The sequence below is a fragment of the Atractosteus spatula genome, chromosome 15 (genome assembly GCF_055471065.1).
Source record: "Atractosteus spatula isolate fAtrSpa1 chromosome 15, fAtrSpa1.hap1, whole genome shotgun sequence".
Taxonomy (NCBI): domain Eukaryota; kingdom Metazoa; phylum Chordata; class Actinopteri; order Semionotiformes; family Lepisosteidae; genus Atractosteus; species Atractosteus spatula.
Window position 1 is genome coordinate 10089608 of NC_142720.1, and position 60948 is coordinate 10150555.

The 60948-nt window shown below is 39.5% G+C and overlaps 4 protein-coding genes across 6 annotated transcripts; 2 read left to right on the forward strand and 2 right to left on the reverse strand.

The window, feature by feature from the left end:
• Positions 1 to 7060: 7060 nt before the first annotated feature.
• spast (spastin) lies at positions 7061 to 30128 on the reverse strand. Of its 2 annotated transcripts, XM_088933909.1 has the most exons (17): positions 29620 to 30128; positions 21975 to 22058; positions 21382 to 21465; positions 19158 to 19253; positions 16114 to 16298; positions 15623 to 15762; positions 14841 to 14934; positions 14479 to 14553; positions 13442 to 13513; positions 13266 to 13341; positions 13003 to 13094; positions 12727 to 12806; positions 12060 to 12102; positions 11754 to 11833; positions 9845 to 9915; positions 9470 to 9510; positions 7061 to 9151 (listed from the first exon to the last, which is right to left on the reverse strand). In XM_088933909.1, the coding sequence occupies exons 1-17, from the start codon at positions 29969 to 29971 to the stop codon at positions 9026 to 9028; spliced, it is 1791 nt and encodes a 596-aa protein (XP_088790035.1). In that variant the 5' UTR covers positions 29972 to 30128; the 3' UTR covers positions 7061 to 9025. The 2 variants fall into 2 exon arrangements, with proteins under 2 accessions (XP_088790035.1, XP_088790036.1); XM_088933910.1 differs by lacking the exon at positions 19158 to 19253.
• Positions 30129 to 31954: 1826 nt separating this feature from the next.
• Positions 31955 to 34496, forward strand: dpy30 (dpy-30 histone methyltransferase complex regulatory subunit). Its single transcript, XM_088933876.1, has 5 exons — positions 31955 to 32007; positions 32963 to 33003; positions 33114 to 33161; positions 33262 to 33404; positions 34024 to 34496. The coding sequence occupies exons 1-5, from the start codon at positions 31998 to 32000 to the stop codon at positions 34094 to 34096; spliced, it is 315 nt and encodes a 104-aa protein (XP_088790002.1). The 5' UTR covers positions 31955 to 31997; the 3' UTR covers positions 34097 to 34496.
• Positions 34497 to 34916: 420 nt separating this feature from the next.
• On the reverse strand, positions 34917 to 44378 carry psen2 (presenilin 2). Of its 2 annotated transcripts, none has more exons than XM_088933875.1 (11): positions 44313 to 44378; positions 41516 to 41679; positions 41144 to 41349; positions 40425 to 40566; positions 39755 to 39822; positions 39076 to 39296; positions 38379 to 38477; positions 37870 to 37938; positions 37044 to 37163; positions 36538 to 36656; positions 34917 to 35769 (listed from the first exon to the last, which is right to left on the reverse strand). In XM_088933875.1, exons 2-11 carry the CDS (start codon positions 41645 to 41647, stop codon positions 35614 to 35616), a joined length of 1332 nt encoding a protein of 443 aa, XP_088790001.1. In that variant the 5' UTR covers positions 41648 to 41679; positions 44313 to 44378; the 3' UTR covers positions 34917 to 35613. The 2 variants fall into 2 exon arrangements, with proteins under 2 accessions (XP_088790001.1, XP_088790000.1); XM_088933874.1 differs by having other exon boundaries at positions 44228 to 44363.
• A 2293-nt stretch (positions 44379 to 46671) lies between these two features.
• On the forward strand, positions 46672 to 60346 carry memo1 (mediator of cell motility 1). The gene is made up of 9 exons (XM_088934168.1): positions 46672 to 47109; positions 51999 to 52080; positions 52559 to 52627; positions 54392 to 54504; positions 55322 to 55433; positions 56683 to 56825; positions 57261 to 57337; positions 58247 to 58351; positions 59530 to 60346. The coding sequence occupies exons 1-9, from the start codon at positions 47049 to 47051 to the stop codon at positions 59659 to 59661; spliced, it is 894 nt and encodes a 297-aa protein (XP_088790294.1). The 5' UTR covers positions 46672 to 47048; the 3' UTR covers positions 59662 to 60346.
• The last annotated feature ends 602 nt before the right edge of the window (positions 60347 to 60948 follow it).

Below are 60948 nucleotides of genomic sequence, written 5' to 3' on the forward strand. Positions count from 1 at the left end.
GAAAAACAAGCTGTTGAAGCTGTGATGGGGGATTTCCACAGGAAAGCGACAAACATCGTGCTGGATTTAATACCCAACAGCACAAAGCAGCATTCAACGCTGAACGAGGCTCAGGTGTTTCGGCACACTGTTGAGTACCCTGGTAAACTGTTTCCTTGTGCCATACTCCAATTAACTAACTGCTTGATTGGTTGAGTAGTTGATCGGCTGATCAGTTGATCAGTTGATCGGTTGATCGATGGAGGGAGTGATTCACATAGTAAGCTATGTGGGCAAGAAACGCTCACACCATACATTTTAGAATCACAATGGATAGGGTGTGTGGAATTGTCAGGTCTTTATCGTCGAATTTACTAAGTAATGGCTTGTTCGCAGAATATCTGAATGAGTTCTGAGACACAGACACGTCCTGTCAGGCCCCCATAATGAGGAAGCCACATTTCTCTTGCTCAACAGTCCAAATAGGTGTTATATGTTATATACTTTATAATAACATCTATGTTTGCTCATACTGACACAAGCCTCTGATGTTGCACCTCACATACATCATGCATACCTTTACAAGATGAGTAGTACAATACTTACAGCATTTAAGTAGAAAATCATGTTTTAATATTTAAAATGATGAATTCGGGTTTAGTGCTCGAATTAAAGTTAGCCAGTCACCTTAATTTTTAAAAGAGCTCAGACAAGGAACAGGTCACAGGTCTTTCAGACGGGGCAAAATCACCTTCTCATAGTTAGCGCACACTTGAGGCAAGGAAAAAAAGCGCTCTTTTTAATTAGCTGCTGGACCCAGATTATAGGCTATTAGGGACAGGCTCTATCATTATGAGTATTCTAAAAGGCACTTTCAGTTTTTCATCGGGGCCAACGTACCAAGGTTTTCGAGAAGCACATCGTAAACGCACCAAGGGGAGAAACGTGCAAATCACAGGAATGTGCGAGGGATTGCCCTCGGCCCTCCCTGCGTCCCAGCCCAAACTTGTCTCTTGCAGTCTGATGAGCATCCTGCCTATCACCTGGGAAGAATGTGCACTTTGACCGAGCAGAAATAATTTACTCCTCTTCTGGAAGGAGCAGGTTGTCAAGTCAGAGGCAAGCTCTTCAGCTTAAGCCGCTTCACAGAGGAAGAGTTATAGAGATTGTGTTATCATGCTAATCGCCTGCATATCCAGCATAAGCAAACCCAGTACCCTAGGGCCAGTGTTCCTACCCAAATCCTTAATACAATTCAGTCATTATAAACATATATATAGGAATGTAACAGAAGAGACACTTGTATCTACATCATTCTTTTAAAGTATTCCTCCAAATGTGCAAAATATGCAACCAGCAAGCATTTGACTCAAATCCTAATGAGAAATCCTAATCATATCAGAATGGACACATTTCCATAAGGGCTAAATGAATGATGTATGTATTGTCATAAGGAATTAGATCATTTTTAATGAAGATGAAAGAAAAACTGAACAGGAATATAAAGACAGGCAACTGGTTCCAGTTTAAAAAAGCGGTTCTGGATAATTCTTAAAAGTACCGTGCTTCCACTCCTTTATAATGCTGTCCAGCCTCCGTCACATTCGCACACCATTCCTGCTGATTGCTCTCAGATAAAATTAGCCTCTGTGGATTTATCCGAGCTGACAAGCTTCCCAGAGACAAACACATCTGTACGTCATGTTTGGACAGGACAGGAGAATTCTTTTGCAAGTGTACAAACGTATGACTGCAATACAAAGGTGTAGTACATACACGCTGTGCATAAAGATAACACGGAAGAAAACTATTCCAGCACGCAAGTTTAGAAACCGTACCAGATTAGTGCTGTCGTTTTATTCAGAAATTCAAGTTTAGTGCTCTAGACAGTTACATTATTAAAGGCATATTGTGTACCATGGTCAAAAAACCTTATGCTAATGCTGGGGTGGGGAAACTCATGACAAACTGCCTTGCAGCAAATACAGTATATGCAGACTTGTTTTGCTTGATTCAAAACAGGGACATGTTGATTACTCAACTGTTTCCTTAAAAATTGATTTTTAGAATATTAAAAACTCAATTAAAACTATCTTATGTCTTAAGTTACTCACTTTTTTTAACTTTACAGAATTCTGAAAGCAAGTTCAAATGTTTGAGTGCTCTATGAGAGCTCTGTTTCATTTGAAAACAATTGCTTTACTGAACAGTCAATGAGTGGAAAATTTCAGCACATTACAAATCCCAAACTCTAAAAGCAAACATCTGAGAATATGAATAGGATGAGAGACATCTAAGTCTCCAGAATGGGGTGATTTCTATTCCTGAGCTTCTCTAAATGATGAAGTACTTCAAGCACCTACCTGCTGAGCACACCCTGTTCCACTTCAAGCAGTTACACATCTGTGCCCTGTAAAAGCTCTGTAATTAACCAGATTAAACACTGCAATGCAGACAAGATTACTTTATCTAACCAAACCGCAAAACCACTTTCTTTGCAGAGAAGAAATTCAGTACAAGCACTTTATAGGCCTTGCAGTGTATTTCATTATAAAAACATTTATTCAGAAAATTAAACTAATTAAAAACATTTAAAAAACTAATTAAAAATGAATACCTGTGTAACCTTTATTGAATAGTGCAGGTTTAATAAGATAATATACCTGTTCCTTGAGTACCGCAATGTCAGTCAATGAGTAAGGTAACATGAACTTATGCAAAGCCTAAATTTCAAGCAGCTAAATTTACTTTGGCTAGTGCATCAAATGAAGTATGTGTAAATGAAGTCACTTTTCATCTTTAAATGGTTGGAGTTGAGTCACTAAAGTCAAGTCACTAAAAAGCCAGTCAGATCAACCCCATTCACAAGCATACTGAAGTACCAAACAAGACTTGGGGAAGAGGGATTTCCTCGTCCAGGAATTCTACATCTACCTCTATAAAATCAAACTTCGGAGAACTACTCCCAATTGTCCATATTCTTCATCACACAATATAGTCCACCTCTACGCTTTTACTTGCTTTCAGTGCTTTATCTCCTACATTTCTGCCAAAGGTTTTCATAAACACCTATTAGGCAATGCATTAAAAGATGATTTGGTAACACTGATCACATGAGCAGTCATTAGTTACTGTATCTCTCATTTCCAAGCCCCCCGCCAGTGCAAACAGGTTTGCAGAGTGCTCTACAGTCACTGCACCTCACAGCTTGCGGAGGGTCATTTGAAATGCAGGATTTCCACAACAAGGAAGGGTTCTTCCCCCTGAACAGGGTTCTCCTTTCTCTGACCCAATAAAAATGGAAAACAGCCAGAGCATTTCCAGGAGTTAAATAAATGAAGTGAATTGTGTGTGCACAAGGAGATTATATTGTCACTTTACCTCCCTGGAATTTGCATTATTTCCTGTTGGAGCTTCCAGTGGGACCACAGCGTAAGAAATGCAGCATGCGGGCCCAGGTATTTTGTCTTCGACGTAATTAAGTAACATAAAACGTTTTTGTTCATTTCCTTCTCTTTCTCACTTTATTTTCATTTTTTGTTTCTCTCTCAATTTGCTTTTTAAATTTTCACCCACTCCCAGTAAAGTAACTGTGACATTTTTTCACTCTCATATGGAGGGCTTGTTTTCGTTGTAAATGATACCGTCACCAGATTAAATATTCGTAACATTGGATATCTCTGAGAAGAGCAAATTAAGCACAAATTACTGAAGAAAAAGAAGAAAAACATTCCAGCGATTAATGAAATGTTATTCACCGCCCTCCAGACATTACAGTAGTTATTGTAAAATTATTAGTTATAGATATAGATTTACAATTTGTACCTCCTAAAATGAAAGGAAATGAACAGACTATGATAAATGTTATTAGTATGGCCTAACAGACAAACCACTTAGTCCACAGGACATGCTGACACCAAGCTAATCTGTAATTTCAGAGAAATTGTCTATATTCATTTTTACAAGGACGACTCAAGTCCCCTCTATACTCTTCTCCGAAGATGCCATTGGCTTCACCTGCTGGATTTCATTCACGAAAAGTAAAATAAAATCCCAGACTTTCAAGCAGGAACACGCAAGTATTTCAGTGAAGCAACATGTTTAATTCAATTAAGCTTCAATTGGGTAATTAAGCTCAGCAGGCGTGTGGTCCACCTTTAGCAGCAGGTGACGATGTAACTGAAAGGTTGAAGCTTTCCCTGCTCCCTCCCGCCAAATGGGTGTGATAACTTTCCATACGGATTTCAAATAATAGGAACGCCACATGAAAATGCACATTCAATCTGTAAAATTCTGAAACTGACTTTGGGTACAGACATCTATACCCTCACTCAGCTGCAGAACCGGGAGGGTAAAAGAGAATTATCATCAAGAAGGCTTTTTTGAAAATCTCATTTAATCCCTACATGTTTTTGTCTAGTGCCCTTTGTGCAGAGTTTTCTAGAGCAGAAGATTTGATTCTTAGGATAAATTTATTTTAATTTTGAACACAGATGATATCTCAATGTCCATATTTAATAGAGTTTTAAACGTGCCAACATGCCAGGAACAGTGATTCTTTGTAGATTAATATTATTGGCAGATGTCTTTTGCATTCCTGTAGTACATTTTGTTATAAGCAGTGTGTAACACTATGAGACAGGCTCTAGCCCAAACATTCGCTCCCCTGTCCTTGAAGTAGACGCAATAACCTAAGATTTATGAAAACAAATTTCTGAGCATGGCCAGATACTTATTTTTCCATTTCCTAACTAGGCCTTCCAAAATGTACTTTGCACTTCCCAAAGACTGCGGCGTTGTTCTTGTTGTTTAGTTTACCGAGCTGTCTGGCGAGGCTGTCACTGAAGTCGGCAGCAAAGGCTCCTGACAATTAAAAGTGAGATTTAGCAATAATGTATAGTCATTAATCCCCCACCCACATGGCAAGCAGTTGTTTTCCTGGAGCTCCTTCGTTCCTTATCTCAGCTATGGCTTCGCAGCAGATAATGGCTCTTGCCCTTCAATCAAGCCATGAGATGCATCTTCCGTTCTCTTCCTGTCCTCATAATTAGGCCACATTCTCCCCCTGGCAGGAAGTCCAGCTCCTAACAGATTCAAACTCCACACCTGGAGCAGATGAGAACCGTCACTCCGAGCTTCAGTACTTTGCTGAACAAAGATGTTAAGAAAATGGTTTGTATTCAAGCAGAGTACATTCATTGACATGGACTGTACATCATAGACTGTTGTATGTTAGATGTAAACTAAGGTATTGTTTCAGCTGACACTACAGCAGCACACGCTGCTTCATAGTTCACTCCCATGGTGTCAGGAGATGCATAAATCAAGTGTAAACTAATTATCAGCATATGAATAATTAGGAATGTTGCACTACACCTTTTTCTTTCCTTCTTCCATTTTCTTAGCATCTTCCGTTTTGATGTAGCTTTTACAATGAGCCTCACTTTTTTCAAGTCAATGAAAGTCTGCTAATCGGCTTAAAAGTATAAGATTTAACAGAGCTTACCACCAATTAAAATGTAAACAGTGTACACCAACTCGTGTCCGTGGAGGTAAAAAAAAACAAAAACAAACTGGCACATTCTTGCAGAAAATGTTTTGCTTTTTAAAGAACGGAACTGGGTTTAGTTTGCCGGGTTTAGTTACCTGACAGGCAATTAAACTGCGCAAGGAAAAACAAAAATGAAGGGGGATTACAAAGGCCTTTTCTTCCTCCGTCAGCTTATGTTCCATTGGAGGTATGCTTTTAAAATGAGAATTTTCCATGCCGTTGAAGCAACAGCAGAGAAACTTCAATTTCTTTCTTTTTTTTTAAAGGGAAAGCTGAGTGTGGAAGACGCCCCAAAGCTTTCTAGCAATACCAAGCTGTTCTGGAAACAAACCTAAAACTATTTAGTTCTATTTACACACACAAAGAACATGGTTTCATCAGTGTTTTACAGGCATGAAAACCACAGGAAGGAACAAACTAGTATTTTTTTTTTACGGATTGAGAAGAACAGATGTGAACTCAGGTTACAACATTCTGGTGTTTGTTCAACGGCTCATCAACTAATCTGAGAGATGACGTCGGTAAAAAATACTAAATATAAAAGGAATGGATCTATATTAAAAAACTGCTTCCTTGACAGAAAAAAAAGTGGAATGTCCCAAACGCCACGCTAAAACCACACTGACAAACAGTAAAACGCATCCCTAAGGCTAAGTAGCCTAACTCCAATTATTTGGCTTGAACCCGGGAGGACATCAGGGCACACGAGAGGTGTCATCTGTCAACAAGTATTAGGATTTTCATTCCTACAGGGATTAATGAATCACGACCTTTGCTAAACAACGTGTGTCCACACATCTAAGGTTAAAGACAGGGCACACTTGGACCTTATCGAGTAAGCTCTGGCATGCAGGGCCTGAGACGGAGAAATGCCTCTCAGCTCTCCCTATTTTGTAGACCACGGTTTCTGATCTGTAGGGTGATAGATTTAATTACAGTGATGTTGTTTCAGGGAGTAGTCACACGTGCAATTTGAAATGTCTGGGTCCCAGAAAGACGAACACAGCGAGCACTGACTTATTATACTGACAGGTTTCCGTTTCCATACTTCACAAAATTAAAATTAAAGAGAAGATAGGAAAGGAGAGTGAATAGCACTCAGTAAAACACCTATAGTATACACACACACAACAGTGTTTTAAATGTCCATTTGACAATCCACTGGCAAATGCATCTTTCTTGAGAGCCGGGTACAAAAGCCTGAACTAATTCGAACAAAGTGATCTTTTTATATGAAGGCAGAGCTCTTCCAATTTTCATAAATCACAAGGACCAGCCGAAAAGGGTTAAGTGCTAGTTTAAAGAGTCTTTGTTCCAAAACTTTAATTTTAACAATGGTAGTGAACTATCTCCAAAGTCAAGATAGCTAGTGAGTTCTGAAAACAGTTTGATTACACACTTATTCCTCAAAGACTTTATGGAAGCTGAAAAGCTTTAAACAAGAATTCACACAGCACAGTGAACACAAGTTCGCAGAGCTTGCTACACAAACTATGTGCTAAAAAACTGACAGATTACGAATGTAAATTCCAGCATAAACAAATTTATTAGAATAACACAGAAAGGTCATCCAAACCTTCAAGTTTCAATGTACAAAGTTTTGGGAACACTTTTTTCACTAGAAGAATTCATCCCTATAAGTAAACAATAAGCAAGTAGAAACTGTGCACAGATATTGAATGAAACAAGGTACATATTAGTGGCTTTGCCATTTGAACTCAACCTGCTATAGGAGAGACCAAATTATTAGTGGATAGCCATCTAAACTCAAAACAACTAAAGACAAAACTAATATTTACAATAGTCAGTTTTGTACTCGTTAACATGTATGGCTCTGAGATTTAATTATTGCCTGTAGGATTCTGAAAAAGAACCTCTGTTGTTGCTGCACACAGTTTAGTTTAGTTCCTTACAAAGTCCAATTTCCGCACAGGTCCATGACATTCTTAGATAAGCAAGCCTGCACCACAGCTCAAGATATCTGAAAATGAAGACAGCCACTGGGAGAAACTCCTTCAGCCCTTGAAATCCTTTTTATTTGTTATTTCGAAACAGGTGTTTGTACAAAAACTGAAAAAAAACAAATGCATTTGTTAATACAGACCAGCTGCTTAATATTAGGAAACAAAAAAAGCCATTTTTAATGAACTATAAAAATGCTCCATGTTTCTAACATTTACACATACACAACCTACCACCCCCAGCATCTATTCATTTCATTATCTCTAAATGTTAACAGACCACCTCTGGGAACTAGCAAAGCAGCATTACAAATATTCTACCAAAAAACACTGGTCTCCAGTGTCCTGAAGGATCTGAGCTGTATGGTGAGTGACTGGCAATGGTCAACAGCTGAGAATGCAGAATGACAATCAGAAAACCACAGCTCAGCAGTTACAATTCAGATGTGCCTGACTGGCTGATCAGCTCATTTTGATTTGTTTTTTTTTTACATGGAGGCTCATCAGGACTGTCTTCTGATGGCCAATATAACTGGTGTGTGTGGACCTGAGGCCAACAGGAAAATCCATGGATCAGCTGCCATAGCTTAACCATAACAGCCTATAGTTACAATGCAAACCAGCTTTAATGCTGCAGTATCAATCCTACACTTCTCATACAGACTGAAACTCACCAGTGACTGCAGGAGACAAGGATCTCTCAAAACCCTGCCCACACACCATATTCAGACAATTCAATGCAGCTCCTCTTTACATATAAGAGTAAAAGTATACAAATCACAGAAAAGGCTGAAGTATACAAACTGCAACAAAAAAAAATCCTGTTGCAGATAGAGAGGCCATAATTTGCATCAATTGTTAAAACGTACAAAAGCCCTGATTTAATATTTTAAAAATGTGTTAGGTTTAATATTGACAGGCTCGGTATCCGTCTGCCCCAGAAACAACACCAAAAGCTTTGCTTGGCACAGTATACTAATGTGTCTCAGAGATAAGGCAGAAGTTCCCTTTAAAATTTCTAATGATTAATAAAGGAAATAGGATTAAGGACAATCAAAACATTAAACTATTTTTTTTTCCAAATTAAGGCACAGGTCTTTCTACAGTCATGCAGTTCCTATGTTCTATTTTAAAAGGAGGAATTATTGCAGCTGAACTATGTACAATTTCTGCTGCAGGTGTGACTCATGTTTTGCATTTTATAAAATATGAGAATTCTGGACCAAAGCCATTCATTGGATCCTGTGTAAAAGCAAATGCTATCACACAATGAAATTTGATAAAACTCCACCCTATTTCACCATCAAAGAAAAAGGGCAGATTTATATGTACATTACTGACTCAAGTGCACCTGTTCAAAAAAGGTTTGAAATTTCAATGCACAGCTTTTTTTCCCGCAAGAAAATCCTTCTTAATGTACCACTTGTTCGCGCTGGATCCACTTCCCACACCTTGAGCAGAATGAGGAAGGCGTTCTTTTCCCTATAGGCATTTCAGTTTGTTGTGCCCCTCAGGAACACAAGGGGGCACTGTCTCACACAGCTGTTGTGTCTCCATATTCCTTATTCCAACGGACATACAAGTCCAGTGTCTGTGGACTGACGCTGCGCTTAATTTTCTTCAGGGATTCCACAAAATCCGCAAAGGTAATGTTGCGCATCTACACAAGGCAAAAAAAAAGCAAACCCAAAAATATTTAAATTGATATAAAAAAAAACTTTCAGAAACACATTCGAACAAGGTTTATCTACAATACCCTATATTATGCAATTTTTACTAATGTAATCACCCTGGGTAATGGCATCTGCATATATTAAACAGTTCTTTTTCCCATGTTCTACAACAATATCGAGTCTCACATTTCAAACAGACCAAAGCCTTAGTTTAATCTTTAACATGCAGCAGGACAGGACAACAACAATCACCCACTCTTCACCCCATAAGCAAATTCTGGTATCGTTTAGACAGCATACTGTACCTCATTAGCAGACATGTTTTTCACTTGTTCTGGTCTTAACTCTGTTAAAATAAAAGCACCACGGCTAATTAGATACAAAATTGCCAATTATAGCAGAATTATCTTACAATGAATAACTATTAAGCCTGTGAAGAAACTTCTGGGGAGAACTTAAATTGGCAGAGAAGTTGCGATCGGACCATGTCATGAGTACAAGAATGACCGACTTCAAAAGGAGCATAAAAATTTCACTGTGATATTGTATACTGAATACTATATATTTTGTTATACAAATCCTCGAAACATTTAGAAGTGCTTTCAGTTGTTTATTTTCCCGATAGAAAGTAATCAGCACAGAAAAATGTATTAAAAAAAGACCATCTTCCTCCTGCTTACCTCTGATGGGCCCTAGAGCAGCATCTTTAGCTAATGCTGTCAGGTCACTCCCAGAATATCCACCGGTCATTCTAATAAGGACGAAAGGACGCAAAGGAAGAACAGCCAAGCTCACATTAAGGGAGGTGGTGCACATTTTTTTTAAGTACAACTCCATCTACATGAAAACCACAACAAAGGCCTAACGAATTCTAAAATCAAACAAGAATTACCTAAAATGTTCACAATCCCACTGTGCTTTACTTAATTAAATGTTCACCTACTGAGGGTGAGTTCCTGCTCCATGTACACAAATACAGTATCACAGTTCTTCTGGTTCCAAAGCAAATGGCCTTAGCTAGTTTTGTGTTGGTTGAAATGGAACTGGATTTTCACAAGTGCGTGATTTTCTGATCATACTCCCTACAAAAAAGTTGCCTGCAAGCCTAGATGATGTTTTATGTCAGCTCTTTCCAAAACAGATCTGACTATAAGTGTCAACAGCCCCAGGGCTGTTGCCTATGGCATGCAGAATGATGAAATGTTTTGCATCAGAAAAAACAGCATTTTTTCAAATGTTTTTGTTTATTAGATAGCATGGTGACATGGTGGAATGCTGTGCTTCCACCCTGCAACTCACAACTGGCAGCCCACTGGAGCTCAGCAGTGTGAGCCTGGTCAGTACCTGGATGGGAGACCTCCTGGGAAAAACTAAGGTTGCTGATAGAAGAGGTATTACTGGGGCCCTTAGGGGATGCTCACCCTGCAGTCTGTGTGGGTCCTAGATAGATGGGGACACTATACTGTAAAAAGGCACTGTCCTTCGAATGAGATGTAAAACCAAGGTCCTGACTCTCTGTGGTCATTAAAAATCCTAGGGTGTTTCTTAAAAAGAGTAGGAGTGTTACCCCAGGGTCCTGGTCAAATTTCTCATTGGGCTTTACTAATCATGGCCTTCCAATCTATGAAGTGGCTTCATCACTCTGTTCTCCTCCCCACTGAGAGCTGGGGTGTGGTGAGCGTACTGGCACACTATGGCTGCCGATGCATCATCCAGGTGGGAGCTACACATTAATGGTGGTGGAGGGGAGTCCCTATAACCTGTAAAGCACTTTGAGTGGAGTGTCCAGAACAGAGCTATGTAAGTGTAAGGAATTATTTATTATTATTATAGGTCTTGGGTCCTGATTTCAATATCAGATCGAAGCACCACTGTATGATGCATCAGAAATTTTCTTTATGTTCAGCCTGTGTCAGGACTCTATAGGCTCTGGTTTCTTTCCACCTCTAGGATGAATGGGTTAACTGGCAACTCTACAGTCATTGTGTGTGCATGATGTACAATCTAGTGTGATATTGGGACTGACTCTGGGGTTCTGTGACCCCCTAACTCTTACACACGTTTTTCTTGTAATTGTATTTATAAGATTAACATGACGTTAACAACGGCCCATAAGATGTATAAAGCTGAGAAAATGTAATTTTCTCTGCCTCGCTGATCTAAAATAGAACATGCAAAGTGAAGACAGCAAACAGTTTCCCACACATCTCTGTTCCAAGGCATGACAGAGGATGACAGATGTATGACTTTTTGATCAGAGAAATAAAAAATACAGCATACCACACAGATATTTATCAATTCAGATGAAATTCAATACCAATTAAAATACACTCAAGTGTAAGTGTAATCAAGTGTGTATACAGTTGGATTTAATGTTGGATCATTTTGATCAATAAATGAATGAAAAAGTATATCCTTTGGTGTGTTATTTGTTTTATTGGGTTTTCTTTATCTATTTGTATGACTTAGATGAAGACCTGATCACATTGTAGGTCAAATTTATGCAGAAATTCAGAAAATTCTAAAGGGTTCACAAACTTTCCTCACTGGAGAAACATAAAAAAATATTATATGAAAGTGTAAACTTACTTGGCCAGTTGCACCAGTTCTTTTTGGCTTAATGGGTTTCCATGTTTTCCCAAAAGGTTTTTTAGCAGCTTTAATCTTGTCTGCAAGGAAGAATTAAATAAAAATAAAAATGCATGTCCAACAGAATCGCATAACCTTTCCTGAAGAGACAGCGGGATTTTTTCAAGGTATACAAATCATTTGAATTTTGTTAATGTCTGATAAATACAAAGCTAACTAATAATACAAAAAAGGAGCGCAAGATGAAGTAGAATGAATGTGCAAACAGATAAAAAAACCAAGCATAAGTATCAAGAGCCAACATACCTCTTCAGTTGGTAAAGCCACATATATCCTTTTGGAAAATCTCCTGTTTAAACAATAGCATACATCAATTCAAAATACTGTTAAAGGTCTTCTCTTAAATGTAGGGAATTATAAAATGCATTTTTTTCCATTTTATGCAAATAATCAGGCTTTTGTCAGAGAGATCTAATGTGTCCGAAACAGGCATGCTTCGGAGTGAAGCTCTACTTAATGATTTTGTGGTACTGTCAATGCCATCACAAAACAGATCAGCAACATGCTGGGCAAATTGCTGTATGTGCACCTGAACCAGTCTTCTGACGTCAGCCTGAATGCAATTTTAATAAAGAACTTTGTAGATAAATTATCTATCTCCCATAAATATGATTGTTTGGTAAAAGACTATCAGGAAAAAATATACTGGAGAATGTTAAATTCAGAAAGGAACAGGAATGGAGAAATATGTTGAAACCAAACTGCTAAACTGACTTGTGAAAGCGATTGTTGTTTTTTAGGTCTAAGACTGAAGTCAAACAGTGCCCTCTACAGCCAACTGCCTAACAAAGTTAACAGTGTCTGCCTCACGTTTTCTCTTCACAGACAGAAAACAACAAAGGAAATGAATAACAATACATAGTTACAATTTACTAGAGAAGGAACAGGATCTTTACTGCAAGAGATACTGTACCTGAGCACGGCTTCATCCAGCTCCTGAGGTCTGTTCGTAGCTCCCATTACCAGGACCCTGTCATCACCACCAGACTGAACCTGCAAACACAACCCCAGCAATGAAGATAACCACGTCCAGTGAGGTTTCATGAGGTCTTCAGAATAAGGCAATATCAATCAGTACGTCACTGAGTGTACAATGAACACTGCACAACTGGTACAACAAACGTTAGACACTTGTCCTGTCTTGGTCATATTTTACTTAGCCAATAATAAGTATTGTATATCTTCTCACCCCATCAAATTCTATCAAAAATTCCGTTTTTAATCGTCGACTGGCATCATGTTCACCTTCTCTTCTTTCACATAGAAGGCTGTCAATTTCATCTGTGGCATAAAAAGAACAGCGAAAAACGTGACTGATAGTATCCACTCCGACTGCGATACTTTACTGTGTTTACAAATTTAATTGTTAATTGTTAACAAAACTACTCACAAATATTTAAGCACATGGGCATCATAATCTGACATATGAAACACACTGAAGACAGGCCTTACCAATGAAAATAATAGAGGGCTGGAGCTCTCTAGCAACAGCAAAAAGTGCCCTCACAAGTTTCTCTCCTTCTCCCACCTGTGGAAGACAAAATCCTTATAAATACAAGTGTACTTTCTCAACGGATCCTTATAACTCAGCATAACAAATAAAATACATGTCGTTTCAAATTACTTACATATTTTGAAGTCAAGCTTGCAGCACTTATGTTAAAAAACGTTGCATTGGATTCCATGGCTACAGCTTTGGCCTTTGCATAAAAAAAAAATATAAATGCAGAAGAGTTAACAAAGACAAAGCCAATTAGGCAGATTGAGGTGATGAGATGCAATAGGTTTCTATGTACTGAAACTCTGCCCGTCAGTTGTCTCTGCTAAAGTTGCAGCTTAAGGGAAGTGGGTCACAAGAAACGGTATTGTCTATTCAGTGTGTTCCCTCTGCAAAGCAGACTGACTCCCTGCGGCAGCCTTAGTTACCAGGTCAAACATCATGCAAACCTTCAGTGCCACAGAAAATCCCCATCTTTTTCACAATATATAATACTGGATTAACTTCATGCTGCAGGCAGATCTGGACCTCCTAAAGTTACAAAACACTGATTTTATAAAATCAGTCATATGTCAGATGAAAAGTGCATTTCAAATTCTGAATTAATTTGCATTTGGCATGCCAAAAATGGAAGCCAATAAGGAAGTCTTAATATTACTATACTAGCTCTATATGTAATATGTAATTTTGTAATTCTGTAATTTCAGTTAATGCAAAATGGCCCACGCACAGATTCTTTGAAGTCTCCAGACCACACCAAAACATGTAAAAGTAACACAAAGCCCTTATACTACAGCACAAACAGGCACAATACAGCATACACATGACTGATTCACTTCACATCCTATTTCATGATACTCGACTTTGCAGCTTCTGATCCTTGTCGATGGTTTAAAAATGCTTCAAGGTTAGATAATGACAGCTTTACAGTGTCATTAATAACTGTTATGAAGTACAACTATCATGGTAATGCATTTAATATATAGGTGCATCCCACAAAAGAGGTATCAGTTAGACCTCTCAAAATCTCACAGAACAGCCTTATTGTAATGGTTTTTAAAGCCAGTTAAATGATGATATATACATAGTGATGTGGCACAGGCGCACAGAATCAGGAGTGCAAAAATGAAAAAATGAAAATCTCACTGCATTTTACTCCATACCCACCAGCATGGTTTTGCCATTGCCTGGGGGTCCAAAAAGCAGCAAGCCACGAGCTGGGGCTCTGAGGCCGGTGAACAGCTGAAAGGAAAAAGAACATTTCACATGAAAACCAGATCAATTTCCCAACCTCCCAATTTAAAGCAAGGCAAGGCAGTACACAAAACCCTGCATTTAACATGCAACTCTATTAAAAAAACAACAGCTGGAAAAGCATGAATGATTCATCTAAAAGTGTCTCTGTGTGCAATAAGCTAGATTGTTTCTGTCCTAACAGGAGGAAATGTTCATGGGCTGTCCACGTTACAGCCGGGTATTCACAGGAGTAGTCTGGGTGCCATGTGTGGGAATCCAGTCTCAGAACTCACTTCTGGTCGGAGAGCGGGAAGGATGACGATTTCCTGGAGAGCCTGCTTGGCAAGATCCTGCCCAGCGACGTCGGTGAACCGCACAGGCGTGCCACTACAACAGATCCCGAGATGAGGTTGATGTTAAGCAGCGCTCTTCAAGACGTGCATTAGAAAGATTCGGTAAATGCATGCGAGGCATCTGCCGTTCTCACACCCCTGTGTACCTATGGACCAGGGATCTTATACACGTTTACCAGTCCAGAGAAACCCAATCAATTATCAACTACTACACGTTTTCATTTTGTTGACCAGTACTCCAATATGCGAGTCTGGAACTGCATTTTGGCTTTTGTAAATGTAGACAATTATCTTAACTATCTTTGTTAATTTAGGGGTCACTGTGCTGCCGAGAGAGCCCTGGCTGACTAAGCCTACTTCACCCTCAGCAGTTCTCAACCAATCATGCACAGCTGCTTGCAGAACCCCAGGCCCATTACCGTCCTGGCCCATGCATGAGATCACAGAGCTCCACTTGTGCTCAGGTAGGCACCTTTACCACCTGGTCACTCAGAAGGTCCCCCTATGATATTATTACACTAGTTAAAATGTGCCACTGCAGTAGGCAAAAGCAGCACCAACCACATCGGAAGAAAAAAAATCAAAAGGAGTATCTTTTTCCATCCCTTCAAGCAGCTAAAAAGAATCTGAAAAATATTTGATCTTTCATTAAAAATAACGATGAGAGAAAAAGTCCCAAGTCCTTCAAAGCCAAGCCACTGCCACATGGGGTCCACTCCCACCTGTCCACAATTTCGTTCAGAATGAGGTTTGCAAGCTTGCTGTCCACGTTCTTGAAGTTCTTCAAGTCCTTCTTTTTGCGAGGAGTCGCTGTAGGTGTTGGAGGTTTGTTGTTTGGTCTGTTAGTGGGTTTCGCTGGACCCTTGAGAAAATCAGAGGTTTGATTAAGTCTGTAAAATACATTAATTGTATCTTTTAATCTTGTCATTTAATGCACCAGAACTTACTGATTGAGATATCAAAAATAAAGAAGTGATCTGTGGTTAAAGTGATAATGTTGTGGCAGACCAAAAAGTATTTTAAAACTTTAAGATGATTCCCACCCCACACACATAACACAGCTCTTGTCATTGATTAAAACACAAGCAGGCTACCCAGAGTCAATGCAAAGTCCCTTCAAATACAACGTCCCCTTTTCCCAGAACTCTACCCCAGAAAAGCTTGCGGGTTATATTTGTAACCACTGCAGCACACAGAGTAAGCATGCATGTACCTTAGTGCTAGTGGAGGCCTGTGCAGCTGGCCTGCCTGTACTGGCGGAGGAAGGCCCACTGTAGCTGGGAGATCGCTGGTGTCCAGGAAGGCCTGTTGAAGTGCTTTTTGGTACATGCTTTGATCGGGGCAGGGAGTGACTTGAATGAGTTAAGGGATCCTTCTTTTTGGGAACTGCTCCACTCTCTGTGAAGTGCAGGGGAAAGATTACTCCTTTCTGTCCCACAGCAATCATTTAATTTTGATAAGCACAGCATTCGAACGGATTCACAGGAAATACAGTACTAAAATCTGATCCAACAAATGCATTTTATTACCTAAATTGCCTTAGTGTGGATTTGATGTGCTCTTTTGCCTTATATCACGGTAGCTTTGCAAACTTCAGCCCATACAAGAAAACAAAAGAGCACTACATAATGCCAAGCTACTTTTAATCATAATCTGAATTAACATATTTTGACATCTGACTTAATGAGAAGCAACATTAGGTTTGTGTTTATTGTGACTGTTGTCTGGAAGATGAATAACCAAAGCTTCATGCAGTGAAAGAGAAAGGACAGAGAACAAGACAAATCAATCTCTGGGAACCGAGTGTTGATTATGATATCTTTGTGTAAATGATAAATGAAATACAGAAGACAGTATTTTATGACACCCAATAACTCATTCAAAAAACATGTACATATAATTTCTGTCACAATCATTTTTCATAAAACAAAAAAAAAGCTCCATTACAGGGACATTCTTTACCTTTAAATTTTCAAAATGGACAAACAGAATAGGACAATTCTTATTTATTAGAGATATTTTTTTGCAGTTGTACTGCTCTTATCTGCTGAAAGGCCACTCGGTTCACCCTCTATCTTGACTAATCATCCTCGGCCTCTGCTCCAAGAGCTGCACACCCTATAACTCATTTTAACAGACACCACCTCAAACATGATATCTCTGTTTTTCACAAAGCACATGCAGTAGTCAGCAATTACTTCAGAAATGTATGTTTTCTGTAGGCACAGCTGAAAGAAGGATGAAATGTGAATTCTGAAAAGCAGAAGACGTGGTAATAAAGACAGCATGAAATATAATGTAGGTTAGATGAATGAGAAGGATTTGCTTTTGACTGATATCAATTAATTTAAATAATAATATAATCAATAAAAATATGCAAAGACAGTTACTAAATTTAAAAAGATAAAGGATTTTACAATACGGAGCAAAAAAAGGAAAAAAACAAAAGCAATGATCTTCACATTAAAGTGAAATTCCTTATGTCTATATGATTTTTAAATATTTCTCATTTTAATCTTTTATAAGATTCAAAGAGATATGTAAATTTGTTCAAAGCAAACAGGTCTACGATATTATCTCAAGGAATCTCTGTCACTAAATCTTAATTTCCTATACTGCTTTAGACAACCAAGTCCTGAGATACAGGTCAACCTGCTGCATTAAAAGAATAAGAAATAAAATTTGTCATAAAGCATTTCATTTCTCAAAATGTACTGACTGCTCTTCATCTGCATTATCAATGTTCCATTAGTCTGGCAGAACAACAGTACCTACGAGAGTGGAGCCAGCAAAAAACCATAAAGAATATTCAGCTCAATCTCTAGTCACTCCTCAAGATGCATGTTGAATACAGACAGATGGAAATAAAACCTGAATGTACAGTATAGTGCGACACAGGAATTGTACTCTCCCAGCTTCATTCTAGTCATAGCAAATTGCTGCATGAAAGGAAACCCAGCGGCCTGCACTTACAGTACATTAAATGTTCCACAAATAAGATTGAAGGCTATTATGGACGTTAGATAGATTCTCATTTTAAACTGTGAGAAAAAAAATACAATTCAGAATTTTATCGTTTTTTAAACCACTTAATTGTATGGCATACTGTCATTTCATGCATTTCAGAATTCTTCTGGGGGACGCTTAAAATGGTAGTTATTTCATAAACCTTTACACAATGGACAATTCTGAGTGACTGACCTCATTAACTTTAATGAAAGCTGGAGGATAAAGTTCTTTTTTAAAATACTTTTTAAACAAATCTGTCTTATTTCCTTAATTCTATTCCAGTTTTATTTTGGAGGCATCAGCATTTCGTCTTGAAATTATTACAACAGAAATTCACCCTATGAGACAGACTGTAATTTTTGCATCGGCATATTATTTTTCTAATAAAGCTTTCACAATAAATAATGGTATTTAATTAGTATGATTCATCCTTCTTTAAAATGGTTTGTGACTAGTGAGGAATAGGACAATCTTCAGAGCGAATAAGGTCTAATTTAAAACATTGTGTTATTGCTTCCCGGCTCTCAATTACAAACCACATGGTTACTGTATATCCCAAACAATACAGTAGTATAACCTATATTCTCTTAATTCAACTCGACTGCCATTAACATTACAGGTGTAATATTCAGAATATTTAGTTTTCATGGTATTTTTTTGTTCTTCCTCAGAAACCAATAATCACATTAATGATCCTGGAATCCTGCTCTGGAGAAGAACCCATGAATAACAGGCCACAAGCTTATGCTGCATGGTCACAGGACATGAAAACCTACATCACTGAAATACAATGCAATGATCCATAAAAAAGTCGTAGTTTTCCTATGTAATAGGTCAACAGGAAAACAATGAGGTGTGATAGGATATACTGCCAGGGATTTCTCAGCCTTAACACACAGATACTTTAACTTTCAAAAGCGACAGCTGGGGGCTATATGGACAAATGTAATATTGCTTAGTGTGTAACAAACATCAATTCTTAAAATTTAATTCTAAGACCCTACTAGATCAGAGTATACGATTTCTACTAGTATACTCTGATCCAGTTCTGTGTAGATCATTCCAACCCATTAGAATTCTACTTGCAGTTGCAATCCGTAGGTTGCATTTAGCATTAAGGACTAAATCTGGACTCGTACACTAACTATGACACAACCTTGGCTTCTTGTTTATGGACTCTGGTTTGGAACTTGCAGCAAGCAGCCACACGGAAGCAGTCTCTTCCTTAATCAGACATCCTGCACCCACCTGGCAGGAGGTGTCCGTTATGGCAAGACTTGTTTGTACTTTCCTTATAGATGTCTCTCAGAGGTGTAGAAACGTTTGAACACGTTCGCAGCTTTTCTACACAAACAGAAAACAAAAGGACACGTACAAAATAACGAAAAAAAAGTACAAAACATAAAAATAGCATGTTAAAGAAAAAGGAAAAAAATGAGCACTTCTGCTCAACACTGTACAGGGTGAGCACAGCAGAATGGTATGAAATCATGCAGTGAGAGTGTTAAATTTGGCGTCGTAACATTCCCCCCATCACAGCCCCAGGGTTTCCTGCAGGAAAAAGCTTAAACCAGGTGATCTCCTCCAGCAAATGACAGGTTAGCCCCCCATAGATTAGCCAGATTATTATAATAGCTAATGAAATAACTAGCTATTTATTGAGCTATATTTTTATTGGAACTAAGCAGTATTATCCTCAATGAGGCAAAAAGTATTTTTTTCACTTTGAAAATTAAGTGGCCTCCACTCCCTTTATTATTCCTTAGAAATAATGAAACACCACAGTATTTGTCTGTGACCCGATGACTGAGCTGCAAGGAAACCCTGTGCTTTTCCCTGTCATTTCCTAACACGGATCCCAAGGGTCCAAAACCCTAATTTGTGAGATTTTCTGTCGAAATGTATGATTTCATACTATTTGAATTGATGGTTTCTTTTAGTCTTGTACAAAAAAACCCACTGATTAATTAATTGAATCGCGAAACTCGACAACAATTTAAAAATCTTACATTCATTACTTCATTTACACAACCTAGACCTGATGCAGATGCATGAGATTCTTATCCTAATGTGTGAGACTTGAGAGCTATGCGATTATGTACCATCACGGCTACTGGCTGGCAAATGACTTTGCAGTGCGTTACTGCGAAACAGTATTTCAGTACGGATTCCTGCCTGCTTTTTGTTGGCGTTCATGCATTTGTTTGGCCAGGCAACCTGCCCAGCTTGTATACAACTGCGGGAAACCATGAAACACTATCATATCATTTGAGCAACTACTTGCTTGTCTGAGAACTTACACTCAAGTTCACGGCGAGGGCAAGAAATGCATCTGGAAAACCATCTAGTTTAGTTCTCATGGGCGAAGCAGCCCAGAATGAAGAAATTATATCTTCCGAAATTAATTCTAAAATATTTAACCCCTGCTAAAATGCTAAATGAGTTAAAATGAGGCAGCCAAATTACCAGCATTTACTTCACTTTGTAATATCAGGTGCTGTACAGCAGGTATAAAATGCAAACTCTTCTCAAAAATAAAAAATGATTTAAAACCAAAAACACGCTACTCCCAGGCCTACTGTATTAATTGTTTAAAAAAGGAAATTAAACGTATTGGCTGAAATACAAAGTTTTTTTGCTTATAATTAGAGGCACTGGTGTTATGCAAACACCAATCTTTCATTTCTGCGAACACCGAAGAGGAGGGGCAGTTTTGTCAACGTTAGACTAGTGTCCATGTTTGTTTTTTTCGCAGAACTCGGGGGATATGGCAAGAGGCCTTCTGTATCACGGCATGATGATCTGCATTCACTCACGATGCCAAAGCTGAAGAACAGAGAATCATCTCCATTCTTCTCTCAGTGCAGTGACACAATCAAGTGCTGTTCTAACCAGAACACACCCATGGGGAGCATGCACAAACTGCACAGCTGGCTACCATCAACCAAAACGCATTTCAAAATGTATTTCAATGTAGTGCGGATTTTCAGACTAATATTTTGAATATAGCTTTGTTCGTCATATTTTTTTTATTTTAAGGTAAAAATTGAAAGATTTAAGAATTTGTTTTAATTCTCTATGTTTGCAATTAAGAAATATTCAAAGTCACTGAATTATTAACATTGTATTACCTTCTTTGCCTTAAGGGTGCATGTGGTTTGTTTAGTATTCCATTACTTTACCCATTACTTTTTAATAACAGTTCTGCCAATAAATCATGTGTTCCAAACCAAATTAACCCTTGGATTTTTGTTTCAATCTAAAGCTGAAAACATCAAATCTTTGAAAAATGGAAACATTTTCTAGTGAATCCCCTATTACATTTTGGATTATGTTTGCTTCAAAAGGGTAAGAACAAACTAGCACAAAGAGAAAAATGAGATCAATTTATACCATTGATAACAGGACATTAAAGAAGTAAAATAAATACTGAACTCTGAACAATCAGTTTTATATTTTACCAATTGCTCACCTAAGAGTTTTAGACGATCCTTGGCCATTATTAAGTTGGTGGTCATCTTGGCTTGTAGTCGTTTTGCACGCTCATAATGCTCTCCTGCAGGGGTGGGAAATGCATGTTAAACAAATATATCACTAAGAAATTCAATATCATGCTAAAAGAAAGCTGCCTTTTTTTTAAAGAAAAGGAAATTACAGCTGAAAAAAAAATCAAAATAAATCAAAAAAGAGACCTCAGCAACATTTATGAAATCATCTGCATCTACTGTACGTTAAACATGAAAATGTAACAATCTAAAAGAATGTTTTCTATGCTGGAATGCGGATGTCCTACAGGATGAGTTAGAACAAACTAGAGGAACATGAGGCCCTGCTAGCCCGTGTAGTAGTTAGCAGTTCATTGTAGGTCCAAAAATCTCATTCAGTTGTCCTTGAGAGAATCCAGGGTCTTGGCTTTAACAAAATTGGCTGGGTAGCTTGTTCCACATTTCCACAAACCTTTAAAAACACTAGCAGGCGATGGAATTAACATAAGATCCCAAACTGCCTCAAGAAAAAGGTTTCAGACTACGACAACGCAGATAAACCATAAATAATAAATGTTACCTTCTCCGGTAATTGGTAAAGCAATCCCCTTCTCGAGCTCCACAATTCCTTTCTTGTACCACTGCACAGCTTGCTCTTTATGGCCTGGAAAACCCAACACTAGATTTCACATGTCAGTTTACCCGTCTGTCAACAATCACAGAAACGGTTAACAGAAAGGTTCAACTTCATTGACCAGCAGGTTCAGCAATCACACTCTCGCGGCACTCGTCTTCCACTTTTCCTTCTGTTCTTTAAAGAGAACAGATTATACTTTGTACTGATGTTTGTGCCCGAGCTAATAAAATTGTCTTGCTTTCATACTTTATTGTTAACACATCCGTCCATTTTCTAAACGCTTCATCCAATTCAGGTTTATAGGGGAGCCAGAGCCTATCTTGGCAAGCTTTACTTGTTCCTTTGAGGCCAACATGTGCTGATACAGCTCCCCACTTGAACCACTGCTGTAAAATGCATGTTAAGGATTTTGTGAAGATGCCTGCGGTACACAAAGCCATGCCTGTGAAATCCACATTCTTCACCAGAGTCATGAGACAGCGCCTTCAGCTCTCCTAGTGTTATGCCTGCTGTTCTACAAGTATTTTGGTTTCTCACACTTCAGGCTATCATGTGTTCAAAAATATGATTAATTTCCTTCATTACATTACTGCAGACAGCACAGAGGCTCTCACTGAAGGTCTGAATAAACACTTGCACTGCATTCGGACAGAGTCACATAACACAAAATGGGCAAAGGCCATATCTAGAATGCACAATACAACACACTGCGGAGCCAATGGATTTTTTGTTTCATAATTGTGTACCGGTACCTATTACAATACTGGAATACTATTAATGCATAATCCAAACTGTATGAAAATGAGATCCCTCTATATTCTACCTTATACGTATTAGTGCAACATTCTATTTATTATGCTGATTTTGTGTGATTTACAGGTTACAGTTACTTCTTTTGTTGCACAAATATTTTCTGTACCGATTCATACAGCTGGACTTTGCTGAACAATGTGGGGGAAAGTACAGTACCGTGCTTTAGATTGTAAGGTAACGCAGCCCTGTAAACACCCATGGCTGTCCCGCGAGGAGTCCTGCGCCCTAAACACTGTCACTCGCGAAACCCGCACCCTAACAGAGCCAGCGCGGCCAGCCTCCGGGGCAGAGCTGGAGGGGATCGCAGATCGGCTGTCACAAGACAGGCAGGCTGGGCCAAGCCTGCACTCCGAACTTGTCCAGCCATCTGCCACGCACTCACGCGGAACTGCGCTTCATCAATTACTTTCTGTCAAGACACGAAGACACGTCTGGGCTTCGGAATAATCATTTTACCAAGTATGAGAGTCCTAACAGCCATTCCATAATCCAGGGCTCTGAAATGCAGGAGAATATCTGTATTCCCTGGGGAAGGGAGAGCCCACGACGCAGAACAAAACAAAAGACAAGGATGCAAAAATGAATCAGATCCTTTGTTCTGTAATGTCACAGTCAAAGCTCCCAGGATAAAGCTATGGGTGTAAGGGAGAGCAAATATAAGGGAAAGTCTAAACTCAGTACCATGTAAAAGTGGCTTTCTAAACCATAAATTACTATACATACAATATATAAAAATAATAATAAGTTAAAATAATCTTTAAGGGCCAATCCTAATAAAGGCTCTTCTTACTAAATAGTATCGTAAAAGACTAATTAGTAGATCTGAGGATTTTTTATTTAAATCCAAATTGTAAAAACTTGGTTGATAAACTGTATCAGCTGAAAACTATTTAACTTTCAACAATTTATAAGACATTAAATAGAAGCCAAGCATACAGAACAATTTTTAAAGAGGAAGCAGCCACCCTGTGGCACATAAGACAGGATGGGGAATAGCTAAATGCTGAAATTCAAATGGGTAACAGGGGCTGCTCAAACCCCTAATGACAGTGTAAGTGGAGAGAGAGCATGTGTGCAGGCAAATAGAATATGGTTTGAGTCATTAGCCCTACATTACTCATACGTCAGTAATCTAGGGCCCACAGGGGAATCAGGATGAAGAGAGGTTATTTGGCTACTCTTATACTTTAAAGAAGGTCTGTTGGTAGCTTCTCGAAAATGGTATCGCTGATTCAGCGGGTAATTTAAGATATCTATACATAGGAAATATTGTGGACAATGTGCTCGTTCCTGTTTCTAAAGACAATGCAAATATATTGCCTCAGCTTCACATGATGATAGAGGTGACAAGTGTTATGTGGTTGGAAGATAGCCAAGTCAACCATGCTAGCATATTTATGATATTGATATGTGGTTTAATTCAGATATTGTTGCCAAGACAGTACAGAACAGAATGCTTTTTGGCTTCACTGAAACATTTTCAGTGCCAAACTGATTGCATCTGTCTTAAAGCAAGGAACTACTACAGATGAACTGGAGCTCTTGTCAACATTCCCCAAAGAGCAGGGACGAAGCAAATAACAACAGCACAGAAAGGTATTTTTGACATCAATTAGAGGAACAGGATGATAGATTAACCATATAAACAAGGACATAATAGTTTCCTTAGGTGGCACCATTTTAATCACTTAATGCACTTCTGTGCCAGACAGGATTAACTGAACATGAATATGTATGTGGCTTTTGATAGTTTTGCTGCTGTTCACTGTCACTCAGTTGGAAAAGCTTCTATAAGTGAACCAATTAAATATAACTTCATTTTCTGAAATAATATTATGTTTGGAGTATCACCCCAGTTGATTTTTCAAAAAAGAAAATGCTTTTCAGACTACTCTTGTCACAAAACAAGCATACCCCTCCTTTACAGAAAGGACTTTATTTTATTGAGAGAAGTGCCTGACTCATGTGAGTCTCTAAAGAGCGTGATTAAAAAAAACTTGCATCCCTCCCCAGACAACAATGTTAAGTGGGAGAGGACATTATATTAAAAACATAAAATTGCTGCTTATCTTTTGATTACAGCAACAAAGATGATGTACTACAATAAAAAAAAAACAGGAAAACAGTCTCAAGAGAAATTGTTGTGGAAAACTAATGTGCCATCTGCTAATTAGGTCAAAAATGAACATGGACATTTCAAACTCCCCCCAAGGGATACAATGGAAAAACAATACAGAGATTACTAACACAGAATTTTTAGATCAGGTCTTCCTACAGCTATACACCACCCTCTCCTCTTTAGGCTCAAATGAAGACCCTAACCCTATTGTAGACCAGCCATTAAGACGCCTACAGTACTAACAAGGAGACAAAGCACCTGCTATTTTTTTAAATGGGATTGTTGTATTGCAATTGCTTTAGAAATGCTTAATAAACCCTGTCATCCGTGTATTGTACATAAATGTGTGTTCCAGGTATTGCCAGGAGAAAATGGCACCAGGAATGTACAGCGGCAATTAATAATAATTTCTTGTATTTTAATTATGCTTTTCCTCTCAAAGAATTACAGGGTTTTTGAATACAGAGTAGGACCCATTTTATTTACCGGTGATGTGTAGTATCCAACATGGATACATGGATGTGTCTCATGGAGAAAAGCTGGGGTATGCGAAAAGACAAATTCCTAATGTAAGAAATTGTAAAGGGCTAACAAAGAAACATTATTATTATTATTATTATTAACATTATCATACATTACATTAACAGGATGATGAATTTGGGGTGGCCAGATTGTTGAAATGCAAAGTGGAATTTAGCCAGGACATCGGGATTAATACCCCAATATTTTCGATCTATGTCTTGGAATTGGAAATAAACTAAGGTCCTGACTATCTGGCCAACATCTTATATAAAAGGTGGCACCTTCTATAACACAATGTGCTATAATGAGCACCCTCTGTAGGTGTACTGGCACTGTGAACAACAGCAAACTCTCCTATTCCATTACTGACCAGGACCAACCTCAATAAGATCCTGAGATCTGACCAAATCAGATTAAAAAGTTATAAAGCTGATGTCCTTCAATTTAGAACATATATTCTGTTTAAGTTCTAAAAAAAATCAAAATCACCTTTTTGCAGATATGTACTTTATATAGGCACCGTTTTGAAATCTGACATCATATAGCAGCGGTGTTCAATCTGAATATCAGAGATGAACCTAATTTAAGTTTCTGTTGAATTAGTAAGATATAAGTGGTAATACGTAAATGAACCCATCTCAAAAATATTGAAATCTCTTTAATCAACAGCTTAGAGACCGAGTGCTACTGTCCCAAACTGCCTGCGTGTTCCTACTTATCGAATGCATATGCAATACTGCCAGCCTGCAGGGGCTTATTGATAGATGACGTGGGTTATCAACAGCAGCTGAGATGGCCCCTGCTGCCTCTCTCTGGGAGATGTACTCCATGCTTGGCTGCTCTTCACAGTCATCAGAGTTACCAAATTATCACCCATATTCAGTGCAGGTCATTAAATTATCAGTATTAAGTTGATGAAAACGTGTCAATTACACGTGCTGTCAAACCTCAGCTTCCTGATTGCTAAAGCTATGCGTGTTCCCTTCTCAATTTTCACAGTGAAGACTCAAGGAAAACCATGTTTTCAGCTTCGTCTCCAGCCGTATGGGAGGTGAGTTTAAACAACGTTAAAAAAAAAAGTCAGAATCATGTCCTGAGACAGAAGCAGTATGTGTGATCCTGATATTGGCTATTAGCAGTCACACCCTATTATCTAAGGCAGCCACCGGAGCCGTAGATCCAGGAAATCACTTTCGGCACCAGACACCGGAGGTCTGCACAGCATCCACTGGGACTTCTGTTCCTGCTTTGTCGTTTTTTGGAGACATAAATCGGTGCTGGAGCACGACACTGGGTTCAAGATCCACTCTTTACATGATGCCCAAACTTCTAAGATCCATTTGCCATGTAGCAGTCAAAGTAATGCAATACCTACCTTAAGAAAATGTATAAAAATATTTTAAAACGTATAGAAATGTATATAAAACACCTACATCTATTTTTATTTTTATCTCACCTTTTACAAGCTTCTTTCTCAGGCAATGAGGCACATTATGGGTTTTCTAAATAAACCTCAAATACATCATAGCCTGAAAAAGTATTTTTTAAACATATACTAGCTTTGCACATGACCTCCGATTCTCAGTAACTATTGTATGATCTTCATGTAGTCATGAAAGGTACCATTACCTTGTCACTTGGAAACAAACTTTCCCCTTATAAACTACAGACAAGACTAGTACTAGTAAGAGCCACATGTAAAGTAGGAAAAACTAAGAAAAATCTAATACTCAGATCTGGGGAAAACCATAACAGGTCTGCTTGTATGTGCAAGTTCAAAGGCAGCACTTTAGTGAAGTGCTATGAAAGAATATGATCAACGATTTAGGTTCATTATTTAAAAGAATCAACAGGATTCCTACAATTCAGAGGAGCACGCAGATGAAATATTTTTTAAACTTGAAGCATGAATAAATAATTTTGACGTCAGCCATTTCAAAGGCTGTACGCAGTAAAACAACCCCGATATATCATTAGTTCACCTTTCACTTTTTTAGACACAAGTATATGCAGCTCAAAAGCCACAGACTGGCTGTTGAATAAAAATGTGGTTTTGACTAGGTGCTTGAGAAGTTCATTTAAAAAGAAATGCCTTCTTGGATTAAGGCATTGGCTAAATAAACAAAATATTAAAATATATGCATGAAACTCCATTAACATCATTAGTCTGTAGGAGCTTAACATCATAAAGCCACGCGCCCTGAGCCCAGAGCCCCTCGGCCCCCTCACTCTGGGAGACGTGCTCCACGCTCGGCTGCCCTTCACAGGCGTGACGCCCGTCAGACAGCTACATCTCACAACACATCGATTGTCTAATGAGGCTCTCTGCTGGCTCAATGGGAACTGCTGTGCTCTGCTTCACATAACAGATGATGTCAAGCAACCAGCTCAGGAGCTAGACCGCTTGGGTAAAACACAGGAAGCCCAACTCCTATAACTCATCTTAAATACCAAGAATCAGCCATGAGATACAATTCCTTTTAATGCCGTAAAAGCTCCAACAAAATTACAGTAAAAAGAAACAGAGGCCAAGTTTTAATGTAATTTCCCAGTAATGATTACTGGCTCTAACTACTCAGTACGGAGGATGTACTGTGTGTCCTCGTTCGGTATTGATGGTGTGTGTCACAGGGTGGTCAGCCAGGTCCACGCAGTACAAATGATCCCGAGTGAACAGCCGGGCAGTGCACGCATGTAGGAGATCTCAGGGCTCAACAAAGGCTAAAAGGTCTTTTTTTTTAATCTCTAATAAGGAGGTGACGATGAAGCCCCGTTATCGGTTGCAGTTCATTAAGTGTTTAACGCTGCTACACCACTGAAAGGCATTAAAAATACACCAAACAAATAACAGCACCAGCAGCATGTTGCATTTTTAATACCTCTTAGCACAGATTAAGGCACAGCTGTTGTTTTTTTACAAATAGGTGTATGGAGGAGACAGAAATCCAGCAGAGTTGGCCGTTAATTATTCATGCAAGGGGAAGTGTCTAAGGAGAGCCACAGCTACATAATTCATCACAAGTGCATCACCAAAAAGTGCCCAGACATTCCCAACCCTGATTAGAGCGGAAGATCATCTGTGCTCTTGGCTGCAGATCACCTGCACTACTATCGCATGTGTCTGCGAACGGGTGATAATTCTAGCAGAAACCTCAAAACATACTGGATATTGCTCTGAGGGAATGCTCTGCCTAAGCATCTTCCTCAAGACATTTACTGTCCATCCTCATTGAGCCCCGCACTGAGCTAGACAAGAGGGTATCATCTCGGGTTACATGCGCTGCTAAGCATCATCTACACTCAGGATGGATTCGATTGCTTAAGCATCCGAGTGTCATTTACCAACACTGTGACCTCTCACAAGCAACATTATTAAACTGGCTCTGATCATTTGTTACTGACATACCTTGTTGCATTTTTTTTATTAGACTACTGTCCCAAATCGTCATAAGGCAGACCTCATCCAGAGAAAGTGAAACTGACATGTTTACTTTCTATAAATAAACCCCCATTCTAGGCCCAACGGTGCAATTAACCGCTTTAAAACGTAAACTAAACGTTTTAAAATGTCAACTAAACAGCTGGCTGTGATGATGTATTTTAATTACAATATGGAATTTGAACTGCGAACTCGAGCAGGAGGTCCGGGGGTCGAACTGTTCTGGGGTCACAAAGTATCTTTCTTGCAAACTTCCTGGTTCTACAATGCATCACAGAACTGAGCTGAATGTCAACACTCATCTACAATTCTCCACTCCTTCTCAAAAGGTTTATTTTACGACACCGGCAACCTCTAATTTTTTTTATTACTATTTCCACGTCATACGTCCCACTGCTGCACCTGTTACAAGAAGTGACATGCCTTCAGTGCAGTCTAGAGTGGAACCAGGTCCCGGTGCCGGATATCGGTCGCAGACGAACAGGTTCAAGTTCAAAACAAAACCTTGGATTGCCAAAGTTTCGTCACTCAGATGCCATTAAACCTTAGCCTGTTCTTTTTGGGGAACCAGCTGCTCTTACAGCCGTGCACAACAGAAGCATCACTTACTATCACTGGAAACGGGACGATTGTGATTAATAATCTGATGTTGCATCTCCCTCCTGCATCTCCCCACCTCCCGTTTCCCCGCTCACCTTTGTCATCCTCGTCGATCCTGAGGGCTATGGAGATGTACTCAAAGGCCTGCTTATGGTGGTTGCGCACCCGCTCGCCGTTGTCCTCGCAGTCTTTGCCCAGGTCGGTCGTCGCCGGCAGCTTGCTTTTGGCCGCCATGGCTCCGGACAGCCGCTCACACAGCCAGGCGAACAAGACGCCCAAGTGCAAGGCGAGGAATCGGAACAGCGCAAACACCGCCAGCAGTGGGTAGGAGAAATAATACAGGTTCCGCTTATGCAGCGACACCTGATCGGGGGCGTCGCCTTCGGGTGTGGAGCTGGCGCAGGCAGAGCCTTTCTTCTTTTTGCCTCTTCCGCCCGGAGAACTCATTCACCTGGCGCGCCGTCGCCTCCATAACACACAGCCGGACTCGCGCGCACCCGCCACCCGCTGCCCCTTTGACAGCTCTCGCCCGAGGCCGCAGGAGCGCGAGCAGCGCGAGGGGCGTGGCCTGGCGTAGCGGCGGAGGGGGGGGGGACGTGCGCATGCGCGTATGGTTCGGAGGCAGGCAGGCCGTCGCGAGGCGCTGACGTACGGAAAGCCGCGGCCGAGACTGCGCAGATCCTGCAGCGAGTCTGCGCGTAAAAGAAAACCTGAAATCTGCAACATGACAGTTCAAGTGAAAGATTTTGATATTGTTTTAGATGTTGTTAGATCTGATTTGGATAAAGGGTATGTTTTTATTATTAATCTGTTAATTATTTTTGGCTAAATACTTCATCCACAAAAGTAAATGGTCTAATACTGCTCCCTCTATTCATGCTTTTAAAGTTGAATTCCTTTTTTATTTAAGTTCTATTAGACATTTATAGAATCAAAAGGCAAGACATACAATGGAAATATGTAAACAGTATAATTTTTAGTTTTTACAGCTGTGAATTCCTCTGGCTGTGTAGTGTCTGTTTCTGTATCTATTGTAATATTCTGTCTCCCTTTTCGTATTTCTGGTGTTTAAATAAAAAAATGATTTAAAAAGAAATCTGCAACATTAGCGCAGGCCCCACAGCTCCCAGAAAGCAGCTACTGGTGCTGGAGCAGCCGCGCAGAGCGGCGGCAGAGACGTGTGTTTGTCAGCTGGATGTAAATCTCATTCCCCTGCTAGCGCCACCTGGTCACGGTAGTCAAACACCTGCGAGATGCGCAAATAAAGCGTGTGCGTGTGAAGTCTGTACCGTGTCAAATTTATTTCCCTGTATAGAAACAGTCTTAACGTTTTATGTACATGGATATAGGCAATGCAATATTAAAATATTAACAACAACAATGATATATGCAAAATGTATTGTAAGTAAATGTCCACAAGACCGTGCTCTGTACCTTTCAGTTTAAACTCTCAAGTATTGTGCTACACAACCGGTACACAAGTGCCTACGATTAAAAAAGTAAGTTAAGAAATATGCCCACTAATAAAATAGAGCAATTACATTTGTTGTGGGACTAACTAATTTTATGATCTAATTTCATGTCTGACAGAATTCACTGTCTTGTGTCACACCAATCTGGAGTAAAACGTCAACGATATCGGAGAACATGCTTTCGAGGGCTGCATTCTTGGAAAATCATTGTGTTTGATTTCCAGCTGACTAAACGTAGTCTGAACTGTTTCACGACAAACATGCTCAAGCAAAAAGAGCACGAGTTCGTATAACGGTAAATCAATCATTTCTGACCCTTAATTCTATTCCCACTATACTTTCCGAAAAGTGTTATGTTCTACAGTTTTGACTGCTACACTTAACGCTGTGCAAGTCTCAGCACGTTTTCATATTTTATGATAAAAAATACAACAATTCAAGGGCGCATACTTAAAAACGTTGCAACATGACAATACAAAGACAAAATCAAATGGACGGAGCAGAACAACCAATCACTTAGAAAAAGTGATCCACACTATATCGTTGCACCTTTATGGCTACACTATGCTGTTAAATAAACTGCGGTGCTATAAATTAGGCCATTCGGTATGTAAGATTGGCTTAAACTATATCCGATTTTTGAATTATTTAAAACATGTATAAAGGTATCTACCACAATGGAATTATTGAGTTATGCACCATTTCACAGATTACGGAATCCCTGTGAACATCGTTTTTAACGAAGGTTGATCTCTTTTTATTCCATGGCAGGGAGTCCGCGCATAACCGCTTCAGTGTCGATCTGTCATCCCCATCGAATTAGAAACAGCTTTCAGGACCTGCAGCCAATCGGATGAACGAATTTGAAGTCTGCGCTGACAGTATCCAATCACCGAATTAAAAGATCGAAACGGCCCGCTAATTGGTGAGAACATTTAGATCAACTTAGCGCTGATTGGTTGGCGGATTTGCGTGCAGGCGCGTAGAAACCGACAACAAACATGGCGGACGGTGAGTTGGTGATTGAGGATTTTAGGCGCTGTTTTTCTTGAATTTTGAATTAAAATGTCCACACTCGAGCATTTCTCGGCAATGTGCATGTAGTTAAGTTGACGTAGTACCGCTGAAGTTTATTAAGGGGTGGTTTTCACATTCGTAGGAGGCCGTTTCTGTTTTGCAACTGGGGCCTCTGTTGTCAAGCAAAGGGAGTTGCGGGTTTGTAAATGAAAAGTCTATGGTCTTATGTTGTAGATAGAAATGATGTAGCGTTGATGATCGGGTATTTTGTCCATTTACATGGTATACGGTGGCAGGCATCGAACAGGAGTCTGGCTGCAGGTGGTCGAAACAAGGAAACTGAAGAGTTTGTCTTATGACTTAGCACAATGAGTATCCTGGCCGCACGCACTTATTACCACACAACGCACGCTGTTTCCGAAAAGGGGCCACATATCCACCCAAAGACATAAACCAGTGATAGGAAAAAACGTAAAAGTGCATTAAATTGACATTTCAAGAAAAGAGAGAACGTTACCTAGAATTGCGTCGAACTGGGCCCTTGTCTAACGTGGTGGTATTGAGCAGAGGTGTCATCTAAAATGCGTTTGTTAGCTCGGTTTTTTGTAAAGTTTTAAACGCCTTGTTGCGTGTTATAAAGTGCTTGTTTTTGTTATGAATAGTACTGAAATCTAATTTGCATGTTAATTTTTCTTAATATCAAGTATTTTTTTGTTACACCCTTGGTGTAATGACGTTTTGATCTTTACGTCAGGTATGCTGTTCTTTTGACTGATACTTAGATGCATGAAATTAATGCCGTGAAAGTTGTCAAGGGGATTATTGTCAGATGTATTTGAACATCATGGTTCATTCCATTTAATAAGTTGAAATGTTCCCACTTTGTTTCTTGTTGTAAATAAGTCCAAAAGTATTCTTTCAACAGTCTTAAGGATTTTCTTTTTTCTAGATCACACTGATGCAGAGCAAACCCTGGAAGGTCACACACCTGTAAGTTAAGATAATTACTTCTGCTTACATCACTGCAGTTTTAGAATAACACTAATAGGTAACTGGTGATTGGATTTTTTGTCACTAACTGTTTTGCTTTTTTACTTAAGGTTGCAGAAAATCCACATGCAGATTATGGTCTCACAGAAAATGTACAGGTACAGGATATGATACTTCTCTAACATCACTTTTTATAACATGTGTATATATATATATCATAGGCTGTTTAATGTGCACATTTCCCCCTTTGTCCTTCAGAGGATAGTGGAAAATGAGAAATCCAGTGCAGAAAAGGTTTCAAAGCAGAAGGTAGATCTACAGTCACTTCCAACACGAGCATATCTGGACCAGACTGTTGTACCTATTCTTCTACAGGGCCTTTCTGTGCTGGCCAAAGAGAGGTAAAAAGATCTAATTAGATCTAAGAAATGTCATATTGCATGCTTTTAATGAGGATTTGGACAGGCTTTGCATGTCATTCCTGTAATTTGGATACAGACGAGTATTGAAAGGTTGCAATAGTTTTAAAAAGTGTGCTAAACTGTAGAATAGCAGGCTGATATTATGGTGTAGTCTATGGGGCCTTTATGTTAATTGTAAATCTAAGCCTGCAAATTACAAAATGTTCTATATCACTATTTTCTTTATTTAAAATAAAGTATAATACTTATCCTATAATCCCTAGATTACCCATGTACTGGTACTGTGAATTATTTTCTTTTAGCTTAAAGTTTTAATTTATAATTTTTGAAATTCGTAATGCACTTCAAAATGTTACTAAGTTTGCTTACTAAAACAAATACCATTCAGGTGCCTTTCATCAAAATTGTAATGTTGAATCAAAACTCACAATAAAATGAAACCCTTTGTCTTTCTGATTAGAATACTTAATGCCATGAGCATTATCTCTTGAAGTTGTGCTCGGCAATTTAATTTACAGAATCCCATTAAGATGTTCTGAAGTGCCTAATGTTAACCAAGAGTAATTGTGATCTCTGTATACTGGTGTGCTTTTTTCAGACCTCCAAATCCCATTGAGTTTTTAGCAGCATATCTTCTTAAGAACAAATCACAATTTGAAGATCGGAATTGACTCCTGGGCAGGCAGCTGAGAATCGCCATCTTCATCTTCACATTACTTAGCATTTACAGACTTTTTAATGTTCTTTTTTAATCTTTATCTGTTAACAACATAATTGCTGGATAAAAATTATTTCATTGCAGAATTGTAGTTTATGCGGATATTGTTCTACCTGATATTACTGCATTATGATGACTGTTTTATTTGATGGAATGAAAATGGTTGAAATGTTCATATACTGCAATGCCTCAAGGTGTAATGTCAATCTTTATGAATGAAGCAAGTATTGAAAAGAGCAGTAAAATGCATACATGCTTTTATACAACTGAAAAACTGCATGTGTAAATGCTAAATGTTACTTTACCTGTTTGATCGTAATGAAGCAATATTTGACTAATAAAAGGTTAAAACCATTCGCGGTTTATGTAAATGTTTTACAGTAATTTATGATCCAACATTGTTTTAAGCCTAAGTAGAAAAAGAGATTACATATTTAGTAGGCATGCATGTTGTTTTTTTTGGTTTATTTCTCCCATGATATACCATATAAATTGTCTATTTTGCTTGGTCTCTGCTTGAGGTTTGAAGAATGTTGTGATCACTATTAGGATAGGAAAGTAAGAAATCCGTTTCCTTGTTTTGTGTTTACCTAATGCTATAGTACATGACTTTACGTACACTGATTTATATAGCACTGGAGTTGAGTAAGGAGACAACTGCCCATGAGAAGTGCTATATTATAGAATTCTCACTTTCTGAGGCTGAGGCACACTTTTTCTACTAAAATCAAAACTGCATAAAACTATTTTACACTTCATATCTGTTAAAGTAAGGTATAAACAGTTTATTATAGAATACGTTGAAAATGGTACACGATGATAAAGTCACATTTTGGACAATTTTCTAATCATTTCAAACAGATACAAAATAAAATTTCACTTTTGTTACATTCTATAAAATATACATTTTTCAATAGAAAGACAATTTTAGATACATTCACACCATTTAACAAATGCATATAACCACAACTTTTGCTATAAATGGATATTAAACATGTTTAGCACCATGATTTTTAGTGCTTTTGTTCCCGTGTTAAATGAATATTTTTGTTTTGTCTCCATTTAAAATAGAAATATGGTCCTTTGAATTACTTTGTTTAAAATCTTTAAATAGAAGTATTGCACAAATACAAACCAGTCCAGCCATAAATTTAAACTCATTTCTAAAGAATATACTGAATTCAACAGGTTAATCAACATTCCTTAAATCATCACAATTAAAAAAACAAGTTATGATTTAAAATTTATAAAACAACTGCACCAATGAGTATTGGTTTCATTAATTTGGGTGTCAGTCTCTTCAAGCTGTCATTACAGCAGTAATGTGCATTACTAAAAATAAACAGAAAATAGTACTTCATTGTTTTTTTTACATATCTGCATTAAACCTCTAGTGGCACATTGTAGAAACTAAACAACACCAGTTTAATCGAGTGGGCATCCCCATTTGTAAATATCTTGTATGCAGAGCTAAATATAGAACTGATGAGCAGCCAGCTTATCCATGAAAGGTCGGACAAGGTTGTCAGTGGAGAAATAGAAGATAAGTCCAAAGGTGATGGAGATAGGCAGAGCTGGCAGAGCCTTCTTAAAGATAGCCAGCAAGAGAAGTGTGAGGCACAGGCCCTGTGAGAGACAAGATTGAGACATCAGTGAGAATCTGTGTACCTTTCGGCAGCTCACATGCCATATAATACATTTAAATTCTAAAGCACATTTCATTGGAGTCATTACAATCTCACTCTGCATTCTATAAAAGAAGAACTGAAAAAGAGAAGTCTAGGAACTTTAAGACAGAAGAGAGTGGGGAATTCATTTACAGTATTGTCCTGGAATTTTGTTAGGCGTGCTGGTAGAGAAGGATTTGAAGATCTTATAAAGTTTGCAGTTGAAAGGTTTCAGTTGTGAACTGCTAGTCTGAGATGATCAGGGAGGCTGTTCCACAAGTGAGCAGAGACGCATAAGGCATAGTCACCCATAGTAGTTTGGTTCTGGTGACCTGCAGCAGATTAAATTGACCTGATCTTGAAGACCGGGCTGAAGCTTGAAAAAGAAGAAGGTCAGCCTTAAAGGCTTTAAAATCCATATATCACATATTTGCACCACTGCCCTTAAACTGGCTGGAAGAAAAGGCAAGAGTGCTGGCTGAAAAATGTTCTACCACATTACTCCTTAATAAGACAGCGGATTCACTGTTCCCTTCCTCTCTCACAGTGGGTTAAAGGGCTATTTTTTTTTTTTAAGGAGAACAAGTGCTTTTATTTGATTTTTTTTAAGCAATGCATTAGCATAATGCATAAAAGAACAATAAGTTAAGAAAAAGGAATTCAGGGTTTCAAAGAGTTTTGCCATTAGTTCATGGGAAATGAAAGTGAATGTGGAAATAAGACTTACTATCAGAATGGCCACAAAGCAGGCCAGTGTGGTGTTCCAGTCCCCACTAGCCGTGGCCGCAGCTTTCCCCACCAGTACACTGTAGAATATGAAATCCCCCAAACCCAGTTTCACACCCCCTGTAACGGAAGAGGAACTCATCAATAAATATAGATGTACTGCAAAAAAAAACCCTCCACAATACTTAGCTCTTTCTCTTCTGCCGTCATGTGCAGATTCGGCAATATTCTGGCATTGAGGGGAAGCAAATGGTTTCAGTCACACAATAGTTTGGTAGCAAACATTTCCACATCAACACTTGTCTTCACAGCAGTAGCAACGGCATTTTAATAGCTGGAGAAGCTCTCTCAAAATCTGTTATGGACCTGTTATTGTATATGGTACGACTCCGGTGACCAGTTTTCTAACCTGGCTGTCCCAGCCCACAAAATGAGAAGTGATAAAAGAGCTCGCTGTCAGGGCTGCAAAATGGCCAGACGTAAAAGACATCAGTGATTTTCACTCACTTTCCTCTTCATGTTCGTCCTCTGCAGGGGGAGATCTGCCCTGGTCCCTGATCACCTGAGGTGGGGGTACTTCACAATTTTCATAAGTGTTGTGGTGGTCATTCTGGTTTGTTTCTTCATCTGACAGCAGTAACAGAAATATATCTTTTTAAAATGTTGTAGACTAAGAACATGAGTAACACAGGAGCCTCCGTATTTATTCATACCTTTGAACTAACAAAGATGATTTATCAAAGAAAATATTAGTGCACTTCATGATTTGTTTTAAACACTTATGAATTAGAAGCACATTACTGTATGAAAGGGAGTATTGAATATATCACTCATAATATTTCATCTAAAGAAATAATATTTGCTTTTTTTTTCTTCAAATCTACCATTATTTATAACCTGAAAAGCTTAACATCTAATGTTTTTTAGTCACCTAGTAGTTTTACAAAACTTCGGAAAATTTATAAAAACTTTCACTGCCACTGGGTTTTTACATGGGATCAAAATACTTGGTACCATTTCGTCAGAGAATTTGTCTGAAAATGTAAAATAAAAGATTATGCATCTCAAAAGCTCTGGGATCATCTATAAATTTCCACAAAATATCCCTGTTTTGATGATGGTATCCATCACTAAGACATTTAAGGGCAGAGTCTCTAAAACTACCATTCAAGGCTGACCCTGTGAATCAAATATCTAACCTGATTTAATCTGTTCAAGGCCAAATTCACTTGCAGTAAGATCATAGTAACCGGGACTCGAGCACCTTCAGTCCTCTTGAATCACACCTAAGGTATCCATAACACATGCATGGAAACGAAAGATACACACAGACCTGAATCCTGATTCCCAGACTGCGTTGCTGTGGAAGGCTTTGCCATTCCAACCATCCACATCATGGCAGCTAGAGGGAAGAAGATACAATAACACAGGCCTGGTATGTAAACATGCATTCCTGAATTATTAGCTGATGCACAGGGATCTTTTTCTGCCTTTGTTGCTGTCCACATTTAGTAAAAATGTGTCTCTGGAAGCTTGCTTCCTCTGGAGACTCACATGCTCCATGAGGATAGTGAAATGAATCAAAGTTATGACATTACAGAATCATATCCATTTTTTTCTACTACTAAACCCCATCACTTACTCATCAATCAAAGGTTCCTGACCAATGACTGAATTCTGCATTATCACTGACATATCAATTTACATGCATAGATACATAGATAATACTTTATTAATCCCGTAGGGAAATTGATGAAGGTACCAGACTAGGACTATTGGTCCCTAAAATCAAGGTGTATTTAGATTTCGTACTCTCTACATATGCCCTTTGCCTGCACTTACAAGAGTATATCAGCGCTGGAAAAATTGGCTCATTCCGCTCCTGGGCTGTTTCCACCAGCATTCTTAAAGGACCCTTTGGACACAGCACTGCTATCAGATCTGGAAGGAAACAAAGATTAGTAGATCTAGAAAGAGTTTTGAACAGTAGTTTATCAGACATACCTCAAGTCTATAATAAGACATAGATGTCAACATAAGAGGAAACATTTCTGGTGTTCACTTTCCTAAGACATGAAGAGAGGCATTAAGTTCTTTATATTGGCTTGCAGCTGTGACTCCTGTACTGCAAGGGCAGGATGAGGATCTGTTGAACCACTTCTCTGACCGGCCCGCCTGCCAGAGCCATTCATCTTCAACAGGTTGCAGGCTGAGGTGCCTTACAGGAAACCTAGCATCTGAGTGGAGGAGTACCCCATGTCTCACTGATGTTCCTGCAAGTCTGCTGGCAGGGGACAGGTCACAGAAGTCACTGCTCTTCCCAGAAGTCGAGAAGACCCTGGCCAGCTTGTCCCGTGACCTAATCTTAGTTGCATTCCGACAACTGTGCCCACCCATGTGGGGAGTCCTTGTCACAGCTGTCTAGCAACAGGGCTCACGTTCGACTCAACAATATCTGGACCTGAGCTCTGAGCAAGCAACTTGACTGGAGGGAGATTTCAACAACACAATGTGTAAAAGGGCACGGGTCATGTCCTACCATAAACAGAGATGGCTCCCAGAATGACCCAGGCTGACCACTCAGGCAGGTACTTGATAAAGACCAATGCCATGAGGGCACTGATCATGATGAGGTATGCCTGCTGGAGATGCAGTGGCCCCTTCCAATGGATACAAACCATCCCCACCGCCCCAAAATTCCAGATGAGAAGAACCAAGGTAAGATAGTCCATCGCCACATTGTAGGTCTTGAACACCTCCCTGCAAAGGCAAGAAAAAAGAAACATTCCACTCACTATGGTTTGTATCATGTAGACCATGATATCAAAGGTCCTAAAGCCCAACTAGGCTCTGAGGTCTCTCTTGCACCACTGTCAGATTTGAGTATGGGTACTTATTTATCCATATTTCAAGTTATGAGTCCCGGCCCCATAACCACTATTTATTTTGCCACTCGTTTTCACAACTCTAGATTCAAAATCGACAGGTTTTTGTAAAATGGATGTGTGTCCCATTCTTGATATCTTTGTTTCACCTTGTTTTAAAGATCACTTGCTGCATACTCAGGGCTTTTTTATAAAAAACGTCTATTTCAAAATACTGCTTGAACATGCCACTACAGTATATACCATATATACTATGTACATACTGTATACTACAATACTATGTACATGCTAGACACCTTACCACACTGACTACACATCTGAGGAAGAACTTACCCCAGGTACATAAAGCTGAACCAGAAAAGTAACATTAGGGAAGAAAGAATGAGCCACCCATGGATGAACTGCAATACAAATAGCAATCACAGAGGTGACAGGTTGACCATGGAATTACGAATGCATAAATGGTACGTTTACATGTTTATTACCCTTTGCAAGTTTAAGACACGCCACTTAGGTCTGAACAACACTCCCTTCTGCGTGGTGGTGCCGACTGAATGGGCCTGAGTCAACAGTAAAGATTAGTTCTCGGCCGTCACTCCAGAGTTTTACAGAGGCCCTGCGATCTGTGCTTTTCGAAAACAGAGTCCCGAAGAATGAAATGTGATAAAATGCCAGTGCCATTATTCAAAGTGTGCTGTGTTTCTAAGATATGTGAGGTTTTAGGTGTAACGTAAAACCAGGGGTGCCTTTGTGCAGATGGGATTGGATCCCAGACTCAAAACATACACATTACATGCACTTCATGAGAATTTGGAAAAGATACTCTTACATTATTTTAATTGAATGTGAGAAAACAGGCTGAAGAAGAGTATGTTTTCTGTTTGTCATGTAAATCCAGTTCCTCATTTTTGAATAATTATAATTATAAATGTATTTATAATTACATTATAAGCAATGGAAGAATATTTTCACAGTGGCAGTCAGAGACTGAATCGACTCTCACCTTGTAACAGCGGTACTTGTAAAGGACAACAAGAAAAATAGTCATTATGACAATGACACTGATCATAATTAGAGTATTTAAGACTGAATTCAGCAGCCTCTGCCCCACCGAAGAAGTGTCTTCTGTAAAGGGCGTATAAATCCTGCAAACAACAACAACAACAAAAAAAAATTATTTAATGACCTGATTTTTATTCTTATTAAGAGGTCCATTTCTTACCTAAACAATAGAATAATTACTCTGCATTTTTTTTAACATTGTTCAACTACTCCTAATATGCTAGAAACCGAAAATGTATATTTAAGTAAAATAATTTCAACTTCTCTTTACAGCCAGCATATAAATTGCGGGTGAATTACATTTGCTTGCTAGCACATGAATCTCAAATCTCAAAGCTTTTGATTAATTTGGCAAGTCCAATTAGAAAAACTCCATTTCAAATCTAAGAAGGCGAAAAAGGAGAAGAAGGCATGTAACACCAGATCCCATGCAAACAAGGCAAAGAACCTCTCAGGTATCACTGGGCACAGTACTAAGGCAAAGCAAATCAATCACATTCTAATAAACATTGATTCATATACTGAGCTCACTGTATTACTGAGCCACCAGTCAAGACATACAGTGCTGATATTTAACCAGTGTCACTCCATACCACATCCCAGATTTTCAGGTTAACTCCAGGGGTCCCTTAACTGAACAGAGAGAAGGGGATTACTTACAGCTGACCATTCTTCTCAGTGTAGAAGCTGACTGATTTGATTGTCGCTACGACAACGACCATACAGAGGGTGACGGGGACAAACAGCATGATGACGTGCTTGGCCCCATATTTGAGAGTGAGCTCCTCGTCCTCACTCTCCAAAGCGGAGTCCCGATCCGCGTGTCTCCCATCCTGTCTCTCACCTGAGCCGGCAGCCGGGCGGCGCTGCAGGGGGGAAAGGGAAAAGTTGGAGGGAACACAGACTGTGGAACAGTTCACAGCAGATCAGCTAGACAGAGTCAAACCTGCAGGGACTGAATCAGCACAGAAGGACACCTGTCTCCAGTTTGAAATCTTGGAACAGACACTCGAGTGGCTGAACAGTACCTACCCTTATGGCTTCTGTATCTGAGGAAATGGGCAGGCCTACGTCACTAGCATACGACGGGACTGTTGGGCTCTCAGCTGGCACCAAGGCTGTCCTCTCATTGCAAAACTCTTCTTCGCTGTCTGAGGTATTCATTAAGGGAATCTTCAGGAGACTAAAATCCCAACCTTGAGAGACAAAAAGAGCAAGTCAGACGACAAGGGACAATTTAATCCAATTATTTGTGTAACGGGTGGAGTACAAGGCTATGGAAAAACTTTTTTTTTAACAGACCATCCCAGAGACACTGAATCTTGAGGCCAACAAACAGACTGAAAACACACCCCATCTAATAGAAAAATAGAACATCAGCTGTTTTCTTAGGAAACTACACATACTATTTTGGTTTATGTTTTTACTGAAACTATAACACTCTCATCTTGCATTAACTCTCATATAATACAACATAATAAAACAAATTGTGAAAACTATTTGGATTAAGGATCATAGGGGGGTAGGAAATCATGTTTTCCTCTGGTTATTTTTCATGTCTTGCCACTGTCACTGCAAAGGTACACCAGCAGTTGCAAACTCAGGCCAGACCTGTGGGACACTGAGATGCAGGTGCTGGCCATGCTGTGTGAGCTGTGACCTGTTCTAGATGGTGTAAGAGGTGCCTTAGACCCTACAGTCACAGACGTGCTGATGCTGGTGATGACTGCCTGCTCTGGGATGAAGAGAATCTCCACGGTGACCAGGCTTGAAACATTAGCTTCCTGGTCTCTCAGGCGGTCTGTCATGACTGGAGGGTCAGGAGGATCTGCTATATCTGCACAGTGACCAGTGCACCAGTACACTCCATCGCTCTGTTCACCATGTCAGCACACTATACTCACCTCAATGACTGAGACTGGCAGCTACCATTACAAATGCTAACCTACCAGACAGCACCACAGGAATCAGCAGCATGATGTGTGGCAGAGAAATGGGGCTCAGTGGGCTACTCAGCTCATTAGCAGTGGATCCTTAAAGGCTTCCAGCACCATCCTGAGGAGGCTGAACTCTGCACTGTGTGGGTATCACAATCTGTCTTCACAAGGGTGGATCTTTACACCTGGGCAGCAGGTCTGGACATTTTGCCTCCACTACAAGAAGGTCTCACCAAAGCTTGCCCCCTGCTGGGAGGGACCCCATCTCGTACTTGAAATCATGTACTGGGTCCAGGTGAGAATGACGGCTAGCTCTTAGAGCTCAAAAGTGAAAGAGGGAGAGAGGTGCTGAGGTCCTTGGCAGAAAGGTGGTCAAAAATGAGGATGACCTCCTGGGACCCTGTGACTGAGCCCAAGACAGAAGCTACTTTTTTACTCAAAGGGTTGTGGGAATACGGAACAAGTTCCCCAGCCATGTTATTAAAACCGATACCAGCAACATTATCAGGAAACAGCTGAGATCTTTGGATCATCTAACTACTGACTTCCAAACAGGCTAGATAAGTCAAATGGCTTCATCACATTTGTGACCTACAGTATCTTATATTCTTGACCACAGAGCCTGCCTGCCTGTTACTGTTGAGTAGAGCTGCCTGAAGGCATCAGGAGCAGACAGTGTAGTAGCTGTGTCCAGCCAGGACATGAGGGACACTGGGACCCTGGGGCTGGATTGGGTTGTTAAATTCAAGCAAGGGAGTTTCTTTACAGTAATAAAGGCACTGTCTCTCATACCTACACTTTCTGATGTTTCTCTGTAAGGCATAATGTTGATGTTATTCAAGTTAATATAACCCTCTTGTGAAACACTGATCTACTGTTTTTAGTTCTTTTTGTTTTACAGAAATAGAGTAAATGAGGTGCATTTTCAACATAAGAAACTTTCTGCTGTGTTTAGTAAATAATGCATACATTTTCCTGCTGGAAATATCGTCTAGTAGAGAGAGAACAGCAAAACAATATACTTAAATCAATAATGTAGCAATCCAATTTTGTTTTACAGTTTTCAATGTTCCTTCTAATTTCTCTTTTGATTGTTGTACATATACTGTAACCTGCTTGTCACCCACAGAAGTCGGACTCCACTTTGTCACAATGTCCTTTTAAGGAAAAGGGGCGGGTGCTTGTCACAACATAGCCAATCACATGCCAATATTAAAGCAGACTTTAACCAATAAAGTAAGAGTTGGTTTCCAGTCGTCCAATTAGAAAGAGAGTGGGCGTCTCTTGTCAGGACAATGCTCGGGAAATTTCCTCATAGGAAATTTTCATGATACCTTTCAGTTATTTTCTGACAGCCATTTCTAACCAACGTGCAACAAGTCGTGATTTTGTTTTTCGTAACACGAAAATGCGAAACTTACGTCGGTCTACTCTCGATTTGTGTGTTCGCCATGCTAAAAGTACAAGTATAAAACTCGGCACTGATAAAAGGTTTGAAAAGGAAAAATAAGCGTGAAGCTTAACATAAGGATATCATTCCCGTTCATTCATAGGAAGTTTTTAATCAGCGTATTAAAACAAGTAACACATAACCGCTAGCTGGAAAACATTTTAAGCTGTCAAGAAGACTGTTTTTATTTTTAAGCCACAAACACCTCTTTCTTTGCCCATTTCAAAAGCAACAAGCTTCCTACTTCACAACACACAAACAATCTAAATGACCATTAGATTACGCCAGTTACATTACCATAGGATGTCCACTAAACGTCGCACAAAATTTAGGGTATTCACAAAAGCATTGAACTACCTCTCTTTTTCGCAGATTCGGCATCAATAAAGGAAAAGGTAACTTCACTATTTTGGCTGCACTCACAGTCAGTAGCTCGACTTACTTCGTTGAACGAGGAAATAAACATAAGCAGCTGAGCAGAGCGGCCGATCATGTGACGACAGGCATGTCATCTGATCTCTGTGCCCGAGGGATTTGGATGACAAGCGTCGTTTTAAGATTTCCACCCAGAACGAAAGTGTAGATAGAGTACAGTTCATAGAGTTTAGAACTAAATAGTGTCCCCCCTGTTTTAGGAACAATGAATATGTTGTACTTACTGAGCGAGTGCTAAAATATAGACTAACACACACGACTAGATCGGTGCCTTTTTATTTACCCTGTTAGAAAATATGAAGTCGTTAGGCCGTACGAAACACAAAATGTTATGTGTAATGGGCATCAGTAAGCAAATTCACACAAATCGCTCTCGGGTAGATTCTGTTTAACAACTGAACAGTATGGGTACACGCACAAGAAGTTGCACTGAAGCCAATAGGAGCGACATGGGATTTTGAAGAAAGATTTTTGCCAAGTGAAGCATAAATATCCCATTTAAAGGACTCGAGGAGAATTATAATGGTCTTAAGGCAGATCAAGCTCATTTCCTCGGACTACGCCATTTGGAGTTAATCAGCAGCAGAACCGTTATTAGACTGCATAATGAAATATGTCACCTAAAGACCTGCAATTACAAACTCATTAACTTGAGTTTCTCACGGTGCAGTTTCCCTGTCTAACACACTGAAGATGAAAACCCCCATAGAAAAGTTTCCTTTTTCGAAATGATATTCAATGTACACTGTCAGAATGTAGGTGTTTGTGGGCTTTTGTCCCTGGACAGTACTATATAATAATAAATAGTAATTTAATGTCTATGTTGTTGTTGCATCGTGTAGGTGACACAGAGATAAAATACATGGTGCAATCGAGATTATTAGAACATGGTACAAACAGAGAGTGACCCTCTCGGTCAGCTTGAACTTGCGTAGTGACTCAGCAGTCTCAGAAAACCACAAATGGGCGCTGGTCATTTGATACCAGGGACTTTCTACATTGGGTGCCTTCTGAAAAGTACAATTTTCTCAGTAGGTTTGCACTCTGCTGTGCTAGAGCCATCTGCTAATTTGTTGATTTTACTCTTATCTGTTAAGATCACACCTGTATCGTCCCAAATTCAAATTTTATGCGTACACTTGTTTCCACAAAATGGTTGTTCAGAGTGAGGGCGAGTGTTCGAACAGTCTCATTTCAGTGGTGTTTACAGAAAATAACATGTATCTAGGCTGATACATGGCTTCTGTACCTGCAATAGAATGCCAAAATAATCACTGACTGTCATGACCACACCTTGCACAGTTAATCTGAGCTCCTTCCGTCTGGGTGCTGATACAGACGACCGGACTACTAGATTCATGTGAAATAGAACTAAGTTATCTTTTAATTCAAGTCGGTAGCTGCGTCAGCCTGCTTAGGCTCCAAAGGAACAAGTGATTTCTGTTCCAAATGATTGATACATTGCATAATTGAGCACACATCCTGTTTAATTGATCGTATTTAATCTGTTCCAGGCTGTAATTGGTTATATGAAGGCTATCTGTAAACCCTGCTGGACTGGGGCTCTCCATGACCAGGGATGGACATCCCTGTTCTAGAGACAAAAAAAAGTAAATATGTTGTTTTAGACATTTAGGCTTACATATACAGAATTTTTGACAAAGTAGGGTAAGTGTAGCAAGCTGTTCGTCCTTTGCCAGTCAGACGGGAGGAGAGCACTGATTGAGGTCAGGATGGCCTATTCTCGAGAACAGAGTGGCCCCCAATTATTTTCTTCATATAGCACCTTATGTAGGATTTGTATGCAAAGCTTCTGCATCCCTCTATGTTTACTTCTTGTTAAACACTTTTTAAAAAAATACTGAATATATAGATACTCCCTTGATGGAGTGCAAAATAATTATTTAAATACAAAAGGGTTCTTATTTAATGGAGTTTTTTTTCCTGCTTCGGTTTAATATTCCATTCTCTTGATACGGAAACGACTTGATCGTGACGAGTACTTCATTATTATTCCGTCTTTCCATCCTCTAAAAAAAAACTGTGAAGTGTGGGGATTTGTATGCGCTGACGTCACTTTCTTAACCTTTTTCCCTGCGATCTTCCCTTTGACCATAGTGACAGAACGAACCAATCGCCAAGCGGGCTGTTCACTATCCCCACCGTGCAGACCCGGACACGCCCACTCCCAGCCGTTCCACCAACCAAAACCCCTACAGCTGACGCAGCCATCCAATCCGGTTGGCTGTACGCCGTTCCCTCAGCCACCCTTGGCTACGCCTCTTACCTGCCTAGGGCCTGTGACCAATCGGAATGCCCCGTTGCACGTCCCGGCCAATGGGAGCCCCTTTGGTTTGCCGTGGCACGGTAGCCGAGTTATGCCAAACCAGGACCGGCGAACAGTTGCGTTTCCAGCAGCAAATTGACAAACTGGCTTTAGGCTTTTGTTCTTCCCCTGCCTACTGAGATACCAATCTTTTCGTTTGACTTTAAAGTTTCTTTCTTTTTCTTTTAGCTCATGGTCCAAGTTTAGTTTTCCCGGTTGACGGAGGTTTTAAGTAAAGCTTGGAAGATCCTACATATATCATTTTATACCCCCCCCCTAGTTTTATTTGTGTTGTTCGTTACTATTTATTTTTTTCCTCCCCGTTTATTATTATTATTTTTTTTAGTTTTTATTTCCCCCCACCCCTCCTCCCCGATAAGGTTTTAGCTGACCAAGATAGGCGGCTCGGGCACTAAGATGTCGAACCGAGTGGTGTGCAGAGAAGCAAGTCACGCCGGCAGCTGGTACACCGCCTCAGGTAGAGTCGGGGACAGCGGGGCGCAGACCGGGCAGCGCTCGGCCCGAGGTCGGCGGGGTGGGGACAGGCGATCCGCCGGGGGAGAGAGCTGGGGACTCCGGGGAGAAGGGGGGGGACACAGGACAGGCCGCGATTTGAGAGTTGACACTGTTTTGGTGTCAAATAGTCAGCACGTGTGGACGGACCTTGAATTAAAAATGAGCGAAAACTAAATATGTATATAGAAAAAAACGGCTGTTGCACGTCACATCAGTGTCGTTAAAAAAAACCCCGACTGATTCGTGTTGTCAGACCTGGGTTGTTTCTGTTTTCTCTCTCTGCTCTGTGGGCCTGTCCCTTTTCCTTTTCCTGTCTGAATGAAAACGGCGAAGCGCCTGCATGTACTACTAAGCTCATCCTTTTGTCTGGGTCCGGCCGGCTCGATTTACGTGCCGTGACATTTTGTGTAAAAGTAGATCAATTGCAGACCCCCCCCCCCCGCCTTTATTTTCCTGCCCCGGCTCTCTTATCTTTTCATTTTCAGCGGTTGGCAAATCCTGACGAAAGGTGATCCCCAAAAACAAAACTTCAGCCGGCTCGCATCGCTATAGGGGACACGCACCTGGGAGCCTTTTTTTAATTTCGATAGGATTTCGTGAGGAGGTTTCGATGTTGCGTTTGGCGAAATGTTTGACAGTCTCTTCTGTCACATCACGATATGGTGAACTGTGAATAAGCCGATTCAGCAGTTTTCTTCCTTGTTGCCCGTTGCCATAACGTGGCTTTGTTTCAAGAACAAAAATCTCTCAAAATTACGGAACCGAAGCGACGCAGGCTGGAGCACTGCAAGGCTCAAGTTTAAAGCCCTTGGATTTACTGAAGACGCGAACTTCTCACGTTTGAATAAATTCTTAATAGGATTTAGCAAGTTAGACGATTCAAAGTATGTATGTTCTAAAAAAAAACAGGTTTTCTTTTCTCAGTTCCTTTCTTACCGTTTGCTTAAACCCCTAACAGGTATTTCACTAGACAAAGAGATGGGTTGGGTTCCTGGTACACCCCTCCAGTGTGTAGTAAATTATATTGAGAGGAAATTTCTGGATCGCAGGCCTCGGTAAAGATAGTTTATAACATCTAAAGTAACTTTCATTGTTTCATGTAGTTTGGATTACAAGGGAGTGGGTTTAAAAGAGTGGTGTGTGTGGGGGGGTGGGAGGAGTGTTTTAGTTCTTTTTAGCTTTCGGAAAAATTCATCTGAAATCCTTAAACGCAGTGATGTCAGGCAGTTCCTTCTGACTTTAGCTGGAACATGTTTTGTTTTTTTTTCAGAAAGGGGCAGAGATGCCTAATAGTATGAGCTAGTGTCTAGGGGTGCCCCAGTGCTTCAGGTAAGAGAAGTGGTTATAGGAACATACTGTAACATAATCTCTGCTGGAGGCTTTTGTTCACAGACATAGCAGGTGGGGTACTGGTGAACCAGACAAACGAGAAGCAGCTTCTGGCCCAAATATTTTCACAACTAAAGAGTCCAAAGTGACAAAACATAGTCTGAAACAAAAAAGCCTGGTATACTGTCTGCTAAATATGCAAATTTGTCAGAAAAAGCATAAAAATACCCCCAGGGTACAACACAAAAACAAAATCTGGCAGTTTTGGAAATAACTGCTGTTATGAATGTGCTGTTGAAGTATATTAAGACTTGCTTTTGCTTGAGGGGGATTGGATGATGACATATTTTGGGTTTTAGCTCTGCAAAGGTGTAGCCATCCACTGTAAATATATTTTACATTTGCAGCACCATGCAAGGTAGCTGGACTAATGGATACAAAAGTGAGAGAGAAGATGAGAGAGAGAACATGCCATAACCAGGCTTTTGACTAAATTCTGGAGGAAATCTAAATTTTCCAAAGAGAGGTTATCAGTGCCTTGATTCCCAAGTTCTGTGTACATTTGGAGTGTGAAATGTTTACAGCTTTCACATGTGACAGATGTATCCTGGCTCCTCGACCCTGTTTACTAGTATCTTATTGATTCCAGGGTCTCATCCAGGCATTTCTTGAAAGACGCCAGGATATGAGCTTAGACTGCATGGCTGGTTAGCTTGTTCCACACTCCCACAGCCCTTTGGGTAAAGGAGTACTTCCTGTTCTCCATTTAAAAAGAACTTCCATGTATAGTCGTTTCCACTTGAACCCTCTGGTTCATGTTTCACTGTTCATTTTGCAAAGACTTTTTTCTATGTCTTTGAGGATTTTGAATACATGTGTCAAGTCTGTTGAAGACTAAAAAGGTTCATGTCTTTTAGCCTGTTGCTGTAGAACACTCTGATAAGCTCCAGAATCCACTGGGTTGCTCTTCCTAGGACTGATTGCAGTGCTGTGGTTTTGTTTTGTAATGTGGTGACAATGTATTTTTGTTTACTGCGTCCACACCTTGCAAGATGTAAACGAAGTCAACACAAATGTCTCAAAAAAAGTCGTTTATCATAAGTAAAGCATAAAGCACAGCATAAGTCAGGCAGAGCATGTACAGTAAGTATGACTTACTTTGCCTTGCAAATGATCATGATACCTCGGAGGCTCATAGGTAATGAGAGGGTAGGGTAATGAAAGAGTTGGAATGATTTTTGCAAAACTACCATGTATTCACCGTATCCATAATGATTATTTTTTAAGTTACCTTCAGATTTCTTTTAATAGGCTGGGGAATTTTTGCTGGCATTCCTAAGTGTGAGTTGAGGAGATAATGTCAACTTTTTCCACAGAAAGGTCATCTGAATGTACTTCGAGCCTTAAAAGGCAAGATTTCCTGTCCGTCTTCTCTGATTGATATGACATTGTTGTAATTGTCAGAAAATTGTATTCTAGGACCCACTTAATCTGGGCTTTTTTAAAATTATTTAACAGGGGAAACATTTATTTTTTAGTATTTACATGTTGCCTCCTGGTCAGATTATTCTTCATTGTGGATTTGGTGCATCAGGTGGCTACAATGTTCATGACCCTCAGGATTTACTTACAGACTGCTGCAGATAATTACTACTATATAACCATATGATATATTATATATATTATAACTATCTGCACTTTTTCAACTACTGCTGCACTATCTGCAGGTTTCTTTCTGATCTTAAGTTAGAACACTGACAAGACTGAGACCGTGCTCGTAGGATTTCAATATCATCTTCACAGTGCTGGTTACTGTGGATTGTGCTCAAGGGAGGTTGGAAACCTTGGTTTGTGCTGTCATTAGAAGAGCATGTTAAGAATTTTGAGAGGGTGTCTTTTTTCCTATAGATGTTTAGCAGTGCTAGGTTAAAATGCTGGCACTTTTTATCTTATGCTAAAATATTGATATATGGCTTTATTTCTTCAAGATTCTGAACGTCTTACTTATTCAAGCCATATACTGGGGTACTAAATTGGCTTCATTGTATTCATAATTCTGTAGTTCATGTGACATCTTAAATATATAACCTCTGACCTCTTTTAACTATGCTGAATCCATATAAAATTATGAATGGACTTTTAAATTTTTTTCTACTTCACTATAAGGTACTGAATGATCTAACTCTAGGTTCTTAAGTGCTTATTGCAAGAGCATATTTCATATCTTTAATCTGAGTTGATGAAGTCTTGTTACCAGCAGCTTCCTAGCTGAAGCACCTGGTTCTGTGTTAATGCATCTTAACCTGAGCAACTTGCTTAGCCTTCCTGTCTTGTACATTGTCTTTTGGATGACATTCAGAACCAAATGTCTATTGAAGCGTACTACAGGTGATTGACAAATAGTAGGAAGCTCTTTTTAACACAAAGGATAATGGGAGTCTGGAAGTCTCCTTGTCTATGTTATTGAAGTTAAAGCCCCAGATGTCATCCTAAATTCAATTTTCAAGTAGCAGCTAAGTCAGCTGAGTACACGTAAGAACCATCTTTAGTTTGTATCACTTCTTAAGTGATTGCATTTTTCTTTGCAAGTTGCTTTGCATAAAAGTGTTTCCTAATTATGTCTTTATCATTAGAACCTCCTGTTTCACATTCTCCGAACCTCACTTGGAATAGTATGTTTAGTTTTGGTCACTTTGACGTAAGAAATTTATTGCTGTTCTAATGGCAGTAACAAGGAGAACAAAACCTATTCCTGTCTGGAAAGGAATGTCATACCTAGGCTGAAACCAGGAAGGTCACGTGGCCTTAAAGGATAGAAAATAGGAAATATTAGGAGACTAGAGGAGTCTGGAACCAATTCATGAAATTGGTGCTGACTCTGTGGGATCTTTTAAGAAAGTAAAAGGACAGAAAGCTACTAGAAACATAACAGGCAAGCTGGAGTGAATGGCTTCCTGTCACTTGTAACCTTTATTTTGTTTTTGGAACCCTTAATCTTCACATCCATCGAAACACCTGGCAGTCCTGTAGTGTCAGGCAAGCGGGTGTTTATTAACATGGTTTACCCTGAGCTGAAGGGACCTTCCTTTGCTGTTACTATGCTGAAAGATGAGTCCCTGCAGGTGAAGAAAGAGACGAGCATCTTGTCTGATTTTACTGTTAGCATAAAATTGAACAATGTTCATAAGTTGTAGTATTTTCATAATTTTCTGCCTTAAAATTGAAAGGTTAAAACTGTGTTGTTGAGAAATGTTTGGACTTCTTGAGTGAAGTTGTTTAAAGTCATACTGTACTTAATCACCCTGTTTTTCAGGGAATCTGGCTCTTTCCATTGATGGAAAAATAGTGTTATCAGGGGCTTGATGTGAAGGTAAAACTGTATTGTAAAATTAACATTTTTTTTGGCCTCTGAAGTGGCAGTAAATTTATGGATGATGCAAATGTAGGTAGTCTCTTGACTGATTTACTTTGGAATTTGTGCGTTTTGTGTGCTTAATGGTCTCTCTGTATCTGTCGCTCCAGGACCCCAGCTGAATGCACAGCTAGAAGGCTGGCTATCTCAGGCACAGTCCACAAAAAGACCAGCCAGAGCCATAATTGCACCGTAAGTACTAAGAGTATACTGCCTATTTTTCTTATAGTTTAACTTAAAACATATATACAGTATGTACAGTTGCATGTTTTATGTGCCTAAGTGTTTATTATTTCTAGCACTCCAGGTAGGTGTTATAGACATTCCTTATTTGAAATAAGAAAATGCATGGCAAAAATATACTTTTCATATTCCGTCTGGGCATATATGCATCGTATAAACAGTGTGAAAGACATCTATCTGAGACTTTTTTTTTAATGTGTAAGTCTTTTCCAGTACCTGTATGTTTTAAAAATATGGGTTCTACAGTATATAATGTTTCTGAGGTCGGGTTTTTTCTCTTTATGGTAGTTTCCAAATGGGAGTGAAAAGAATGGTTTCTCATGAAATGTTCTATTAGTGTTTCAAGCAACCACTGCAAACACGCTGTTTGTATTGGCTGTATCAGTAACTTTTTGTTTATTCTGAAAGTGTAGTTTTCTGTTTCCAGGCACGCAGGGTACACGTACTGTGGAGCTTGTGCTGCGCATGCTTACAAACAGGTGGACCCCACCATTACGTGAGTACCGAAAGGATTGCATCTTGGTTGTGTTTGTAGCTTTAATTGTATTAATCCTTCACAAAGACTGGTATTGGCTTAGTGTTTCCTCCCCATTCCAATAAAATAATTATTCGTTATGATGGATCAAAGTGATTTTGCAAGGGTGCGCTGAAGAAAAGTGCTGCCTTGTCCTTCAGAAGTACTGTCTTACTGTGACGTGTGTAGCGGACTAGTCATTCTTTTATTTTCTTTTTGTTCCAAGTTAAACTTTTAATCCCAAAATGCTGGGTCTGCGTAATATTAGGTGGTGTGTAGGAGGCCCAGTCTGTCAAGTGCCTTCCCAGTTTCAGAATCCTTGATAGAAGAAATATGCCCAATGCTTGTTTTGCCTCTCCCCCTTTGATTGTGCAAAATGATCATTTAAGAGTCCTTTTTCCCTCCCACCAAAAAACAAATAGCTAGTCTTCCAGAAAGGGGCCTGATCACATGGTAGAATGAAATGGCACTAGCTACCTTATGGATGCAATCTAGTTTGGACAGTCCACATCCAGCATTTTAAGTCCTGGCCACTCTTAAATCGCACCCAGACTGGGGAGTGATGGCTGTGTTGTTGCTTTTCTATAGGAAAAAGTCACATTCATTTAGATTAAGTTGTATTAAAGAAGGTTTAATGGGTATTTTTTTAATCATTTGATCAATAATCGTTTATAGAATGTTAAAGCATCTGTAGTTTTTCAGCAGTGACAAGGTTTCTTCAAGGTTTAGGGTTAGGATGAGGGTCACCCCTAAATCAAGACTAAAATTGATAAGAGGTAATGACAGACGGTCATTCCTTAATTGACACAGCTTTTAACTAAGTAACAAAAACACATGCAAAAAACTCTCCCTTTTCTTGAAACCACTTAGTTATTCATATGAGTGATGCACTCTTGTTCCCAGGTAATATGTATGGAGAATGAGTAACGGAGCAGCTGACAGACCTAACTGTTTATATTAAGAACATAAGAGGGGATGCAAACGAGCACAGGCGGTTTGGCCTATTAAAGGGGCAATGATTAATTAAAAGGGACAGCGTTAATGAACCCATTAGAAAAATTAACTAGTCACAGGTGTTCCAGTAAGTGTGAACACTGGCCGCAGAATTTTGGGACAGCAGTACTTTCTCCAAGTTGAGGCAATTAAAGAAAGATATTAGATTTGCTCACTTACTGTATTATTAGTACCTGCTTTTTGCTGATTCAGCTGAGCCTTAATACATAAAGTTCTGCCCCTGTCTGGAACAGAAAGATGTGCAGAATTCTAATACAATACAAGCAGATGTAAGAGAAGTGAACCGTCTGCCCTGTGTGGAGATCAGGAGTTCTAAATAATTTACTTTTCCATTTCAGTGGTGAAGGACTTTTTGGGGACACTTATCCCTAGTGGACAATCCCTAAACAATTGACACTTCCCAGCAGGCTCCCGTAAAGGGTGGCACAAACCTGGATATCAGGACTGAGGCTTGCCTGCCTGCTTGTAAGAAATTGTCATGCTATGTTCTGATTTCAGTATGTGGGTACAACCAGTTCCATTTTCTTGATTCTTTAGAAGAACCTTACTGAATGCATAAGCATTTGTAAAGCGCTGAATGAAACTTATATAGACTAGCTTTTGTTAATAGACCAGTTACTGGTCTTAATTGCAACATTAGACTTTTTTGTTTAGAAGTAGTTCGCTTTAAGTTTGCAGAAGCCTGCACAAGTACGAAATAAGTCAAACTAAACCTCTGGACTTGCTCTGCAGTCGAAGAGTTTTCATCTTGGGACCTTCGCACCATGTTCCCCTGTCTCGCTGTGCGCTCTCGCCTGCTGAGATCTACAGAACGCCACTGTATGACCTGAGGATTGACCAAAAAGGTAAGTCACTGAACTCTGGTAGGAGGAGGTTTACACTACTACTTACCTTCGGTGTTCAGTGAGATGACAGACTTTTGCGTTGATTTGGACAAACCTGCATCATATATGTTCAAGCACATTGTACTAAAAATACTCTATTATATACACAAGTTGTACATGGCTTGTTTTTAATAAGACTGCCAGGGCAGCCGCACCTGCTGAGGGTTAGATCTTCTTGGTGAGTTAGCTTTGCTCATAGCAGTTGCTATAAGGCACCAAGGTACAAGAGCATTTTCTCCTCTATAGCACAGTAATGCTGTTGGTATCAAAATTAAACACTGAACATTAAATTGCCGCTTTGAAATTGTGGCCGCTCCACAGAATCTTAAAGGGTAAATATGTTTTTTGTACGTCTGAATGGATTAGTAAATTCCCAAGGAAGTTACCGTTCAAAAGCTCATTGTGTTTTTTTGTTTTATTTTATTTTTGTTTGCATTGTTAAATATAAAATTCAGACAGCCACATTATGGGGAAAAAAAAAGCAGGCGCCCACGGACTAAACATGTTCAATGCAGTTGTGACACTGCAGCAAATCAAAACAAACGGACACTTCAATTGGCAAACTCCTGTTTTGTCATTTAAAAGTTAAAAAAAAAGAAAACTAAATCTGTGGTTGACTATTTTCTTGTCAAAGAAGCAGCTTTTACAAGTCTTTTTAACACATCTTATTGTATCATTTGTTATGTTTGTTGTTTCCAATGTCTCTTTTCAATACAGTGTCTGTCTAACCATATCTGTGGACTGCAGGATTACAGTTTCATTGTCTTTCCCCCTGCAGTGTATGCTGACCTCTGGAAAACAGGAATGTTTGAACGCATGAGTCTGCAGACAGACGAAGATGAGCACAGTATCGAAATGCATTTGCCTTACACAGCTAAAGCCATGGAAAGGTAGCCAACTGCAATGACAAAGACTTCTGCCTTTGCCCAATCCTGGTTCTTAATTTTGATAAAATTACACTGTTAATCGTGGCTGGGGAGGGAATCCTGTCAGCTCTGGCCTGCTGTATCCCTGGGGCAGGATGATCTGCCCTGTCTGAGCCGTGAAGCTCACAGGGTGCCAGCTGGCACTTTGGTCTTTGCTGGGTCTGTTTGTACCGTTTTGCTTTTGTGTTATGTGCACTGAAATCATCTTTACATAATAAAAAAATCAGTACAGTTGCTGAAGTGATTGTAAACGCTCTGCAGTGCCAAGGACTTTTCCTGTAAAATAGCAGGGCTGAGTATTTGCAGAATTAACTTTTTCCTCCATTCAGGCAGTGCTGGGTGTTTATCTAATGAGAAAACAGCTTCTTTTTGCAAGTTTATTTTCCTTATCCTGCAAATCAACATTCAGATTCGTCTTATTCCATTAAAAGAGCCATTGAAAAGCTCAAAACTCAGAGAAGTCTATAAATGCCTTTTGCATCATTTCGATTGTTATTCCATTTGCTTCATTGCATGCCTTTGTGATAATGGCACGGTAGCCGAGTGATTATTTTGCTTGAAATGAAGTTGTATTCAGTTTTCTCTGAATAGGTCATGGTTAGGGAAGTATAAGGGGGTATTGTTTGGTAGCGAGGTTTAATATCTGCTTGGGGGTGATTAGAGCAATCTAGAATACATTCTGCTTTGTACATAATTAATGCGAGCTTATTTTCGCTTTTGCTGAAGCAGAGACTTCAGTCTTTTATAGGTATTCAGTAGGACCAGCCAACACAGCTGAAGTCCAGAGGTTATTTTCTCAATCTGTTTTCTTTCACTCACAGTTCTAGTCATTTTATTTTGAACCAGCTGCTGTTTTGTTTATAGGCACTGAGTAAAGCTTTGCGATATTTCTGGGTTTAGAAAGGAGAATCCTTCAGAGCTTAGTAGTTCATTTGGTATTCAGAAAAGGTCAATTCTGTTGACCCCAAATTCAACATTTTTTTAGTAATTCTCTGAATTTTCAGGCAATGATTTTTCAGATTGTATTTGTTTTACTCTTCCTGAGTGTTGTGCTTGTTTGGTATAAAATGTCATGAAGTCAGCAGTCAGCTGGCGTCAAAACAGTTTGCCTATTCTTAACAAAATCGGTGGAACTAACTGTATGGTTTTTGTAGTACACTCACACATGCAGTTTATTAGCTTTCCTGTCATTTTCCCCTTTTTGCCCTTGTAGCCATAAAGATGACTTTTCAATTGTTCCGGTGCTGGTGGGGGCTTTGAGTGAATCTAAGGAGCAGGAATATGGCAAACTTCTCAGTAAATATTTGGCCGATCCAAGTAACCTGTTTGTGATTTCTTCTGACTTCTGCCATTGGGGTGAGTCCACTGAGGCACTGGAAAGGTGCAGCAGTATTTTGGTTTTTGGTTTCTTTTACAAGTCCATTCTCCATACCTTCACAGTGGAAATGCCACCTTGTGATCTCAAAAGGGCCAAAAACCTGTTGGATGGGTTTTGTTGATCGTATTTTGTGGGGACATTCTGAAGAAAAATGAAGGGGGACCCTCAGCAAGGGACTAACATGAGCAAATGAAAATACAGCACAAAGAGTATTATCATGTTTAAAAAAATGATTGCCCATTCATCTAATGCTAAAATAAAGTATTACTGTAAAGAATTTCCCAGTTTAAGATAATCTTTAGAGTACTAATTTCTGCACTGGCCTGCAAATGTTAGCTTGAAGCTGAAGATACTATGTGCTGTTTCTGTTTTTCTCGCACACTGATCATTTCCTTCACTTTTCTTTTCCAAAGGACAACGTTTCCGCTACACATATTACGATGAATCCCAGGGGGAGATCTACAGATCTATTGAGCACCTGGATAAAATGGTAGGAAGCTGCTTTTCTGTAGAGCACCCAGGTGCCTGGCCTGTGGGTGGACATTTTGTACCGAGCCAGCTTACAGTCCCATGAGGAAGCTGCCAAAATCAAAAGGGGAAATACGAATCAGTTTAGTCCAATGTAGTAAGAATGAGCCTAAATGAGAAGGAGATGGTTTTACCGTCAAATTCCCAGTTGGTTTCTGGAAGTAAAGAGTTTAACATTACCTTTGATACATTTACTGACTTGTAGTCGCCCCTTGTGTTTAAACTTCCAACAAAAGAATAGAATACCTTAGATTTTTTCCCTTATGTTTGCTAGTGAACTATTTTTTTTGCATTGAATTGACTTTTTTTTTTAATTTAAGCTTTAAGGAATATCAGACATGACACCCAGATAATATAATTAACTAGAATGCCCATTTCACGCGGTCTTCTGGGTTTAGTAACAAAGCCACCCTCCATAATAGCAGGTCTGTAAGGTGTGCCTTGTTCTGGGAGTTACCATGGATACAGGAATCTGACATGGCTCCTTTTTCAGAGACCATAACCTGCCAAGTGCATCAGAGCTGTGTAGATAATTGCTACTTTGAGGGGCAAGCAGTTTTAGCTGCATTTTAAGACCAGATCTGCTGTTCTGGGAAGAAGCTATACTACAATATCACAAGAAAGTCTTTCAGACATGTTAAAAAGTCATATGAATGCAGTTTTTCTCCCTAGTAAGTTTTTGAAAAGTAAAAATAAGTAGAGGCTTAAAAAATTGAACCATTTGATTAGATTTGAAATTGCACGTAATATGTGATTGTAATGAATTTTCTTTTAAAAAGTATCTCCCAACAATGTTTGTAACTTCGGCTGTATTTTAGATTTTTTTTTGTATAATTCCAAATGCAGATAACTTGATTTGTTTTTCTTTTAGGGCATGAGCATTATAGAACAGTTAGACCCTATATCCTTTAGTAACTACTTGAAGAAATACCACAACACTATCTGTGGGCGTCATCCTATTGGTGTGTTGCTAAATGTAAGTATTACTACACATAAATCATTTTGGGTTACTTTTAATTTGAGGGTGTTTTAGGAAACTAATGTGGACAGAATCATAGGTCAAAATAACTGTGATAGATTGAATACGGTTGTGTTACATTACAGTTGGTTGAGTTCAGACTTCCAAAAAAACGGTATTTTGTCTCACATTCAAAACGAGCTGAATGTACATATTCAGATTGAACCTGGTTGTGAATCAGAACCGAAAGAGAGGCTTGAGTGTGTGGACGTCAGCATATAAGACACTGACATCTGATGTTTTTCCACTGCACTGCTGGTTAGACTTAACTTCATAGCATGTATTTTCATAATCCCTTAACGCACTCAAAAACTTAGAAGCAACATTAAATCTTTGTGTACTAATTGCTGAGCAGTCTAAACCTCTGGGTGTCTCACTAGCCACAGTGCTCACATCCAGTGGATTTTGCAAGTTCAGCTATGCATTTGAAAGAGACAGTAGCAAGCATTATGCAGTCTTGCAAGTGCAATGTGTTGGCACGGTAAACGGATTTTTCTTTTTCTGGTCTTATAATTTTATGAAGCCTGCTATTCTTGGTTAAAGGTATTAATTATTTTAAGATGAAGCTGTAAATAGAGCTAAAATGAAGTCAAAGCCTTATTGATACCTTGATTGAATAATTGTGGATGTTTCTGCTGTTCGTTTTGTGCATTATGATACAAAATGGCAGGATTGTATTTTTATACTTTTCCTGTTTTGTAATAAGCTATTTAAGAGGTATGTTGACTTGCAGTTATGCTCAATACAGTGGTCCTAGTAGAGCAACTTTGCATTTAGAGCAATAAATCCTACATGTTGAATCAGGAGGAAAAGGCTTCTTTCCTTTTTCTCTGGAAGAAGCCACTGATCTTTCAGGGGATCTCATGCCTGTCTGTTTGGAGGAACGCCGTACAGTCCTGTGTTAAAGGTGTTTTGGCTGGAGTTTGTGCTAGTGGTGAAAAGAGAAATGTGTGTGAGGTGAAATGGGCACCCGAGCCTGGCGTCAGAACACCAGGAGCTCTTCTGCCTGACAGTATCAGGGCCTGATTCAGAGAATATTAAACTCAGTTTAATCTCAATCCTACATACAGAGAGGAAACCTTTCACCTGCCTTCCCAGCGCTCACTGGCCATTGTTGTTTGCTTGTGTTGTTGCAGGCTGTAGCGGAGCTGAAGAAAAACGGAGTGGACATGAATTTTTCTTTCCTAAACTATGCCCAGTCAAGCCAGTGCCGAAACTGGCAGGATAGTTCTGTTAGTTATGCAGCCGGAGCGCTGGTCGTCCATTGAGACCACTGCACCTCAGGAAGCCATACGTAGCACCTGGCTCCGCCTCCTTCCCTTCTTCCACGCCCTCTCCCGGCCTTCCCTTCCGGAAAGACTCGGATAGTTCAGAGTGCTCGGATATCTTATAATATCTCCAAAAGCCACAGAAAAAAAAACATATACGTATGTATAACCCCAGCCTTGGATGTATTGGTTACAATATAATTTTTATGTGTGCGCAAGTGTGTGTGTGTGTAGGGTTGTCAAAGGACTAAGGCTGGCATACCATGTGAGTGGTAGGTGTTTCTGATTTAGGAGTGACAGATGAGGGTTGCAGAGGCTTTGTGGCCTCTGTATAGCCCCTTTTCCCCAAGTTAAAAAAAATTCTCACCTTTGCACTCTTTGCAGACATGTGCACATGTATTTTGCTTGAAAGATTAGTTCTGGAGGTAAAGGCAAAACAAGAGTGGGAGCTTTTAAATAATGAAACCAGACAATACATATATAGATCCTATATACTATTAGAAATATTAAAAGCAGTATAGGTAGCTACTGCCAATATTGTACAGCGGGAACCTACTATTGTAGTTGCTAATAAAGGGCTACACTCGACCCAGTCCACTAACATTTCTGCTGTACAATCTATACCAAAAAAGCAACTCCTGTTTTTTTATTTTCTTATTAGCCAATTAAAATTGTGATTTCTGTCTCTGTCCTTTGCTGTTTTCTTTATTTCCCTCTTTAACTGTCATTAATGTAAACATTTTTTATATCACATATGATCAGTTGGCAGCGGTTATCATGACGGCTATTATGGTTGTCAGTGTATTCTTGTACCCTTGCAAACGGCTCGCACCTTTTTCTGGGTGAAAACACAGATTTGGCCTCGTTATACCATTGTATGCATCATTTAAACTTTTTTCACCAGTGGGATTTTTTCCTCATGGAAAGTAATGCTGATTTCTTTAACTTCCCCTGAGGAAATTGCTGGATAAAGTATATTTGCATTTGTACACTTGCTGGTAAATCTGAACTATATAAAGTGACATCACTTCTTGTTGTTTTTTGTGGTGCAAATGTCAAATCCTTATTAGAATTCAAACCCTTGGTAATAATTCCTTTTGATCTTCCCTGATTCAGACCTGGTAAATTGAATAGGCCTGAGTACTGCTGCAAGATCTGTCCGTTTGAAGAGTTTTGGATTGCTGAATGAATCTGGCTGATAAAAGAATAGGGGGAGTCTGCCATTAAATCAAAGAACCTCTTGCCTCCATGAGAAAAACTCTAGTACTCCGATGCAGAGTTTGTATT

What these genes read in the sequence shown, in the direction of transcription:
- spast (XM_088933909.1), bottom strand. Translation starts at nt 29,971, where the DNA reads ATGAGTTCTCCGGGCGGAAGAGGCAAAAAGAAGAAAGGCTCTGCCTGC. An exon ending in GATCGACGAGGATGACAAAG is followed by an intron (nt 22,059 to 29,619) that starts GTGAGCGGGGAA and finishes TGGGTTTTCCAG; the next exon opens with GCCATAAAGAGCAAGCTGTG. An exon ending in AAAACATGTCTGCTAATGAG is followed by an intron (nt 9,152 to 9,469) that starts GTACAGTATGCT and finishes TGCCTTGTGTAG; the next exon opens with ATGCGCAACATTACCTTTGC.
- dpy30 (XM_088933876.1), top strand. An exon ending in CCCTGGAAGGTCACACACCT is followed by an intron (nt 33,004 to 33,113) that starts GTAAGTTAAGAT and finishes TTTTTACTTAAG; the next exon opens with GTTGCAGAAAATCCACATGC. An exon ending in TCTGTGCTGGCCAAAGAGAG is followed by an intron (nt 33,405 to 34,023) that starts GTAAAAAGATCT and finishes TGCTTTTTTCAG; the next exon opens with ACCTCCAAATCCCATTGAGT.
- psen2 (XM_088933874.1), bottom strand. Translation starts at nt 44,363, where the DNA reads ATGATCGGCCGCTCTGCTCAGCTGCTTATGTTTATTTCCTCGTTCAAC. An exon ending in ACAAGTACCGCTGTTACAAG is followed by an intron (nt 39,823 to 40,424) that starts GTGAGAGTCGAT and finishes TTTGTATTGCAG; the next exon opens with TTCATCCATGGGTGGCTCAT. An exon ending in GCTTTGTGGCCATTCTGATA is followed by an intron (nt 35,770 to 36,537) that starts GTAAGTCTTATT and finishes TGTCTCTCACAG; the next exon opens with GGCCTGTGCCTCACACTTCT.
- memo1 (XM_088934168.1), top strand. Translation starts at nt 47,049, where the DNA reads ATGTCGAACCGAGTGGTGTGCAGAGAAGCAAGTCACGCCGGCAGCTGG. An exon ending in CCTGAGGATTGACCAAAAAG is followed by an intron (nt 54,505 to 55,321) that starts GTAAGTCACTGA and finishes TTCCCCCTGCAG; the next exon opens with TGTATGCTGACCTCTGGAAA. An exon ending in TTGAGCACCTGGATAAAATG is followed by an intron (nt 57,338 to 58,246) that starts GTAGGAAGCTGC and finishes TTTTTCTTTTAG; the next exon opens with GGCATGAGCATTATAGAACA.